The following is a 65,884-nucleotide window of genomic DNA, read 5'->3' as shown; positions in this document are numbered from 1 at the left end:
AGATAGGCCAGTTGAGAAAAAGTTCTCATTTACAACTGCGACCTGGCCAAGATAAAGCAAAGCAGTGCGAGAAAAACAACACAGAGTTACGCATAAACAAAAGTACAGTCAATAACACAAAATAAAAGAAAAATCTATGTACAGTGTGTGCAAATGTAGAAGAGTAGGGAGGTAGCCAATAAATAGGCCATAGAGGCAAAAATAATTACAATTTATATTAATATTTCCGTTAGGGAACGCCTACTCTGTGAAGTGTGCATTTGCACTCTTTCTAAACAATGCAATTTTTCAAAACTTATGCAATGGTTAAAGTTTACAAATCATAGTCCACTCTGTTCTTAACATATTATAGTTTTGGGAACAGAAAACTCTATTGAGATCAAATGTTTCATCGATGAGAAAATGTGCAGAATATTTGACAAAATCTATCTCGTTCGAACTTCTCTCACTAGTGAGGGGAGGAAATATGGTAGTGAGAGGTGGGCTTCCTCGTACAGGACAAAGTTTTTTTCTTTAACGAGTGGACACAAAGGATTTACTTCAGACACCAGACAAGGCCTAATCCCCGTCATTCGCATGAAGAAGAGACAGAGATATAGGGGTCGTAGGTCAGGGTGCATTGTAAGAATCCAACAGCGAGCTGTTAACCCGCCTCTACCACCAGTCCTATTAGCCAACGTGCAATCATTGGATAATAAACTGGATGAGCTCCGATCAAGACTATCCTACCAGCGGGACATTAAAAACTGTAATATCTTATGTTTCACAGTCATGGCTGAACGACGACATGGATAACATTCGGCTGGTTGGGTTTTCCTTGCATCGGCAAGATAGAACAGCTGCCTCCAAACAAGAAAATGCTCATCCAGAGACGGCGCTCCTAGTGGCCGGGGACTTAAATGCAGGGAAACTTAAATCTGTTTTCTACCAGCCTGTTACGTGTGCAACCAGAGAAAAAAAAACTCTAGACCACCTTTACTCCACACACAGAGACGTGTACAAAGCTCTCCCGACCTGATTCCTGCTTACAAACAAAAACTAAAGCAGGAAGTACCAGTGACTCGCTCAATACGGAAGTGGTCAGACGACGCAGATCCTAAACTACAGGACTGTTTTGCAAGCACAGACTGGAATATGTTCCGGGATTCTTCTGATGGGATTGAGTACACCACCTTAGTCACTCACTGCCTTCAATACGTGCATCGATGATGTCGCCCTAACAGTGACTGTATGTACATACCCCAACCAGAAGCCATGGATTACAGGCAACATCCACACTGAGCTAAAGGGTAGAGCTGCCACATTCAAGGAGCAGGAATCTAATCCATCTATGCCCTCCAACGAACCATCAAACAGGCATTACAGGGCTAAGTTTGAATTTTACTACACCGGCTCTGACACTCATCTGATGTGGCAGGGCTTGCAAACTATTATGGACTACTAAGGGAAAAACACCGCCGTGACCTGCCCAGTGACACGAGGCTACCAGACGAGCTAAATTACTTCTATGCACACTTCGAGGCAAGCAACACTGAAGCATGCATGAGAGCACCAGCTGTTCGAGACAACTGTGGGATCACGCTCTCCGGGGCCAGACGGACTACCACGATGCGTACTCCGAGCATGCACTGACCAACTGGCAAGTGCCTTCACTGACATTTTTAACCCGTCCCTGACCGAGTCTGTAATACCAACATGTTTCAAGCAGATCACCATAGTCCCTGTGCCCAAGAACACCAATGTAACCTGCCTAAATAACTACTGACCTGTAGCACTCAAGTCTGTAGTCATGAAATGCTTTGAAAGGCTGATCATGGCTCACATCAACATCATTACCCCCAGAAACCCGAGACCTACACCAATTTGCATATCGCAACTGGACTTCCTGACGGGCCACCCCCAGGTGGTAAGGGTTGGTAACAACATCTGCCATGGTGATCCTCAACACAGTGGCCCCTCAGGAGTGCGTGCTCAGCCCCCTCTTGTACTCCATGTTCACCCATGACTGTATGGCCAAGCACGACTCAAACACCATCAAGTTTGCCGACGGCACAACAGTGGTAGGCCTGATCACTGACAATGAGACAGCCTATAGGGAGATCAGAGACCTGGCAGTGTGGTGCCAGGATAATAAGCTCTCCCTCAACGTGATCAGGGAGGAGATGATCGTGGACTTCAGGAAAAGGGCCGTGCAAACACCCATATTCTCATCGATGGGGCTGTAATGGAGCAGGTTGAGAGCTTCAAGTTCCTTAGTGTCCACAACTACCAACGAACTGTCATGGTCCAAACACACCAAGACAGTTGGAAAGAGGGCACAACAACGCCTATTCCCCGTCAGGAGACTGAAAAGATTTGGTGTGGGTCCCCAGATCCTCAAAACGGTCTACAGCTGCACCATCAAAAGCATCCTGACTGGTTGCATCACCGCCTGGTATGGCAACTGCTCGGCCTCAGACCGCAAGGCACTACAGAGAGTAGTACGTATGGCCCAATACATCACCGGAGCCAAGATTCCTGCCATCCAGGACCTCTATACCAGTGTCAGAGGAAGGCCCTAAAAATTGCCAAAAACTCCAGGCACCCTAATCATAGACTGTTCTCTCTCCATCCGAACGGCAAGCTGTACCGGAGGGCCTAGTCTAGGTCCAAAAGGTTTCTTAACAGCTTCTATCCCCAAGCCATAAGACTCCTGAAAAGCTAACCAAATGTCTACCTGGACTATTTGCATTGATCCCCCCTCACTGTTTATTATCAATGCATAGTCAATTTACCTACCTACCTACATATTACCTCAACTAACCCCCACACTTTTACACTGTACCAGTACCCCCTTTATAGGGCATCGTTATTGTTATTTTGTTGCTCTTCATTGTTGCTCTTCAGTTCATATAGTAAACACTTATTTTTCTTAACTGCAGTGTTGGTTAAGGGCTTGTAAAGTAAGCATTTCACTGTAAGGTCTACTACACCGGTTGTATTCGGAAACATTTGTCAAATACAATTTTATTTAAGACGGCGTTAATCATGACAATTATCTTAAGGAATCATTTTTCACTTCTCTTTGATTTGGTGTAGAAACTCTGCTTACACATGCTGTTTGGTTAAAGATATTCCTGCTCAATCTACCTGACATTTTTAAAGAGTTCTGACATTGCTTATGTTTGGCCCTCTAAAACTTGTTAGGTAGCATTACTATTTATTAAGAGACAAGTTGCAGCCAGTGAGTTGTCAATTTATCAGAATTTCCCATTTAAAATTGCAAAGGCAATAATTCTACCAGACACGTATTTAGCTTTTTATTTTATTTTTAAATAATGTAACTTTTCCTTGATGAGCAACACAGATTTGCCAATAAAAGGTAGTGTACATTATTAAATCTATGGTAAAACTTTGTGGTAGAGATTAATGTATCAACTCTGCCAATAAAAGAACAAACAATACAGTCATAAAAACATAATATATACAATAACAAATAGAATAGGAGGTGTAGCAGATCAAGGTATAGCAAACCAGTCTTCCTTATGAGAAGTGACAACACAAAGAGAAATAACAAACAGAAGAACAAAAAGGCATCCCTAATTGAGGCACCAAGTCTTAGTGGATCAGTAATATTAGTCCGCCACACAGTCCATATTATCACAATTTGGATTAACAAACATTATGTAAAATAGCAAATCTATTTTCATTATTTTAATACCCCTTCTGTAAAGTGCCGATCAACTCAACATGTTTATCTTCCTTTTCAGGCCTCTTCTTCACACTCATCCAAAGACTCAGAACCTCTCCAGGTCTTTGGGATGGTCAGGCAGGTCTGCCAGAAGGGCAGGGTTCCTCCTGTAGATGTAGGCATTGGCATCGTCGTCCAGCTTCACCAGCTCAGCCAGCAAGGACACACAGCTGTCATGGTCTGTTAGCATCCCAGGCAGGCGGGATGCCGTTCGCTGGATGCGACAGGAACGACGGACTGGTGTCAGAAACTTCAGATCCCTGATGGTGCTCTTTCGCCTGGAACCACTTGCACATGCCTCACCGTCAATTTTTCTCTTAACACTAGAAAGGGGAAAGAGATGGACAGCATTCTGTGATTAGTTAAAAGCCATGTCAGTTTAATATACATTTCAATATAGAGATGTAAAGTAGTGGTGTTCTCCATGACCTCCAGAAGTTGCTATAAATGGAAGTGATGATTACAGCAGGTATTTTTAAAGACAAGAAATCTCACCTTTGCAGGTATGGAGTTGTCTTCACACTGTATTTCACCACCGATGTACAGTCTGCCTCTGGTGTCGTCTCCATCAAACAGTCGCCGCCGTCATGAACTTCATCAATATAACCCTTCCTTACTTTCTGCTCTGAAGCTCCCTCACTCACTTCACATTTCACTTCAACATCCTTAGTCACAGGAGACTCATTCCTTTCTTCAAATTGCTTATTTGTCAGTCTCTCCACCATTTTCCCTTTAGATTCATCCCTTTTCTCATTCGGGTCTTCTAAAACAGAAACACCAATGAATATAACACATTACTACAGTTAACAAGTTCATCTCTTACACTATTTGAGCCTGTGTTGCATAAATTTCAAAAACATCAAATGAGCAAGTAAATTTTTCTGCATTTGTGTTCACTTTGAATGTAAATGCATTAACCACAAAATGTACCATCCACACATGCTGAGGGCTTCTCCAATGCATCATGAAGGTTGACCACAATCTGTGATGAGACATACGACAGAGGCAATAAGGTTATATTTAAGAGTTTAGAATAAAACAGTATATAGGTTTCTTACATCATTCATTCATTCTGACCTCTGGATCAACAGGAAGAAAATCTGTATCAGAGTTGTCAAGCAGGTCCAATGTTATGTTCATTGTCAGTGGAGTTGAGGCACAGGCTGCCTCCTGTTCAATGACCACCTGGACGTTTTTAAGCCGAACAGTCGGTTCAGGCTCATCAATGGGTTGTTGTGACTCCTGATCAACGGGCTGAGGCGCAACATTGGTCTTTAGTTGAGAGACAGCTGTGGATTCTGGGTGCACTTCAGGCTCTGGCTGCACAAATAGTTTAGACTTTGGGGGTGCCACTGCTGATATGGGAGGCCTCTTCAGAGTCTTTCCCTTGGATGCCAGCCACTCTGCCAGCTTTGTCCTGGGAATCAAAAACATCAGTTAAAACAATTTTGAGTACTTGACCCAGTTATTTGACCATTTCCAAGAATGTAATAAAAAAATTTTTTGGAAACCTTCTCTCTTCAGCAGTCTCTGTGTTAGCCCTGTACTGGCTTCGGGTGCTGGCAACTGGAATCTTGTGAACCTTCTTGTCAGTTGCCACTGTCATCTTAGGCTTGGTGCCCTGCGGTAGCTCTTTCCCCTTAGATGTCATGGCAGACCTAGTGGAGCTTGGGCAAGCTGTGGTAAATGGAGCAGTTCTGAAAGGAGGGACTACAGAGTGAACGCCCGTGGGACGGCGTATAGCTGGGACTGGACACTTGGAGACTGGAGGAGGCCCATTGGACACCGACTTGGATCTTGAGGGTTGACATGATTGGGGGGGCTTAAACGTACCACGGCCAGGCAAATCAGCAACGGATTTGGACTTTGTCAAAATTCCTGGCTTTTGGCTCTTAGCTTTGGGCACAGCGGTCTTCGCAGCTGCTTTGCTTTGTAGCCCTCCCCCCAGGCCACTAGGCTTCCTGAAGGAGCTTATTTTAGATTGGACAACCTTGCCTTTGTATGTGCCAGGTTTGACAGGGACGGTAGCTGGAGGCTTTGGGGCGTCTGCAACCAGCTTTCTCTGTCTGACAGCCTGTTTGGTGAGGAAGGCTTGGCTGAAGGTGTTGCGTCTCTTCGTATCGCCAGTGGTTGTTGCCATCACATATTTCTGCTCCGTCTTGACCTTCTTTAGAGCATCCTCTCCCTTTCCCAAGTCCTTTTTATTGCTCTTGGAATGCAGAGGGGCAGATTGCGCAGCCACTGTTTTAGTAGGAGCAGCTCGGGTAATTAAACACTTAGTGGATCCACTTGTTGGTTTGGCATTCTCTTTGTTGCCCTAATAATAGCAGACAGGACAAAGAAACAAGATAGATAAATTAGACATAATACATAGATGGGGGGGGTGTAAATTCAACCTGGAGTGCCAGAGTGTGCTCTGGGCGTTAGTAAATTCAGAGCGTTTAGCCTCCGGAACGAACAGAGCGCACACCGAACGCAATGGCAAGTTGATCTGTGTTCTGACCTCACAACGGCAGTCAAGCACCCAAGCTAACTGGCTAAAGTTAGCTAGCTACTTCTAGACACAAAATTAGAGAACTTTTTTTTTACTCGTCCTAGCAGAGCTGGTTAGGCTGTTTTCATGTTATACAGACCGTTGGTGACTGTGATGTGCTGCTGGAAACAATTTAATTACGTTTTTTCCCCCGCCATAATTCAACGGGTGTTGAGCGTTCCTAAATTCATCAGTAATTCTGCTCTGAAATCGGATTAGATTGCAAGAGAGAATTTACGAACGCACCCATATTTACCTTACCGTTTTTAAATTGGTGTTCTTTCTTGTAACTGTGGCCATTTTCTTCGGGCACAAAAGGCAGATCCTCGATTGTCCTAAAAAATATAAATATAGATGATCAGTAACAGATCTAGAATATTTATGGGATTTTTTTTTACTACAGAGTGAACGCCCGTGAGACGGCGTTCACTCTCGACCGCGTTGCCTACCTAACTAGCAGTTTACCTACCTACTAGTAATACTATGTTATATATTATGAACGTTTTCGACCGCGTTGGCTTGTAACCCGTAGGAAACAGAGCGTAAGAGGTTGCTGGAAAACTAGCAAGTCGAGTGTACACTTCAATCCATAAGGTATAACTAGCGCGTACCTTGTTATTGAATGTATTGTAGACAGAGGAAAACCGACAGGCACAGACAAAAGTTAAAACGTCTCTCACAAAACAAACCCATTCAACTTTCGCGCTGTATAACGGCAAATAAGATTGGTCCGGATGTTGTCAGGGAAAACTCATTTTAGCCAATCGAATGCCTCGAGATGAGGTCATGGGACATTTTGGAGGGTCTGGGCGGTTTCATCTGAGAAGGCATCCATCTGCACTTTTGAATGTTTGAACCATAATAGAATTCCTAAACTACTGGCTGCTTGCAACACCCCAGATGGGATAGGGAGGCATTTTATGTAACTTATACAATCACTTAAATGCTACTGTATTGACCTAGTTTATTTGTGTTAGCAAATCACCAAATTCACTATTCTAAATAAGTTCCTCCATTTTTGAGAGAGAGAATTCGAAAACAAACCTGATTGACAAACTCCAACATCTACTGGGTGAAATACCAGTGTGCCATTGCAGCAAGATTTGTGACCTGTTGCCACGGGAAAAGGTCAACCAGTGAAGAACAACCACCATTATAAATATAACCCATATTTATTTTCTCTTTTGTACTTTAACCATTTGTACATCGTTACAACACACAATGACATTTGTAATGACTATTCTTTTGGAACTTCTGTTTCCCATGCCAATAAAGCCCCTTGAATGAGAGAGCGAGAGAGAGCTCTATTTGTATGTCATCTGATCACAGCCCCATCTGGAGTTTGCTAAATGGCATTGGCACTTGGATTGGAACCAGTGCTTTGGTCAGATAACATTAAAATAGAGCTCTTTGGCCATGCACACCAGTGGTGGGTTTGGCTTTGAAAAACGTTAGGTTACGACCGTAACCCCAGTTCTCTGATAGTATGAGTGAGGTATTTCACTTATGGGATACGCCCCCAGCGTATTTGTCAGAAGCCTTTATTACACTACGCCAGCCATGATTGGCTGGACATCGATACGTGTGTGTCGGGGAAGGGTGTCCCTCCTACCCTATAAAAAGGGTCCAACACAGCGTCTCTGAGTCTTTTAAAACATAATACAGGAGTCAGTATACCCCATAAGTGAAATACCTCACTCATACTATCAGAGAACCTGGGTTACAGTCGTAACCTAAAGTTCTCTTACAAGTATTCATTTACTTATTTCACTTATGGGATATACTGACCCCTGTATTGCCAGACAAGCTTATCCTGACAACCAACTGCCCTGTGCAATGTATCACACAAATGGGTTTTGCCCCAAGATCCTACATGTATAACAGTATGCACCAGGGCCATTGCAGTGACATCGAGCCTATAAAACTTTGCAAATGTATGAGGCGAAGACCAACTCGCTGCTGAGAGAAATATCTTGGATAAATATGCCCTTAAATAAAGTCCAGGACGTAGCCATTCCTCTAGTTGAATGAGCCCGTTGGCCAGCAGGAGACTGAAGACCCTTACTTGTGTAGGCCAAGGCGATAGCCTCCACTATCCAGTGAGAGAGGCATTGTTAAGTGAGCGCTCAGGAAACAAACAACTGATCACAGTTTCTAAATCCCTTAGTCCTGTCCATGTAGATGCGCAGAGCACAACATATAAAACCGTTGATGTTCCAGAGAGAAAAACAACAGGGGATAAAAAGCTACCAGCTCAAGGGGAAGACATATCAAAGATGGGTTAATAATCTTTGGGATAAAGGCGGAGTTAGGCCGTAATGATACCTAATTACGTGTATGTGACCAATAAAATTTGATTTGATACCGGGTGCATATTGTGCGTGAATGTCACTTACACGCTTGGCGGAGGCCAATGCTAATAATAGAGCAGTCTTAAATGAAAGCATCTTTAGCTCTACCTGATTCAGGGGCTCAAAAGGCTGTTGGCATAGAGCATCCAAAACAATTGATAAATCCCATGACGGGGCAAGCTGTTTGGACACCGGACTCAAACATGCACCCTTCATAAAACAGACGAAAAGGGGTTGTTGCCCCACTGTCGTGCTCCCAAAACCCACACGACAAGTCAAAATAACTGCTAGATATACCTTAATAGTAGAAAAGGCATTTCCTTTTTCTAAATAATTTCTGTAGAAACGACAGGATTTCCGGGACAGAGCACTGGAATTGCACTGTCTGTGATTTAGTGCAACATTCCTCAAACACAGACCCATCATTGAAACCCTCTCATATCCAAGCATCCAAATAACTACTAAAGCCAATGCCATCAAACCTAGTCGACTCAGGCATGTTTTCAAAGAGACCAGGCTCCTTCTGCTAGGCAATCTTGTAAAGTTATATGTTCCACTGAAAGGAAAGCTTTGAATGATACAGCATCTAGGATTAAACCTAGGAAAGAGATTGTCGGTGTGGGAATCAGAACACTTTTTACTGTGTTTATTCTTAAACCTAGAAATGTCAGGTGTTCCAAGAGAAGCGGACTATGTTGTAAGACCTCTTATCTCGATTGAGTGCACAGCAACCAAACATCCATGTACGTCATCGGCTGAATGCCCCTCTCTGACTGGGGCTATGGCTGCCTCGTACACTTCATAAAAACATGAGGGGCCGAAAGGGAGCACCAGAAATTCATAGATTACACCTTGAAAAGCGGATCTGAGAAATTTCCTGTGAGGAGGGTATATTGTGATGCGAAAGTAAGCTTCCTTCAGGTTGACGGATACGAACCAATCACCTGGGCACACAGAACATAGCAGAGCAGTGTGTCAACATTCTGAATGTGTACTTTCTCATGTGCCTGTTCAGAGCATGTTAATCTAGAATCACGTGTATGCCACCCCCCTTTTTTGGAACCAGGAAATATTGAGTAAAAGCCGCAGTGTCTTTGCACGGGAGGAACATTTCTTATTGCCCTTTTCCCTATTAGCGATGTGATTTCCTCCCGGAGTACACTCAGTGATTCCCCCTGAGCCTTAGTGTATATGATTTCCTTGAATCGAGGCAGGGTGAGATCGAATTGCAATCTACATCCTCTGTCTATCGTGCCCTGTACCCAGTTTGACACTGCATGCCTGCCAGTTCTCTGGGTGGGAAGGGAGGCTTCTTAGACCTGGGTCCCTTAGGGTCCAAGGTTCTCTGCTGCTGGGATTTTAAAGGTTGAGGGGGGTCGACCTGCTGCAGCCTGGGCGAAGGTGTGGTGAGGCACAGGGCTGTATCTTCGTGGGCTTCACCCTCACTCTTTTTCTCCTCACACCGTTTCTGTATCATCTTGACGGTGGGACCGAAAAGGCCTTTAGGGTCTACTGGAGCTTCCAGGATCTACAGCTTCTCACTATCATACATTGTGGAAAGGTTGAGTCATTGAGCCCTCTCCTGGGATATCATGAGCCCCATCGCTCTTCCTGATGCCTGAACAGCAGCTTTAAGCAGATGCAGGTTGAGGTCTGTGGCAATAAAGATCTCATCCCATAGACCTGGCTCCAGTGTCACCGCTAGCTCTTCCTGTAGCTCAGCTTGGTATGCCGAGAGCATGGAGGCAGTGCTGAGAACCCTCACCGCTGTGGCGACCGACCTGTAGACCACCTCTGTCACAGAGGACTGGAAGCGCTCATACTTGGTTGGTAAGGTGGGGCCAGTCAAGGTCATGGAGGACTTCTGGCTGGGGCGTAGATAGGAAGCCACCAGGGGTTCGATGGGGGGCATGTGGGCAAACCCAATCCCCACCATGTCAACACCGACCCACCTTGGACAGGGTTCTTGGAGGAGAAAGATGTACTCCAGGTACGAGTAATCTCCTCCAGGCAATTATTACCAGTCTTCCCAGAATTGCCTGGTTGTGCATTTAGCTTTGGTGGTCTCTGCTACTGCATTGGGACAGGTAATCACCAGCTTATTCACAGCACGTTTGCACACACCCTGTAGGTCTACACTGAGAACTGGTGGGGATGACGCCCACACTAGCCGTCACTCCATGATTCCCGGTGGGGATATCCATCGCCTCTGGTGAGCCATCGGGGATGCCGTCCCCCATGTTAGGGTCCTGTCGACTAAGGCTAGTTTGGAGTGCGCTAGCCTGCAACACAGGCTCTTCACAGTGAATAGGGCACAGTGTGGACAGGTTCCGGGGAGATGATAAGGCTACCTGGGCATGTTGCAGCCCAAGGCGAGCGGAGCACTCCAATATCGTTTGCACAGGAACAGATTGTGCGTATTGAAAACAGGTGACAATAATTGTTTTTGTATTCCTTGTTAAATATTTCCCCTTTAAAAAAATGTTAAATAAAAAAAATGTCTTGATATTTTTTTTAATCAAGGGTGACAATCATTTTGGATCCAAATGTATATCCAAATGCCCAGCCAAAACATTAAAAACCAAATTACTGTAAGATGCCCCCCTAGCCCCTTCAATTTCGTCACCTGAAATTACAACGCAATTAAGGTGTATCATACATAAAGGTCATACATTCTAAAGGCTATTTAAAAAGAAAAAACATTAAGTATTTGATGAGACAAACCTTGAACTGATTGAACCCTCCTACTCCAAAACAGTAAGCAGCAAATGATCTTTTAGGATGGACCAGCAGTAAGTCCAGCACCTATGACTCTTCAGTTGACATATTGGAAGCCCCTTTTTGCCTTTTGGACACATTATTTTGGGATGGCATGTCAGTTACATGGGTGTTTGACGTACCTCAGGCTCTAAAAAGATGAATGCTTAATACAGCCAACCTTTGAACCAAGGCATCCTACCCACCACATTTGATTGACAGAGCACGAGCCATAACGAGGCCAGGCTTCACTTTGTTTCAGAGAAATTAGCAAACAAAAGAACCGTACTCTGTTTTGGGGAGGGGAAAAAAAAGGGTCATTATTGAAAGATCATGTTAAACTTTCAGTTATACTTGCTAATTTATTTAATATATTCATTTTTACGGTTTAAGGTTTCTTTGACATCCTCACGATGGAATTCTAACAAGAAATGTCTAATATCCAGAAATTGTGTTTAGTGAAAAGTTCTGACAAGTCTTGGATCTTGAGGAACCTGGTGACCCATTTGTAAAAACTTGTTCCTTTTCTGTGAAATGGTACTTGTGGTCACGCTACCTACCTATAGTTGAAGGATAAAAGCGTCTACTAAATGGCATATATTATTATTATTATAAGTCAGAAGTTTACATACACTTAGGTTGGAGTCATTCAAACTTTTTCAACCACAAATTTCTTGTTAACAAACTATAGTTTTGGCAAGTCGGACATCTACTTTGTGAATGACAAGTACTTTTCCCCAACAATTGTATGCAGAGATTATTATTTCACTAGCACAATCCCAGTGGGTCAGAAGTTTACATACACTAAGTTGACTGTGCCTTTAAACAGCTTGGAGTATTCCAGAAAATTGTCATGGCCTTAGGCTAATTGACATCATTTGAGTCAATTGGAGGTGTACCTGTGGATGTATTTCAAGGCCTACCTTCAAACTCAGTGCCTCTTTGCTTGGCATCATGGGAGAAAAAAAAAAAAAAACAATAAAAAAAAAAAATCAAAAGAAATCAGCCAAGACCTCAGAAAGAAAATTATTGCTCCCAAGTCTGGTTCATCCTTGGGAGCAATTCCAAAATGCCTGAAGGTACCACATTCATCTGTACAAACAATAGTATGCAAGTATAAACACCATGGGACCACGCAGCAGTCATTACCGCTCAGGAAGGAGACGCGTTCTGTCTCCTAGAGATGAACATACATGTGCGAAGGACCTTGAAGATGCTGGGAAAGGAATGGTACAAGACATGTCAGCAAGTTAAAGCTTGGTCGCAAATGGGTCTTCCAAATGGACAATGCCCCCAAGGCTCCAAAGTTGTGGCAAAATGGCTTAAGGACAACAAAGTCAAGGTATTGGAGTGGCCATCACAAAGCCCTGACCTCAATCCTATAGAACATGTGGGCAGAACTGAAAAAGCGTGTGCGAGCAAGGAGGCCTACAAACCTGACTCAGTTACACCAGCTCTGTCAGGAGGAATGGGCCAAAATTCACCCAACTTATTGTGGGAAGCTTGTGGAAGGCTACCCAAAACATTTGACCCAAGTTAAACAATTTAAAGGCAATGCTACCAAAATACTGAGTGCATGTAAACTTCTGACCCACTGGGAATGTGATGAAAGAAACAATAAATCATTATACTATTATTCTGACATTTCACATTCTTAAAAGGCGGGATCTTAACTGACCTAAAACAGTGCATTTTTACTAGGATTAAGTGTCAGGAATTGTATTTGGCTAAGGTGTATGTACATTTGACTTCAACTGTATATACACACAGTAGTACCCACCCTCTTCTCCCCCCCAGTTCAAATCATACCATCTCCCATGATTGCTTATTGTATGCATTTGGTATTCAGCCAGCAAAATCATATATATAAAAAACAAATTAAGAGTTGCATGGTTGCTAAATCTTGACTCAAAGCTCTTGGAAAAAACGTATCTGCCAAAGATGGCATGGTAATGTAAATACAACGCAAATTCAAAACTAGACGGACAACATGCCAGTCACATTTTTCCCGCTTTTATTGACCACATTAAAATCAAAGCTCACCGACAGACAATATTGTTATTTTGGCCATTGATTGCAGAAATAATTTGACATTTGATTGGACATTATTAAACACCACCTCCTGCCAGTCCCAGACGAGAGAAACACCACATTGGTTAAAAAAAAAAAATTCTGCAATTTCCAACAAAAGTACAATATAAAAAAAATAAAAACAATAAAAAAAAGTTTAATTTCACACTCATCTGCAGACCACAAAAAAGGCTTTCTCAGTGCTAAAAGGGGTTTATGAACGCTGATGGGTCAGCGGGCTTTACGTCCGTGATAGCCCTCGGTTATCCAGGTCTTTCACCTGAAGGTTAAAAAAAAGACCGTTAATAAATCGTAAAAAATAAAATATTTTTACTCATTAGCATCAAGGAAATAGAATTTATACTCCCACATCGCAACTTTCATGTAGAGTCTACATGTAATGTTTAAAAAATAAAATAAGCCTCTGGAATGTATTTATTTAACTAGGCAAGCCAGTTAAGAACATTCTTATTTACAATGACGGCCCACACCGGCCAAACCCGGATGACGCTGGGCTAATTGTGCGCCGCCCTATAGGACTCCCAATCACGGCTGGTAGTGATTCAGTCTGGATTGGTCTGGTACTCTACAGGTGACTGAATAAATACAGAGGAGTAGAAGACCATAGCAAGGAGGATATATACCTTGTATATCCTGACCAGCCAGTGCTCTGTAGTGTAGGCCTCTTCCAGCACATCCAGCTCAAAGTCCTTGTTGCCGATCTCAGCATTTCTCACTCGATCATAGCCAGGGGGACGCTCTGGAACAAAGATCAGAACATCAGGACTAGGGCCAAGATGAATAGAAGATTGGCGGCAGGGTAGCCTAGTGGTTAGAGCGTTGGACGAGCAACCGAAAGGTTGCAAATTCATATTCCCGAGCTGACAAGGTACAAATCTGTCGTTCTGCCCCTGAACAGGCAGTTAACCCACTGTTCCTAGGCAGTCATTGAAAATAAGAATTTGTTCTTAACTGACTTGCCCAGTTAAATAAAGGTTAAATAAAAACTCAGTGTCATAATAAGGCAGGGTTACTCACTGGCCTCTGTGTAGACCTGGCCGAAGCGGTAGTAGCACATCTTGTACATAAGGCAGTTGAGCAGGACAGGGGAGCCCTCACGGTCCACACGGAACTCTCCAGTGGGGGTGTAGTAGTCGTGCTCCTTGATGTGCTTCCCTGTGTCTGTACTGCCCCCAATGCGCACCATCCACAGAAACTTGTTAATGTCTGCACAGAGAGAGATGTGTTGGCAGACCCAAAGCATGAGTTAAAGATTAACTAATGCAGTTGTATGCAAACTTTTTCCTCCAGAATGTTTTCCGCAATCATTTATTGCAACCCCACCCCCAAAATCGAATGAACCTTAAAAATAAGATGCATTTAAATTGAAAACAAAAAGTTTAAATTCAATGCATTTTTATCTTGTCAAAAATGAAACCAATAAAAGCATTTACTCCTGATCTGATTCATGAATGTGGCAATGACAACTTAATCTGAAGCAGATATGTTAAGAAGCTATAATAATCCAAGAGTGATTGGCATTGATAGTTTCCACTGGCATTGTAGACTTACCGTCTGAGGAGTATCCCGTCAGTCCACCAAAAATTACCAGGACGTAGCTGACATCCAGCTCTCGCATGATCTCATAGGCCTTCTCCTCAGTGGACGCCATAGCCTACCGATCAACAGACACACACAGTTCATATATATAGTTCAGAAGTCACAGGTATCAACCACACATTAAGATGCTAGGATTGCCACATGTCAGTCCCATGTAAAGGAATCAATACAGAGAAGAAAAAAATAAACACTTCACCTGGCCAACTCTGGAGATGTGCGTGTTGTTCCATGTGTTGTTGTCCACTAGAATTGTTCGATTAGCCATGGCTGTTATCTGATAGCCGTAATCCCACCATGACATCACTTTAGCATCCTCTGGGGTATTGTGGCGGAGCCAGTAGTAGGCCTCTCTGAAGTCATCAAAGATGATGCGGCTGCCGTCTCCGCCGCGGGCTGACAGGACGATGGAGGGGGAGGAGTAGGCCTCGCTGGTCACCCAGGTGGAGTGGAAGGTGTAGGTGATGAGGAAGAAGGTCATGACCAGAATCATCCCGCTGGCCACCTGGTGGACAAAATGGTACAGGATATCAGGGACCTAATACTACTTTCAGATCTACAGTGCTTAAGGGTTGTAACTGGACCAGCCCAAGATCACCCATATCAAATGCATGCCCTGACTTAATCAGTTGGAATGACATCCAGTATCAAATGGCTACATGCCAAAGCTGCATTTAGTTGACATTAACAACCATTTATTGAACAGTGCCATCTGGGGGCCAATATTGCATCATGATGCCTTGACGTATCCTTCCTCGCTTACCTCGTTCTTGATGGGGTAGGTGGAGTCCTGCTGCTTCTTGCTCTTCTTGTCTGGCCGACTGATATCCAGGTTCTTCATGTAGGTGGTGAGGACCTGGGACACACCAATGCCTGACAGGATGCACATGACTGGGGCCAGGACCAGCATCAGACGCACCTGAGGAGAGAAGCAGCCAAATCAGATGAACATAACTTGCTACATAGTCTCTTTCTGGGAGCTCATCTGCTTGCACAACATACAATAGGGGAAAACTAATCAAGCGTTGCCAGACTGCATGAATCTTATGGATGGATGGAGCCTAGGGGAGCACTGACAGGTACCATGTGCAATTCCTACTACAAAAGTAAATATTGGCATATTAGACACCACGCATTTCAAATATTCCTCTCATCCAAGAGCTAATTTGTAGGCCGACTTACCATGACAGCTGAAAAGTACATGCTGGTGACTCCGTACATAATGATGAAGATCCTGGCATCAGACAAGTTGTTGAAGCAGTAATACAGACCCACTGTCAGTAGGAAGAAAAGCAGGTTCATTAAATCGTCGCAATGTTTTTCTTTACGTGTGATTTGTACCTGTCTCAACATTATTCTGATCAATCCAGTTACCTAAACATCACTCTGCTGTGTCATTTCACCAGCAAAAACCATTTCAGACTGATTGAGTGGGTTTACCTGGGAACATGAAGACAAGCAGCTGCAGGTCAAAGTAGTAGGAGGACCAGGTGGTGGGCTGGTGCTCAGACACAGAGGCGATGATGGGGATGTTGTTCTTGGCATAGGACGGGTCCAGCAGCGAGTAGAAACGACCAGTCCAGGGTGAGATCTTCCCTGAGAAACACCACAATCACAACAGTCAAGTCGAGACAAATGAACAAGGCACTACCAAATCACTTGGTTCTGATATTTATTGGGTATAGGGTTATGAGTTTTATCTTTAACCACATCTGTATGTTCATAAAATACTTTTAATCTGCAGGACCTCAAATTTAGAGAATGTTTTGATCTAGGAATAACCAAGTCTTGGTCCCATGAGCTGAAATAAATGATCCCAGACATTTTCCATAAGCACCAAATGTATTTACATCCTGTTAGTGAGCATTTCTCCTTTGCCAAGATAATCCAACCACCTGACAGGTGTGGCATATCAAGAAGCTGACTTAACAGCATGATCATTACACAGGTGCACCTTGTGTTGGGGACAATAAAGGGCCAGTAAAAAGGTGCAGTTGTGACACACAATTCAATGCCACAGATGTCTCAAGTTGAGGGAGCATGCAACTGGTATGCTGACTGCAGGAATGTCCACCAGAGCCGTTGCCAGAGAATTAAATGTTAATTTCTCTACCATAAGCCACTGCCTCATTTTAGAAATATGGGCAGTAGGCCTCACAACTATGTGTAACCACACCAGGACCTCCACAGCCAGCTGCTTCAACTGCGGGATATTTTGCGACCAGCTACCTGGACAGCTGATAAAATTGTGGGTTTGCACAACCAAAGAATTTCTGCACAAACTATCAGAAACAGTCTCAGGGAAGCACATCTGTTTGCTCGTCATACTCACCAGGGTCTTGACCTGACTGCGGTTTGGCGCCGTAAATCGACTTCAGTGGGCAAATGCTCACCTTCAATCGCATGCTGGAGAAGTGTGCTCTTCACAGATGAAGAGCGATTTCAACTGTACTGGGCAGATCGCTTGTATGGCGTTGTGTGGGTGAGCAGTTCGCTGATGTCAACGTTGTAAACAGAGTGCTGCATGGTGGCGGTTGGGTTATGGTATGGGCAGGCATAAGCGAGACAATGAACTCAATTGCATTTTATCTATGTTTATTGAATGCACAGAGATACTGTGACAAGATCCTGAGGCACATTGTGCCATTCATCCACCGCAATACCCTCATGTTTCAACGTGATGATGCACGGCCCCATGTCGCAAGGATCTGTACACAATTCCTGGAAGCTGAAAATGTCCCCGCATACTCAGATATGCCACCTGTGAAGCATGTTTGGGATGCTCTGGGTCGACATTTCCAGCAACTTCGCACAGGCCACAACCAACAGCCTGATGTATTCTATGCAAAGGAGACGCGTCTCACTGCATGAGGTAAATGGAGGTCACACCAGATACTAGTTCTGATCCACGCCCCTACCTTTTTTGTTAAGGCGTCTGACCAACAGATGGATATTCTGTATTCCCAGTCATGTGAAATCCATGTTCAGGCCTAATTTATTTATTTCAGTTGACTGATTTTCTTATTTGAACTGTAACTCAGTAAAAACTTTTCAATTGTTGCATTTAGATTTTTGTTCAGTGTATATGTTAATCATCAAGAACAAACAGGCTTTGAACAACTATACAGGTCTGGAAATAGAAGCCTACATTAGCGAGTAGAGACATTGCTTTGGCCCAGAGTTCAAATACTTAAGCTGTACTTGATTGAGTATTTTCCTGTGCGGATCCTTGGCGAGTTTCTTACCGGTCAGCATGAGCACAGTGCCCACAGAAAGCAGGACGAAGCCCACCAGGGAGATTACGCTCTTGAAGAGGACCTCAAACTGTTGAGTGTTCAGCTTGCTGCGTAGGTAGTCCACAAAGGCATGGATCTGACACAGGCCAAACACCCCGAATGCTGCCATGTGCTCAGACGACTGCACAGGCTTCAATGGAGACAAGGAGGTGAACGGGGTGAGTGTAATATCCCAAAATCCCTCCAATGGCAAACATTTGTGATAACAGGATATATAATCATTATTTTGAAAAATCATACCGGACCATAATATTTATGGGCCCATGTTGTAGTCACAAGATAACATGCAGTCTACCTGCATGTCCAGAGCAACATCTGGACAGCAGCTGTGTATGCGTTTGAAGGGAGAGAATACAGGTAAGTGTTTACCTGAAAGCCGACGAAAGAGATCTGCATGGAGAGGATGGTTCCCAGGCAGTAGACAGTGCAGTAGGCCACGTAAATACGGTGGGAGAAGCGGCCGGTGAGCATGAGGACAAGCACATGGAGGGGGATGAGGTTGATCAGGAACACATAGCCACCCCAGGAGGACACCTGCAGACAAAGACATAAGGGTTGTGTTCATCTGGTTTAACTTTTCTTGCTATATAGTGTAACAATGTCGTTTGCTATTTTTCCTTTATCTTAAACGCAGCCATGGTAAGTCTCCTTCAGATAAGACTCATAAGAGTAGTGTCAACCTTTAGCAGGGACCAAGTTCCTGTAATTTTCAGTTTCTAAGTTCCTTATATTTTCCTTAGTTTTAGAGGCATTAGTCTCACCATATAAAAGTAAGCCAGGGCACACATGGAGGACCAGTAGATGGAGCCTGTATTGACTGCCTTGATCCACATGTAGTATGTCAGCAGCATGCAAAATATAGCAATACCTGGACAGAAAAACAAGAAAATATATTAAAGATCACAACAAGGGCCAAGTCTTTTAGAGGGGCATGTCTGTGGGGAAGAGGCATGTTCTGTACCTTCATTGTCATAGGAGCCGGCAACAGAACGGGAAATGTAGCCAGGTACCACTGCTATCATGGCGGCAGCCAAGAGCCCAGCACCTGCATCCTACAAGAAGTAGACAGTAGATTTGAAAACTATGGAAACAAGTACATCTCAGAGCACTTGAGCATTTTCAGTTTGTAGGTTACCTTTGTTTCTTTACGCTTTCTACCTGATGTGCTGCAACCTACCTTGAGCTCCTTGGTAAAGTGGTAGGTGACAATGGCAGTGAAGGAGGAGAAAAGGGGAGCCAGGAAAACACAGACGTTACGGATGTCGATGGTGATGTGGAAGAAGTTCAGGACGTGGTACAGGGCAGCAGATGTGATCATCAGGCCTGGGGGACAGGGCAGGACAAAGAGTTAACACAGGACAAGTCCACACCACGAAGCTGCCTACCTCAATGAAGTACACAAAATGGCCTGGGGGAACCCGGACAGAATAGAAAGAGTTAACAAAGGGCAAGTAGCTTCTATCAGTGTTAGCTTGCCGTTGCCGAAGAATGTGTGGACGAGGCCAACAACCACAGAATGGATCTTTATGACAGAGGGGGGGAAAAGGTGACAATAGAGTTGATGACCCAAAGCCACCTTAACACAGGACAGTCTCTTTCAGTGGAACATTCTAATGTTTAGATAGTCACCCAATAACTTCAAGTACAGTCTTGTATTGAACAGGTCATCCCACCTACCTGGGTAAATGGTGCCACCGATTATCCTCCCCAGAGGGTACCATGCCCGGTCATCAAACCAGTTATGAAAGTTGTAGAATCCCTCCTCTACCAAGAAACGGGTTGTCCGGTAGTTGAAGTACCTGACGATGAAGAAACAAAGCATGCAAGGGATTTGAACACCATTTAAATTTTAATAGTAAACTGGCATCAATTTGAACAATTGGGGGGGGGGGGTGGAAACTATCATAAAATAAGGTAGTGGACTTACGGATCAAACTCATGGATGACACTCTCAAACCTCAACACAGAGAAAAGCCTGGTGGAAAAGGCTGGGGATAAGGGGGAAATAAAGAGCAAGTCTAAATCATCTCTACTCATGTCAGAGTCAGGTGACAACAGCCTTCAATAATAATAATAATAATGAATACTATAAGTGTAGAGTAACAGAAAAGGATGTAAAGTGTGTGTTCTTACAGAGGATTGCAGCCATAGACAGGATGAGCAGCTTCAGCAGCGTATCCTGTTTTTCATAGGATAGCCGCAAGAAGCCCAACTTCGTCATCTTCAAGCTGGGAGGGATAACTTAGCTTATCCCTTAGTACCTGTTGGGAAGAAAATCTAAATGAACCGTGTAGGTGTGATACAGCAAGCACCATTCCACCTTTGCCTTGCTTGTACATGAGTCAGAGCAGCAGTCATTCAGTTTAGTGCTTGATCAGTAACTCCGTCATGAGGAAAGTCTGTTCAATAAAAATTATTCTTTGTTGCATTTCTGGGTTTTGTAAACATGGTGCTTCAGTCTACAAACTCAGGGTGAGTAAGTTCTACTACTGTGTTTGTTGAAAAAACCCACTTGACGAATGTTAAATACATCACACGATATATTAACCCATGTCTATATTTGAGTTTATTTGATGTTTTACAGGGACAGTGCACATTAATCAAAAGTGCCAGTTTTAGCCAGCCGGCTAATTTTCAACCACAGTCCCTGGGCAGGTTATTAAACAATAGACAATAGCAACATAGAACAAAAAGTAACAAGACAAATTTCATAAAAGCAACAGTGTTTCCACACCTCACAAGCTACAGACATTGAGAGCGGCAACATACAGCTAGGGACCATGTTCACAAATCTGATTGACCTTAAGCCATGTCTTCAAGCATTTTGTGAAAGTGTGATATGTGGTGCAGTTATGAGTCTCTGATGACAGTGTATTCCAGACATGGGAAGTTCTCACAGAGAAAGCAGATGAACTAAATGTGATTTTCCTTAAGGGAACCACACAGTCACCACTCATGGGAGACCTTGTGGATCTGCTGCCATATGTTTGGGTTTTCTGTTTAACAAAAATACTGAGTTGAGGGGGAGCCAGACCATTTAGGTTCTTGAATAGAAGACATGCGTCGGTGTATTGCACAAGATTTTCCCAACTCAGGAGCTCATGCTTTCTCAGGATGTAACAGTGATGATGGCTATTGAGCTTCCTATCAAGCACTTTGAGAGCCTGTTTGTAGACAGACTGAATAAGTCTTAATGTTGTACAGCAAGCTTGGGCCCAACTAGCCAAGCAGTATGTTAAGTGGGGGAGTATCATAGATTTGAAGTACAGTTTTGCTACCAATGTAGTCAAACAATTTCGTATAAATCAGAAATTAGCTAGGTTGAATTTGGTTATTTGAATTACCTTTTTCACATGCTTTTTAAAAGAGAGGTTGGAATCAAGTATGCTGCCGAGGTACTTCAAATTTGATACCACCTGGAGCTTCTCCCCTGACACAATACTAACACTATTTGCCAAATGAAATCACTGACTGGGTTTAAAGACGTGCCCAACTCTGTTCCAACCAGATAAGGACACGCGCACCGCCAGGTTGGATGTGGCGAGAGGAATCAAACCAGGATATGGATGCAACTCCGTCTAGGCTGCAAACTTTCCTTGTATTGACATTCATAGTTATTTTTCTGCCTTGACCAACCAAATTAATTAACCCAGGCTATTAATGTTGTAGACATGGCAACACCGGTAAGATAAATTCTGCTAAATAGCTGACATTAAGGAATTGTCCAATTCAATGCAAGTAGCTAGCGAATGTCTTTAATGTAGCTAATTTTCTAGCAAATAATCTGCATGCATTGTCCTAAACGCAATAAATGGTTAGCCATCTGGTGGGTTTTACGTTCCTGTAAAAAGACGGCTCGAGTTTAATGGAATCTGGGCTGTGCCTTATTTTTACATGCTAGCTAACTTTAGCTGTATAAACGAACATAAACTCTTCTTCCACTTACTCTCAAAATTACACAATTTCAGAATATGCATACAAACAGAACCACATAGCATTTCAATTATCTATCTCGTTGAATATGTTGATTTGCCAGCTATTTTGTGCAGCACTTACCCACTCCGTTCCTGTTACATACACCTTTCTCACACACAACCTTGTGTGTCGCTGAATCCCACCCAACTAAGCTATGCAACGTGTTTATTGGTCTTGCGTCGGCCCTCAGGAAACTATCTCATTCCTGATTCGTTAATGAGCTATCATTCAAACAGGCCGGATAAATCGCTGTTCCTTCCAGTGACGTGTCCTTAATGCTGAGGAAATATCTTGAGGGAGTTCGATTAAGCTGAACTACGATGTACCGGGCTATGGCCAGTGACGTGACCGGGAAAAAGCGGTGAGGGAGGACCGCTTTCTCAAAATCGAACATTAATCTGCGAATCCCCTTCTTGACTAAATTGGTCTGGCAGTATAAAAAGCGACACCCATATATATATATATATTTTAACATTGTTAAATATCTCTTAGTTTCCAACCAGTTATGCAGTAAAGTATCACCTACATTTGGACATTAATATAACACCAACATTTTGTGAATTATTTTACAAATGTTGAGATGTTTTAAATAAAATATCCACGTTGGAAACATTTAGCAGTTTACAATAGAATATTTTAGACTAAAATAATTGTGTCAATCAAGATTACTTCCAATTAGATGTAGTGTATACTGACCAATTTTATTGAAATTAGGCATAATACTTTTACAAAATCTCACTCACATATATCAATCTGGATACATAAATACTATGCACTTACAATTATTACATACTGCCCCCCCCCCTCCCAACCTATTAGATAAGATTAGGTAAAAGCTTGATGGTAACCCCCACGGTGAGGTTTTGGTTGAACATTCAGAGCCAAGAGATATGTCAAAAATCCCTCACAGCCCGTTTGGATTTGCCACTGCTCAAAGGGGAACATAAACACAGAGGGCTTGTCCCATCTGTTAAGGTATGCACTACACACCTTCCTTACTTCCTTCAAGAGAAAAGCAGTCAGAACGGAGCTCAGTGACATCTTCCAAGTACCTACACTGCAGTGTTCTGTGTCCAATTGATCGAAGCAGAAGTGAGTCGAACAAAGTAGTAGATAAAGCAGTTTGGCAGTGTCATCTGATCTGACCAAGCAGCAGAGTCATACAGCTTCACCTGTCTGTCTAATACACAACTATAGAAAACAGCTTCTTCAAAACAGCTAGCCTTACTTTACACACAACAACCAGTGATATATTTGGATTAATTAAGGATGCTCTTTTTTGTGGGATGTTTAGACCAGCTCCCATGCTGAAAGTGTACAAATTACAATTAGTCTAAAGAAAGCACTTATAGGAATAAAAAAAAAGTATCCCTTTGTTTACACCACACAAGATTATTCCTGGGTTTCTGGCCAGAGGACTATCAGTGACGCCCTGGCTTTACAGTGAAACAGCTATTTATTAACAAGACAACGTCCCATCAGTGTGAAAGGAATGTCACTTGCAACACAGAAAAATGTACATGTCACAACTCTTGTGCTCCACTTTTGAACATCGCAAACATGTCACCCCCTTCAATGGAGAAGGGGCTTATTTTAGTCACACACGCTTTGATGAACATCTAGTCACTGGCTGCATCCCTGTGCTGATTCCTCAAACAAAGGAATACCAAGGATCGTGTGACCAGTGTCTAAAGCTCTGTCTGTCATTCAAAATGTAGAGTAACATAACATGAGTCCTGGCAAAAATGTAACCCTTTTCCCTTTTCTCTTCCACATCAAGAGTTTTATACAAAGCAGTCTGGGATCAGCCACGGGGTGATAAACAGAATAAACAAGCAAAACATTGGAGTAGCAATCAAAACAAGCAGAACAAAAACAAATGAAGAAAAACAATGTATATGACTGCTTTTGCTGAATTTAAAGCACTAAAATGGCACATCATACATAAAAAACTATTAAAACAAAACATTTGAATGAGAATAAGATATAAGAATCCTGTGTGTTTGGGTGTGAGGCACACAGCAGTTAAATCTCCTTACACGTCATTCACATTAAAAACACACCTGACCTGTGCTCCAAAATAATATGAAATTGGCCATAGTAAAATCACAATAAAACCCAGCTTTAAACCAAACATCCTCCTCCTGTCCTGATAAGAGAGATCCTTCCACAGACAGAATCAACTGCTCCATTGGTTTACTGAGCTGAGCAGCTCCCTTGTCGTTGTCCCCCCGGTGGCCATCACTGAGTGGACAGGGGTCTCTGGCGGGCAGGAGAGGCTTGGGGAGAGGTAGGCAGCTTCTCGGCGGAGATGGACGAGTTCAGGGAGGACTGCAGGTGGACCGTCTTGTGGAACAACTTGTTGCTAATCAGCACAACCAGAGAGAAGAGGCGCAGCTGGAAATGGCTGTGTATGGAAGATATGGGGGGGAAGAAAAGAGTGAGTGAGCAGGGAAGATTTCACTGGCACTTTTCACACAAGTGAATCAGTTTGATCACAGGTCATTATTAGGGCGTGCAGTGCACCATACTCACTATAGCTTTGTTGGGGTTTTGGCCTCGTTAGCGCTGATAATGAACAGAGGGAAGAGGATGGAGAACAGACAGCCACTATTGCGGAAAAAAATTGTATGATTTTAATCGATCATTAAAATGATTTGGGATATTAGTAGGACTGAAAGTCTGCATATTGTCTGCATGGCTTGAAAGAGAGAAGACATTAGTGGCATTACCTGATTATATATGAAGAGGGGAGGGCAGTCAACAGAGCCATGGGGAGACCAAAGCCAAAGTAGTAGGGCCAGTTCCTCTCAATGTTGGACAGCCGTTGGTGCATCTCAATGCCTTGGATAAAACGGTTACAAATGGGTTGAGATTTTAATCAGTTCCTATTACCTAAAATGAGTATAATACTTTGACAAGAAATACATCTTTGAGTAGAAAGGAGGCTCACCATGGTTGAACCAGCGATACTCAAAGCAGTAGAGGGAGTAGAGCAGAGACATGTGGAGAAGGCTGACCATCTGTCCAATAGCGTCAATGGGGAAGAGACTCACAACCATACCCTAGAGGACCACAACAAAGACAAGATGAGATAATATGTTGATTACTAACTCGAACCATTGAAGGTAATGGATCACAGCTCTCAGTGTTGAACCCGAAGACCCCTGTAGGTTTTAAGTACAACATAACCTTAGAGAACCCTCTTGACAGATGAGATCATGATTGATAGTGAGTCTTCATGAACTTAACACATGGGAATGTCAACTGCTGTACTACCTGAATGAGGAAGAGAGCCTGGAGGAGGAGGTTGAAGATCATGTCAGCGATGATCTTACTGACGCTGGGGAAGGGCTGGGCTTTCCGACCAGACACCTCGAAGGCCAGGTCAGCTATGTCCTACAGCAGACAACCAGAGGACGCGTTAACATGTGTTACACAGTAAAACAGGAGGTTAACGTCTCACAAGATCCTCAGGCAATAAATATTCAAGCCTGGAAGAGAATATAGATAGCAATAACACAAGGGAAATTCTTAACTACTGTGAGACATTCAACTGTATCAAAGCCACTACTCTATCCCGAGCATTGCTGGAAACTATATTGTCAACAGAGACCGTAATTCGGTTGAATGCATTCAGTTCTGCAACTGACTAGGTATCCCTCTTTCCCATTATTCAATAAATTGGATTATGATAAAAGGTATGGTTAGTGCTATCCTGTAGGGATGCACACTTAATCAAATTGCAATATCGACATGTACAATATCCATATCGCAAGAGGCTCCAATCTTTTTTTAAACACCATCAATTTAAATGTAATAAAGGTACCCTGGAAACTCTGACCAAAACTTAGGTTTCTACCCCGTCACAACAACTTTGACTGTACCGGGCTTTTTCATTAGTTGTCATTCCAAACAACACCAACCATAGAATTCAAATGATAGTTTGATTTCTATGATTCCAACAATTCACCAAAGTGTTTTGTAAAATTGCAATAATTGTTAAAACATTTTTTTTTTTAAATATCCATGTCGTGGAGCTTTACTATCCGGGATCCTTGGGATGTCCCTACCCTAAAACTAAACCTAACCCATACCCTAACTCTTACCTAACCCTAACCTTACTCTTACCTAACCCTAACCTAACAGTATTCAATTTCATATCGGGTGACATCAAAGTTGGGACATCCCAAGGATTTCATTTTTATTTATTTTATTTCACCTTTATTTAGCCAGGTTGGCAAGTTGAGAACAAGTTCTCATTTACAACCGTGACCTGGCCAAGATAAAGCAAAGCAGTTCGACAGAGTTACACCTCGAGTAAAACAAACATACAGGAAATAATACAGTAGAAAGATAAATAAATACAGTAGGGGAAGAGGAAGTTGTTTGAGCTATTTACAGGTGTAGTGATCTTTGAGCTACTCTGACAGCTGGTGCTTAAAGCTAGTGAGGGACATAAGTGTTTCCAGTTACAGAGATTTGTGTAGTTCGTTCCAGTGATTGGCAGCAGAGAACTGGAAGGAGGCGACCAAAGGAGGAATTGGCTTTGGGGATGACAACTGAGATATACCTGCTGGCACGCGTGCTACAGGTGGGTGCAGCTATGGTGACCAGTGAGAAGAAATAAGGCGGGACTTTACCTAGCAGGGTCTTGTAGATGACCTGGAGCCAGTGGGTTTGGCGACGAGCATGAAGCGAGGGCCAGCCAACGAAAGCATACAGGTCGCAGTGGTGGGTAGTATATGGGGCTTTGGTGACAAAACGGATGGCACTGTGATAGACTGCATACAATTTGGTTGAGTAGGGTGTTGGAGGCTATTTTGTAAATGACATCGCAGAGGAGTGGTAAAATGGTCAGTTTTACGAGGGTATGTTTGGCAGCATGAGTGAAGGATGCTTTGTTGCGAAATAGGAAGCAAATTCTAGATTTAACTTTGGATTGGAGATGTTTTATGTGAGTCTGGAAGGAGAGTTTACAGTCTAACCAGACAGACAGACACCTAGGTATTTGTAGTTGTCCACATATTCTAAGTCAGAACCGTCTAGAGTAGTGATGCTGGACGGGCGGGCAGGTGCAGGCAGTGATCGGTTGAAGAGCATGCATTTAGTTTTACTTGTATTTAAGAGCAGTTGGAGGTAACGGAAGGAGAGTTCTATGGCATTGAAGCTTGTCTGGAGGGTTGTTAACAGTGTCCAAAGGGCCAGAAGTATACAGAATGGTGTCATCTGCGTAGAGGTGGATCAGAGACTCACAAGGAGCAAGAGCGACATCATTGATATATACAGAGAAGAGAGTTGGTCCAAAAATTGAACCCTGTGGCACCCCCATAGAGACTGCCAGAGGCCCGGACAACAGGCCCTCAGGTTTGACACACTGAACTCTGTCGGAGAAGTATTTGGTGAACCAGGCGAGGCAATCATTTGAGAAACCAAGGCTGTTGAGTCTGCCGATGAGGATGTGGTGATTGACAGAGTCGAAAGCCTTGGCCAGGTCAATGAATACGGCTGCACAGTATTGTTTCTTATCGATGGCGGTTAAGATACTGGTTAGAGCCGTGAGCGTGGCCGAGGTGTACCCATGACCAGCTCTGAAACCAGATTGCATAGCGGAGAAGGTACGGTGGGATTCGAAATGGTTGATGATCTGTTTGTTGACTTGGCTTTCGAAGACCTTAGAAAGGCAGGGTAGGATAGATATAGGTCTGTAGCAATTTGGGTCAAGAGAGTCCCCCCTTTGAAGAGGGGGATGACCGCAGCTGCTTTCCAATCTTTGGGAATCTCAGACGACACGAAAGAGAGGTTGAACAGGCTAGTAATAGGGGTTGTTGATCATTTTTAGAAAGAAAGGGTCAAGATTGTCTAGCCCGGCTGATTTGTGAGGGTCCAGATTTTACAGCTCTTTCAGAACATCAGCTGACTGGATTTGGGTGAAGGAGAAATGGGGAAGGCTTGGGCAAGTTGCTGTGGGAGGTGCAGTGCTGTTGACCGGGGTAGGGGTGGCCAAGTGGAAAGCATGGCCAGCCGTAGAAAAATGCTTATTAAAATTCTCAATTATAGTGGATTTATCAGTGGTGACAGTTTCCTATCCTCTGTGCAGTGGGCAGCTGGGAGGAGGTGCTCTTATTCTCCATGGACTTTACAATGTCCCAGAACGTTTTTGAGTTTGTGTTGCAGGAAGCAAATTTCTGCTTGAAAAAGCTAGCCTTGGCTTTTCTAACTGCCTGTGTGTATTGGTTTCTAACCTCCCTAAAAAGTTGCATTTCACGGGAGCTGTTCGACGCTAATGCAGAACGCCACAGGATGTTTTTGTGTTGGTTAAGGGCAGTCAGGTCTGGAGAGAACCCAGGGCTATATCTGTTCCTGGTTCTAAATTTCTTGAATGGGGCATGCTTATTTAAGATGGTAAGGAAGGCATTTTTTTTAAATAACCAGGCATCCTCTACTGATGGGATGAGGTCGATATCCTTCCAGGATACCCGGGCCAGGTCGATTAGAAAGGCCTGCTCGCTGAAGTGTTTCAGGGAGCGTTTGATAGTGATGAGTGGAGGTTGTTTGACCGCTGACCCATTACGGATGCAGGCAGTGATCACTGAGATCGTGGTTGAAAACAGCAGAGGTGTATTTAGAGGGCAAGTTGGTTAGGATGATATCTATGAGGGTGCCCATGTTCATGGCGTTGGGGTTGTACCTGGTAGGTTCATTGATAATTTGTGTGAGATTGAGGGCATCAATCTTAGATTGTAGGATGGCCGGGTGTTAAGCATGTCACAGTTTAGGTCACCTTGCAGCACAAGCTCTGAAGATAGATGGGGGGGCAATCAGTTCACATATCCAGAGCACAGCTGGGGGGTGTCATTTAGACTAAAAGTATACACAACTAGTGCTCTCCAGTGCCAACCGTGCATCAGTTCTCCCTGACCAGCACCCTTGTTACAACAACCACAAAACATCTCGATCATCGTCTGTGTCCTAACTAACAGAGGCCTCACCTGGAACCAGATGGCGTTGACTATCTTGCTGAGCACAAACAGAGGGAGCACCCAGAGAGCACTGAACACAGAGGTCAATATGAACTCCAGCCAGGACCAGACGTTGCCATGGAGAGAGGGGTCACCTGGCAGGAAATGGCTCTTTGAGTGACAGATTTGACCACTGTTCTTAACAAATCACTATGAAGCATGTGATAATGGAGTAAACCCGCCCCACTGTTCCTGGCAGGCACACATACCGATGATTATTGCTGTCAGAGTCTGCAGCAATGGAATAAACACCCGGTAGAAGAGGAACAGACTGAGCTGCAAAGGGAATCGGAGGGGGGATTACTAACACAAACAATGTCTACGTAGTATTACATACAGTATTTGCCCATCATAGAAATACAGTATTTGCATGATATACATTTATCAAATGGCTTAAAAATATAGAAAAGTGTTATTATTTACCCAGAACACTCCCCCATTCCAGGCACAGCACTGAAAAATCCTACTGGCTAATTTGGGTTCACTGAAAGAAAGAATATGACAACACATTGTCACCCACCATTGTCATTAATAGGCACAAAAAGGTATAGGCTTCGGCCTATCGTGGACACTGGACAGCATACAAGGATCCAAATTATAGGGCTTTACTCATAACTCTTGGGGCACAACTCAATCTGTATCGCGAAAGTTCAGTGCTATTGAGCAATTTACAGGCCATATTCACACATTAGCGGAGACTGCATTCACAGAAAACACTGCATATGTCGGCTCAATTGGATATCAATAGCGCTGAACTTCTGCGTTAGGGATTTAATTGAGCCCCTAATATGAACCTTTCACAACTAGAAATAGCGTATCAGGTTAGAGAGGGAGAAATGTAAATAACATAGCAAAATATCAGTGTCTATTAAGCAGTAGACTTTTATGATATGTAACATGTATACCCTGTCTCATACCCACAATATTGTGCCAAGCTGAACAGAAGTGTGCTGGCTCTGACATTCTCTTTTCAGTTCCAGAAACAGTGGTGGATACATGACCAGGACAGCCCAGCATGGCAGTGTGAATAGGGTATTGCAGCCCTACGTGCCAGTGCCTACCTCTCCTGTTTGCGTTCCTCACTCTGGGCCCGTCTCTGAGCCAGGGCCCCGCTGGCTCTCCTCCTCCGCTGCTCCTCCCTTTTCTGCTGGATGCGGGCATCCAGCTTGGAGATAGTTCCAATCCCCAAAATGGAGTCCTTAATCCCCTGTTAGGACACACAGAAAATATGCACAGACTGGGGTAAATTACTTAAAGGAAATTAACACATCACACTAGACTTGGTGCGTTGAAAAGTTCAATAGTAGTGTTTTAAATACAAAATGTATTTTTATATCATTTAAGTCATGTAGCATGTGCTTTAATGCACTTGGTTACATAGTAGCACAGTTAAAATAAAACATAAATTAATTTAAAAAACAAGGCTAATCTTCATTCTGCTTTTGTAGAGGGGATCACTAGCCACCTGGAAGCAAGATGATAAGGTTCAAGGTAAACAACAAAGGTAAACATTTGATTAAGCCTCTAAATGTAGGCTACTTTGATTTTGCCCCAAAGCAACCTTTGCTCTACTTCCTTTAGACTATAGAAAAGACAAAAATAAAAAGCTTACATTTTCTCAAAACATTTCATTTGTCGTGTAAAAACACACTAATTAACCAGGAAAAATGCTAAATGGGGCACTGGATGGCTTCAATTGAACTAAAAACATAGTTCCCAATGGATCTAAACAGAACTTGGTAGTTGGTACACATCCTCATGATTCAGTGTCATAGCTGTACAGTCCTTTAACCCTATGTGTTGGCCTATCACTTGTGTGTGGATAGACAGGGTGTGTTGTGTTGTTGTCTGACCGTCGCAACATTGCGGAGGAAGGCCCTGATGCTGTCTGTCATCTCCAGACCAGTTGCAGATCCATCAACTGCAGAAGGAGGGGTGGCTGGGGACCTGGTCAGCTCTCATGGCAGGGAAGGTAACACCCAGCAACACCACACAGGAAAGCTGTTAGAGAGAGCAGCAGGGTGACTTTGCTCCAAGTCTCATTATATTAAAAGGCGCATGTCATGTTATACAGCCTATATTTATTCACATCAGGGAGGCAAACCAAGCGGGATGGGTATAATTTGTGGAAAGTTCCAACAGTAATCTCTTCCAAAAACGTCGTGAAGTACAAGGATGCCAACAAACAACGCATACACAGTAGCATGATCAATTCACCTAGCTAATTAGCTGCCGAATAAGCATCAACTCACCACGTAGCTTATTCTTAATGTTTGTCCATGGGCTACCAGAGTGAGGACAGACATTTTTCGGAATAAACGTGGACGGTGAGTGAAAAAATTAAATAAATAGCCCACTCTTACCCGGTATCTTATTCTGCCGCTATACAACTTTGTATGTGTTGTTTGTTGGCAACCTTGTTATTTACTTAGTTTATGGAACAGATTCCTGTTGGAACGTTCCACACCCAACCAAGCGACCTGGCTGTGTCGACATCAGTCACAACACGAGTCACACAGGAAAGATTCCTGTCGGAACGTTCCACACCCAACCAAGCGACCTGGCTGTGTCGACATCAGTCACAACACGAGTCACACAGGAAAGATTCCTGTCGGAACGTTCCACACCCAACCAAGCGACATGGCTGTGTCGACATCAGTCACAACACGAGTCACACAGGAAAACATTTAGAGCAACAGGTTCACTTTGCTCAGCGGGTCTGTAAACTGATTGTTCACTGGCTTTATTGGTGACATTATATTGAATAACCAATTAGCTACCTTATCAGGTAATGTTATCAAATAAACATTTCTGAATTCAAATTCTCGCCAGCTAACCAGCAATCTGTTGTTAGCCAGTCATGTTTGAAACGTCGCTTTGCCTCAAGACTTGTGACCTTCTTGTGCAGACAATACTGAAACGGTAACGCTAGCTAACACATACAAAACCAAACATGGTATAGTAACCACATCGTTAACGTTACTTAGAATAACTAACGTTAGCTATCTAATAGTAGATCGTTAGTTTGCTAGTATACAGTACATACGTTCCGTTTTAAGAATAGTCCATATTTTAGGTGTGAAACAAACTTAGCTAGCTAAAAAAAGTTAGCTAGTAAACATTACATCGTCCAAACAAAAACGGTGCAAGCTGATTTAGCAAACGTTAAATCTATCAAATTTAAACAGTGCAAGCTAGTTAGCACGCAAGCTAACTTGTCTCACTGGCTCGTTAGCTGAGCTAACAACGAAAATGATTTACTTGAATCAAGCAGACATTAAAGACAGGTCAGACAATCGATCATTTAGTCACCATGACCTACCTCATGCGACACTTTCCCTGAAATATTATCTTCACTTTTTTAATGACTGTTTCTTTAGCTCTTTCTTCTGCAACAACAAACCAACCCCTGGCCCGTAATTTGTGTATTGGGCAACCTCCAACCAAGGGGATTGTGGGATGTGTAGTGTGGTGTGGAATGCTAAAAGTTGTGTCCACTGAAGTTGAACTTCATCAGAGTGACTTCCTTCCCTTCACTCACACGATATGAAGGCAACAATCATGGTTATATTGTTGATAATTAGTCCCCGTTAGGTCTCTTCCTTGCCCTGCCACAGTGCTTCTGCTTCAATAAGGTATATAAACCCTGGATTGCTGTTGTATTGGTCATTGAGAGGCTTTGCCTCCTGTTGGCCATATTGACACTCCCCATTAGGAGCATAATGGAATTCTACAGTATTTCAATTAAATGTTTCATGGGCATTGTAGTGGGGACAGTAACATTAGTAATCTAAAAAAAATAGACTTTAAGGAATTTATGTTTAGCTCACATAATATAATTTTAAAGTATGCATTAAGGTATCTGTAATATAATAAATGTGGCAAAAATTAACGTAGACATTAAATACATTTTAATTAATTTTTTACGACGGTGGTGTCATGGTGGCTTCAACACAGCACCCCTATCAGTCATCTAGTGTATATAAATCATTGTTATGCTTGCACTTTTGGGATTTAGGCCAGGTGAAGCCACTGAGGTATAATATTAACTGGAGACTGTTCATTTGTCCGTCCGTTGTTTTCAAGGTAATCTACTCATGTTCGCCGATTCATGGACGGTCTATATCCGGTTTGCATCAGTTTATACAGGCCAACAGGGAGCAGCGCGAGCAGCGACTATCCTCGGCTGTGAGGGATGGAAAAAATTGTCCTCAGCAACAATTATTGGAATAATTCAATGGATATTCTGTACATAAAGGTGTCTCCCCAGTTTCATGGTATCCAATTGGTAGTTATAGTCTTGTCCCATGGCTGCAACTCCCATACGGACTCGGGAGAGGTGAAGGTTGAGTGCTGTGCGTCCTCCGAAACACGACCCAGCCAAGCCGCACTGCTTCTTGACAATGCCCGCTTAACCCGGAAGCCAACCGCACCAAGTGTCAGAAGAAACACCGTACACCTGGCAACCGTGTCAGTGTGCATGCACCTTGCCCACCACAAGAGTTGCTAGAGGCGCGATGGGACAAGGAAATCTCAGCCTGCCAAGCCCTCTCCTACCCCGGATGACGCTGGGTGAATTGTGCGCTGCCTCATGGGTCTCCCAGTCACTGCCAGCTGTGACACAGCCTGGAATCGAACCCGGGTCTGTAGTGATGCCTCAATGGTGCCTTAGACCGCTGTACCACTCGGGAGGCCCCCGCAAGTTTAACAAACAATTGGTCCCCCCAAAAATGTATCCCTCCGTTGAATTTCAAAATCCCAATGTAGCCCTCAAGCCAAAAAGTTTGCCCACCCCTGTTCTAGAACGAAACCCTAGACCCTTGGGTGAAGCACTCGTGACAACTATTGATGTAGGCCTAAAGGTTTTTGTTTTGTAAATAAAATGTTCCAAGGAATCATTTCATACAATTTAACAGTAGTAGGCCTACATCATTTTTCCATTCCCATTACTAAAATACTTTGAATGACGGGCTTATTGACACTTTAATAATTCTCATGCTGGGAACTAATGGGACCAACAAAGTGTGACGTCAATGGAGAGACAACCACTTTTCCAGGATATGAATGAATAACAATATGAACAAAGTCACTGTCTATCTTTTTACCTGCCAAAACCACATGAACATTTTGAGAGAAAAGTTGAGACCTGAAAGCTAGGGCAGCATATAAGGAGGAAGAAGGTGAATAAAAAAAGGTCTGACACAGTCTTGTGACAGGCAGGAGACCCAGTTCGAACCCAGTAGATCACAAGAGCAAGATTAAATAGGGAGTGGAAAGGCTATCCTTAGAAGTGCAATGACAGGGCTATTCAACTATGTTCTTACAGGGGCCAAATTGAGGTTTTTATCACACTCCCTTTTAACGTGTCCTGTGCAGCCTGTAATCATCATAGAGGGGAATTGAAGGGACGTCCATGTTACAGTCTTAGCTTTTAGGAATGGGTCATAAACAGTCATCATAACTTCTATCTCAAACGGTTCAAATGCTAGAGCCAAATTCATGGATAGAAAATGTATTCAACATGCCACATTGGCTTCAGAAACCGCCAGAAGCTGCTGTTGACCACAGAGAATGTTTGATTCTATCAGGATGTTGTCTCTGGTTTTCAATCTTAATTTAGACACTGAATCTGAGAAGTTGAATATATGAAACTTTGATAAACTTATGAAATTATAGTTTGTAACTTGATACACAGACAACGAATGCAATATCTACCATATTGAAACTGAATATATAAATATTGAATTTGAATATTCAATTCAATTGGAAATAGAAATGTAAAAATGAATGTAATATTTATTCAATTCAGTTTCAAATCATGAAATACAAGTTCAATTTCTGAATTCAAGTATTCAATTTGTGCATTACAAATTCTAAAATATCAAATTCTAATTCTACATCCTAATACAAATTCAAAATTATGGAATTCCAAAACATTTCTGTTGGCACTGAAATCGCTCAATCCTTGTCACACTCAACAGAAGAAGGATTAGGAACATGTTTGTATATCTTTAGCAAAACAAATCAAGTATTTAGCCGACTAACCAAGGCCATTATTGACAGTTATTGATAATTGCAGCTTTACTTTCCAGGTCACTCCTGTGTAGGTCATGACTTTTTGTTACCTTTGGCTGTTACTGTCGGGGAAACATGACTTAGAATTGTTGAAGTTCCCATTCCAGCGAAAACTATTACGATTATGAGATAAGAAAGTGACTCTTTATTTCTGTTTTTCAGTTAAAAGGAAAAAACAAGACTAAACATGGCTTTGGTCCAGTGGTAAATACAGTAAGTAGAATCCAAGGTTATATGATTTAGTGAACCTAATGATCTACTCAGCTTGAGTCTTTGTTTAGGGTTCACCTTCAACTTTTTATTTAACCTAAAGAAATTGACAATGGACAAATTGTTATTATTTTTCACAAATGATAACATAATATGTATTGTTTACGAGTCATTTGAAAACATTACTGAAACTCGTAGAAAGAATGCACCAGGATTGCAAAATACTGTGGTGCTGAAGGCCTGTTTCTGAGAATTGAATAACATCAAACTTACTGTATTGTATGCCTTGAATAAAAAAAGATGTAGATTCATTCTAGGCTATATTACAAATCATACAGTGCCTTCGGAAAGTATTGACCCCTTTACTTTTTCCACATTTTGTTACATTAGAGCCTTATTCTAAAATGGATTAAATAACAAAACATCCTCAGCAATATACACACAATACACACAATGACAAAATGAAAACAGGTTTCAAATGTATTAAAAATAAATAACAGTAATACCTTATTTACACTATTCAGACCCTTTGCTATGAGACTCGAAATTGAGCTCAGGTGCATCCTCTTTCCATCGATCATCCTTGAGATGTTTCTACAACTACATTGGAGTCCACCTGTGGTAAATTCAAATGATTGGATATGATTTGGAAAGGCACACACCTGTATATAAGGTCCCACAGTTGACAGTGCATGTCAGAGCAAAAACCAAGCCGTGAGGTCGAAGGAATTGTCCGTAGACATCCGAGACAGGATTGTGTCGAGGCACAGATCTGGGGAGGCATTACCAAAACATTTCTGCAGCATTGAAGGTTCCTAAGAACACAATTGCCTCCATCATTCTGAAATGGAAGAAGTTTGGAACCACCAAGACTCTTCCTAGAGCTGGCTGCAACCATCCAATCTACCTACCTCATCCCCATATTGTTTTTATTCACTTTGCTGCTCTTTTGCACACCAGTATCACTACTTACACACCATCATCTGATCATCATCATCTGCTCATCTATCACTCCAGTGTTAATCTGCTAAATTGTAATTACTTTGCTACTATGGCCTATTTATTGCCGTACCACCTCATGCAATTTGCACACACTGTATATAGACTTTCTTTTTTTTCTATTGTGTTATTGACTGTACGCTTGTTTATTCCATGTGTAACTCTGTGTTGTTGTTTCTGTCGCACTGCTTTGCTTTATCTTGGCCAGGTCACAGTTGTAAATACGAACTTGTTCTCAACTAGCTTACATGGTTAAATAAAGGTGAATCTCTCCAGAGTTCCTCTGTAGAGATTGGAGAACCTTCCAGAAGGACAACCATCTCTGCAGCACTCCACCAATCAGGCCTTTATGGTAGAGTGGCCAGATGGATGCCACTCCTCAATAAAAGGCACATGACAGCTCGCTTGGAGTTTGCCAAAAGGCACCTAAAGTCTCTCAGACCATGAGAAACAATTATCTGGTCTGATGAAACCAGGATTGAACTCTTTGGCCTGAATGCCAAGTGTCACGTCTGGACAAAACCTAGCACCATCTCTAAGCATGGTGGTGGCAGCATCATACTGTGGGCATGTTTTTCAGCGGCAGGGACAGGGAGACTAGTCAGGATCGAGGGAAAGATGAACGGAGCAAAGTGCAGAGAGATCCTTGAAGAAAACCTGCTCAGGACCTCAGACTGGGGCGAAGGTTCAACCTTCCAACAGGACAACGACCCTAAGTACACAGCCAAGACAACACAGGAGTGGCTTCGGGACAAGGCTCTGAATGTCCTTGAGTGGCCCAGCCAGACCCCGGACTTTAACCCGATCAAACATCTCTGCAGACACCTGAAAATAGCTGTGTAGCAACGCCCCCAATCAAATCGGATAGAGTTTGAGAGTATCTGTAGAGAAGAATGGGAGAAACTTCCCAAATGCAGGTATGCCAAACTTGTATCATCATACCCAAGAAGAGTCAAGATGGTAATCGCTGCCAAAGGTGCTTCAGCAAAGTACTGAGTAAAGGGTCTGAATACTTATGTAAATATAATATTTACGTTTTTTATTTTTAATAAATTAGCACAAAAAAAACGGTTTTTGCTTTGTCATTATGGGTTATTGTGTGTAGATTGTTGAGGAAAAATATATTTTTTCATACATTTTTGAATAAGGCTGTAATTTAACAAAATGTGGAAAAAGCCAAGGAGTCTGAATACTTTCTGAAGGCACTGTAAGTTACATTGCATATCTATAAACATAAAAAACATGGCAACATTGCATCATAGCTACATAGACCGTCTTATTTAAAATGTCTTTGTTGATATTATGGCATCACCTTATCAAGCCCAGCTACTCCTCCACTCTGCTCACTCTCCAATCAGAACATTCACAGTGTTTTTGGAACACAACATTTTTATACTACTATAAAAATATGAATTACATTTTCATAATACTCTATGTAGCTATAATGCAATGTTTATGATGTGTGTATAGATGTGTAATGTATGCTTAATGGTACACATTCAATGTAAATCGTTAACATAGATTCATAGCACATGATATTGTAGATGCTGTCAGCATTAGGGAACTTTTTAATAAAGCAGGAAGGTGATCTGTGATTTCTTCATAATATATCATAGCACCTTGTGCCTTGTTACTTTACTATAAATCAAATCAAATCCAATTTATTTATATAGCCCTTCGTACATCAGCTGATATCTCAAAGTGCTGTACAGAAACCCAGCCTAAAACCCCAAATAGCAAGCAATGCAGGTGTAGAAGCACGGAGCTATACAGCTCCATAATGTTCTATAGACTGCATCTTAATTAATAGGTGCTATAAATATGTTTATTTGGCAATATGAAACCATTCTACCCTAAAGTAGCCGGGGGAAAGTGTTACCCTGAATTGCTTATCTGTTTCTTATGTACTCTCTACAAGAGTAACATTTGATCATTCCTTGTGTATAGTATTTATCTTACTATACATTCAGCAGCATGTTCAATTGTTATTCAAGTATATTTACTCATACCTAATCCATATACATGACATAAACTGTCATTGAACATTCATTGTCAATATCACTGTTTCTGATTTATGTGGAACAAATATTCATGGATTAAAATATTTATTTCAGAGGTCTAGAATTGCTTACAGGTTACGTCTGTGCTGTAAAGTCCTCTACTTCTAACCCCTGAAATTGTGTTACTGTAGCTACCCAATGAGGTAGCCCTATTTGCTGCTGGTGAACCAAATGCATGCTGGTCCCTTTAAATGGGTGAGAGTGAACGGCATCTGAAGCAGCCAGCTGCACTGTGGGCCATGTGTTCCTGCATCCTCCTCCCCTCTCATTCAGCTGTTTCCAAATGACAACACCTCCCCCTCCCTCTTAAACCTCCTGCTCCCGCTCTGCTTTGCTCTGAGTGCAGTCATTTCTAGTGCAGAAATATGTCCCTGGTGACACTAAAGGATGACGCAGGCTCTCTCTCGTTTTCTCTCTTTCCTTCTCCTCTCTCTGTCTCTTTCTCTTTTCCAATAGCTCAATATATCTTGCTTTGTTCTATCTCTCCCTCTCCCGCTATATCTCTCTACCTCTCCATTTCTCCTTGCTTTCTCTCTCTCTCTCTCTCTCTCTCTCTCTCTCTCTCTCTCCCTCCCTCCCTCCCTCCCTCCCTCCCTCCCTCCCCCTCCCTCCCTCCCTCCCTCCCTCCCTCCCTCCCTCCCTCCCTCCCTCCCTCCCTCCCTCCCTCCCTCCCTCCCTCCCCCTTGTTCTATCTCTCCCTCTCCCGCTATATCTCTCTACCTCTCCATTTCTCCTTGCTTTCTCTCCCTCCCTCCCTCCCTCCCTCCCTCCCTCCCTCCCTCCCTCCCTCCCTCCCTCCCTCCCTCCCTCCCTCTTCCCCGGCACTGCAGTGCTGGTTGTGATTGCACACATACGTGCACACACACACACCACACACACACACGTTCTCACACAGCGGAGCGTAGCTGAGAGGCAGGGACTGCAGCAGTATGCACCAGCCACGTCTGATCTGTGTGGAGACTTGAGGAAGGAGAACTAGGAAGAGGATATCATGTAGCAGTGTCTTACACAACCCAACCCCCGTGCGTACAGTAGCTACATCTCTACTCTGCAGCAGTGGCAACGGTGCATTTCAAGAGTGGACAGCTTATGTTATCTGCCCCCCTCTGACTGCACTGCCTCTGCATCCATCTCCATTCACTCTGCTCCTCCCATTCCACATCTTCATCCTCCTCTTCCTCCTCCCAACTACGGCAACATTAGGCAGGACCACGGATCATACGAGATTGCCAACGCTGATCACAGGACCCTCAGGTTTGTCCTGTCTGATGGAGTCGTGCTGGTTATGCTAGATCATCATCACCTTCATTAACGACTGGATTCTAATCGAGCTCAGGAGACAAGGAAAGAAAAAACATCCCCCAAAAACGAAAAAGGAGTGTTGGATGTTTGTGACGCTTTTTGTCGGCTCTGTTGGGTTGTTGGCTCTTTTCCTGTATTTGCTTGGTTGTTTTTGCCTTCACTGAGACCAGCTAGCAGGCACTGCAGCACCAGGAAGGACTGCAGGAGCCGTGAAGTAGTATGGCATGAGGACCCAGGGGCGAGCGAATCGGAAGGGCTTGAGCTACCATTACTGCTGCTGCTGAGGTGCTTATCTTTATTTTTTTTTCTCCAGAAAGGGCGTCTGGAGGGGGCTGGGTTGGGGTGGGTTGTGACAGTGAAGGTACCCGGGACCCTACAGAGTGGAGTGGGTGTCTCTGGCGTAGAGGAGCCACGCAGATAGGCAGGACGTCCTGTGGGAAAGGAGGAGAGAAGAGAGGAAGAGGGGCTGGCTCAGGCTCGGGCCCCTGATGGTGGCTATTTTTGTCTCCCCTAGCTGAGTGATTGGGGACAGCAGGTAAAGGAAAAGATGCTTATGGGTGCGGGACGAGACACGGCGCGGGATGAGGCCCAGAAGCTTCACAGGAAGTGGCTGAAGCACCAGGCCTTCATGGCCGAGCTGGCCCGCAACAAAGAATGGCTGGCCAAGATAGAGCAGGTGAGTGGAAAGGGGAGGGGAGAAGGTGGTGGGGGGAGGTCAGAGAGAGCAGGTGAATGGAGAGTGCAGGGGATAGGGTGGTGGGGGAGGAGGTCAGAGAGAGCAGGTGGATGGAGAGTGCAGGGGAGAGGGTGGTGGGGGAGGAGGTCAGAGAGAGCAGGTGGATGGAGAGGGGAGGAGAGGGGGTGGTGGGGGGAGATCAGAGAGAGCAGGTGAATGGAGAGGGTGGTGGGGGAGGTCAGAGAGAGCACGTGAGTGGAGAGGCTGGTGGGGGAGGTCAGAGAGAGCAGGTGAGTGGATAGGCTGGTGGGGGGAGGTCAGAGAGAGCAGGTGAATGGAGAGGGTGGTGGGGGAAGTCAGTGAGAGCAGGTGAGTGGAGAGGGTGGTGGGGGAAGTCAGAGAGAGCAGGTGAGTGGAGGCTGGTGGGGGAGGTCAGAGAGAGCAGGTGAGTGGAGAGGGTGGTGGGGGAGGTCAGAGAGAGCAGGTGAGTGGAGAGGCTGGTGGGGGGAGGTCAGAGAGTGCAGGTGAGTGGAGAGGGTGGCAGGGGGAAGTCAGAGAGAACAGGTGAATGGAGAGGGGAAAGGGAGGTGGGGGAAGGTCAGACAGATCAGGTGAGTGGAAGATGCAGGGGGAGGGTAGTGTGAGCACATGATTGAGAGAGGGTTTGTGCTTGGGGAGGATAGGGTGTGTGTGTGCGTGTGTAAAAGGGATGGTCACGGCGGCAAGACACACTAGGCATATTGGGAGGGGGGGGGGGTTGTCATTACTCCGTTTTGATTACTCAGCCATGAGTAAACTGTACGCAAATATTGTTATATGCTTCTCTTAAGGATATCCTGAATTTCAAGTTCAAGGTTATACATGTGGAAGCATTGTTGTTATGCTTTCTGCATAACTGAAGCAGTAAACCCTGGGCAATGTATTCTTCCCATTGCCTTTTCATCTGCCCATGCTATAGCTACATACTAACATTGGATTATATTTCACCAGTGTGTTTCTTCCTCAAAACATGTATTATCAATAATTGTATGAAACGTGAACATCATGACAGTTCGTGGGCAATCTATCAAACCTGTGTGCTATTGTCAACATACAATCTATTCATGGCCTTATTTTATGAATATCCCAACAAGCCTGTATAAATAGCGTAGTACTGTCCAACATGCAATTGTTTGTATGGTAACTAGAGAGGCCTACAGTAAATGCTGACATCCCAGTTCTCTGGTGCTGTTTTATCAGTGAAGACAACCCATACGTGGGTTGGGTTCAATAGAGAGAATATTTTCGAAACTGGGAGGTACTACTTGAACTTGAACCAAGCCTTGGTGTTACTGTGTGCCCTACTGACCCCGATCCAAGTGTTCTTCAACCACACTGCTGCAGAGAAGCCTGGTGGGAGGCTCATGTGGGTGCTCCACGTTTTAATTAGTTGATTTAACTCGGAATTCCACATCAACCCCTAGCCCATAAACCTAAGGCACTCAGCCAATCAGAAGGCCAGGTGAGGCAATTGACATAATATTGCCATACACAATCCTTTCAGATCTACAGGGACTAGGCTCGATTTAGAATAAGTCTACCCATTCCAGGAAAAGGTCTACTGTATGGAGAAACATTTATTTTGTAAAAGTCTTCACCCCAAGTAATTCAATTTAGGACCAGGCTATACTGTGAGAACTAGCCCACATGCCCTTTTGAATGCTCTCTTGACCACTATTGTTTATTTAGGCATATCAAGAGATAAATTTAATCGAACAAGTCGTGCTGTATTTGACTTGTTTTATATTGTATTCAATTTTTTGGTTCCATGAAATTGTATATTCAAGGGCTCCCTTCAAAAAGAGACGATTGTCTCAATGGCGACTCCTTGCTAAAATGAAGGTAAAATAAAAAAACGAAATAAAAATAGATTGGATGTGAAAACAACATAGTACTGTATCCAGGACCTAGCTAACTAATTATTGTGGATAACACCATTTTGAAAGCCTTAAATGTCTGCTGGATGTCTTAGCCTTAACATACGTAGAATGTATGCACACATGACTGTAAGTCGCTTTGGATAAAAGCGTCTGCTAAATGGCATATATTACAATATATATATTATGTTATCAAAATGTATGCTATTTTTCATCAAAACTATGAAATAACACATATGGAACATGTAATAACCAAAAAATAAACATTATATTTTATATTTGAGATTCTTCAAACAGCCACAATTTGCCTTGATGACAGCTTTGCACATGCTTGGCATTATCTCAACCAACTTCATGAGGGAGTCACCTGGAATGCATTTCAATTAACAGGTGTGCCTTCTTAAATGTTGATTTGTGGAATTTCTTTACTTCTTAATGCGTTTGAGCCAATCTGTTGTGTTGTGACAAGGTAGAGCTGGTATACAGAACATAGCCATATTTGGTAAAAGACCAAGTCCATATTATGGCAAGAACAGCTCAAATGTGCTAAGAGAAACAACAGTCCATCATTACTTTAAGACATGAAGGTCAGTCAATACAGAAAATGTCAAGAACTTTGAACATTTCTTCAAGTGCAGTCGCAAAAACCATCAAGCACTATGATGAAACTGGCTCTCATGAGGACTGCCACAGGAAAGGAAGACCCAGAGTTACCTCTGCTGCAGAGGATAAGTTCATTAGAGCTAACTGCTCCTCAGATTGCAGCCCAAATAAATGTTTCACAGAGTTCAAGTAACAGACACATCTCAACAACTGTTCAGAGGAGACTGTGTGAATCAGGCCTTCATGGTCGAATTGCTGCAAAGAAACTGCCACTAAAGGACACCAATAATAAGAAGAGCTTGCTTGGGCCAAGAAACACGAGCAATGGACATTAGACGGGTGGAAATCTGTCCTTTGGTCTGGAGTCCAAATTGGAAATGTTTGGTTCCAACCACTGTGAGTGTGGGTGAACTGATGATCTCCGCATGTGTATTTCCCACCGTGAAGCATGGAGGAGGAGGTGTTATGGTGTGGGGGTGCTTTGCTGGTGACACTGTCTGTGATTTTTTTAGAATTCAAAATACACTTAACTAGCATGGCTCCCACAGCATTCTGCAGCGATACGCCATCCCAACTGGTTTGGGCTTAGTGCGACTCTCATTTGTTTTTCAACAGGACAATGACCCAACACACTTCCAGACTCTGTAAGGGCTATTTTACCAAGAAGGAGACTGATGGAGTGCTGCATCAGATGACCTGGCCTCCACAATCCCCCGATGGTTTGGGATGAGTCGGACCGCAGAGTGAAGGGAAAGCAGCCAACAAGTGCTCAGCATATGTGGGAACTCATTCAAGACTGTTGGAAAAGCATTCCAGGTGAAGCTTGGTTGAGAGAATGCCAAGAGTGTGCAAAGCTGTCATCAAGGCAAAGGGTGGCTATTTGAAGAATCTCAAATATAAAATATATTTTCATTTGTTTAACACTTTTTTCGTTAGTAGATGATTTCTTCACTATTATTATAAGATTGAATGAGTAGGTGTTCTAAAAGTTTTGACCGGTAGTGTAAATCAAAATGATATATATATACATATAATTATATATATATATACTATATATATTATTACTGAGAGGTCATGTGTTATAGCAGAGATTAAACGTGAGGTGATGATGAATGTCTTATTGAGGATTTGAGAGCCTCTCACCATACCATACATATCTGAATGCTCACATGGCCATCTTGCTTGTCCATGCATGAAATGTGTCATGCAGTGTACGATGCAATAGTATGCCCCCCTTCATGAGCCTGATGCAGCTCAATGATGCTCAATGTTCTGCCCTGCAGTCAAAGGCAAATCGGTTTTCTAGAGGGTCCAGGTAGTAGGCCTTTTTATAAGCATATGTCTTTGTTTATTCTTGATGTGGCTGTAAAATGAAATTGGATTGGATTATAATAAGTGCATGAAATAACTGATCAATCCAAATCTTTGGAAAGACCAGGGACATGTTCAGTAGGACACAAGGTCAAGGAACGTTTAGATATACATATATTTGGAGAACAGACAAACCTATTTGCCTTGTAGAGTAAGGTTTGGAGCTGGTTCTCAAATGGTTGATTTTTAGGAGTGAGGATGTACATGGTGCTGTTGTGTCTGTTGGTAGAGTAGATACAGTATAATATGTACATGCATAAAATAGCTCAGTCATAATCAGTATTCGATGTTAGTGACATACATTTAATACCTTTGATAGATATAGTATCTTGGATAAAAGCATCTTGCAATTAAGTATGCATTGTTCATTATGTACATGCAGTACATCTACAAATGGCTGTGAAATGTCTACTGGTGTCACAGAGAGGCCCTCGCTTGAGCTAGAATGACAGCTAGCTCAAAGTGAAAACGGAATGAAAAAGGATACCTGCTCTGCTTCAGAATCATCAGCGTATTTGTATAACCTTTCATACCAGATACCAGATAGATACAGTACAAAAGTACATTAAAAGAATGGACACAGAAGATGTCTGCTTTGTCTGTGGTGACTGTATCCACAAGGCTGACTAGCGGGGTTTCTCAAGGGCTCTATGTCTATGCTAGCCCCACGCAAGATGTGTTTCAGAGACCCTCGTGTCTTGCTACTCTCGAGAACATCACTTAATCGGCCCCCACCTATCCTTCCTCCTCTCCCTCTCTCGTTACCTGAGAGACCGGGGAGAAAAGATTATGCTGCGTTCTGCTGCGATTTGAGAACTCTCTGTCCTTTTGGAAGGGTTCCCGCCCCGGGCCAATTCCTATGCTCTCCCTCAGTACTTACTCAGCAGATGGGCCTGAGTCCCAGCTTGGAGCTCTGAGCTGGGACTGGGCCTGAGCTCAGAGCTCTGAATTGGGGCTGTCTCAGTAGAGGCCTCTTCAGTCCCGTGGGGATGCTTGTCTGTAACAAAGAGAGGACTCTGGGGTTTACTTAAGGCTGACCTTGTGGCAATGCTTTGCCAATGTCAAATGCTCTGTAAACATAGGAAAACACTGTGTAAACACAAAAACACCTATCCCTCTGGAACACTTGATACTGTCAAACAAAAGCATACGACAGGATCACATCACATCCAGTTGATGTCCTTGGATTCGGTCTGGTGAACATATAATAGTTGAGGTCTGTTGTTGCTGTGTTTAAGGTGTTGGTTTTGCGAGCGAAAAATTAACCATGCACTAGCCTTTTAGTCAGAATCTAGAACTGTCACACGTTGTTTTGGTTGCCCAGAGTAGTAGCTAGAATCTATCTGCACACCCACTTGAGAAACCATGTAGCTGCACCTAGCTAGCTGTATGTAAAGTATCGTTATGGTGATGTCATGGATTAGTTTAGCATCACAATATGCCTGCCAATAGGGTAATTAACAGCAAATGATTCAAACCAGGCCTCTGATGGCATTGTGGGTGTGTGTCTGTATGTGTGCGCACGTACGAGTGTGTGTATCCATGTGGATGCCATGTTTGAGAGAGTGTGAGTGCCTATTGATTTTCATAGGCTACACGTACAGTGCATTCTGAAAATATTCAGACCCCTTGACTTTTTCCACATTTTGTTACGTTACTGTCTTACTCTAAAATGGATTAAATAACAAAAAGTCATCAGCAGTCTACACACAATACTCCATAGATCTGGGGAAGGGTACTAAAACATTTCTGCAGCATTTAAGGTCCCCAAGAACATAGTGGCCTCCATCATTCTTAAATGGAAGTAGTTTGGAACTGCCAAGACGCTTCCTTGAGGTGGCCGCACGGCTATACAGAGCAATCGGGGGAGAAGGGCCTTGGTCAGGAACGTGACCAAAAACCTGATGGCCACTCTGACAGAGCTCCAGAGTTCCTCTGTAGAGATTGGAGAACCTTCCAGAAGGACAACCATCTCTGCAGCACTTCACCAATCAGGCCTTTATGGTAGAGTGGCCAGACAGATGCTACTCCTCAGTAAAAGGCAAATGACAGACCGCTTGGAGTTTGCCAAAAGGCACCTAAAGGACTCTCAGACCGCGAGAAGCAAGATTCACTGGTCTGATGAAACCAAGATTGAAATTTTTGGCTTGAATGCCAAGCATCACTTCTGGATGAAACCTGACACCATTCCTACGGTGAAGCATGGTGGCGGCAGCATTATGCTGTGGGGATGTTTTTCAGCGGCAGAGACTGGCATACTAGTCGGGATCGAGGGAAAGATGAACAGAGTTAAGTACAAAGAGATACTTGATGAAAACCTGCTCCAGAGCACTCATGACCACAGACTGGGGCAAAGGTTCACCTTCCAACAGGACAACGACCCTAAGCACACAGCCAAGACAACATAGGAGTGGCTTCGGGACAAGTCTGTGAATGTCCTTGAGTGGCCAAGCCAGAGCCTGGACTTGAATCCGATCGAACATCTCTGAAGAGACCTGAAAATAGCTGTGCAGCTACGCTCCCCATCCAACCTGACAGAGCTTGAGAGGATCTGCAGAGAAGAATGGGAGAAATTCCCCAAATACAGGTTTGCCAAGCTTGTAGCATCATACCAAAGAAGACTTAAGGCTGTAATCGCTTCCAAAGGTGCTTCAACAAAGTACTGAGTAAAGGGTCTGAATACTTATGTAAATGCAATTTTTCATGGGGGGGGGGGGGTTGTGTACATTTGCAAATAATTCTAAAAACCTGTTTTTGCTTTGTCATTGTGGGGTATTGTGTGTAGATTGATGAGGGGAAAGAAACCATTTAATCAATTTTAGAATAAGGCTGTTACGTAACAAAATGTTGAAAAAGTCCAGTGGTCTGAATACTTTCTGAATGCACTGTATAGTGCATGAGTGTTTGTACAGTATTTTATGTCTGTGTATTTTATGAATATGTGTGCGTATGTGTTTGTTATTGTGCTTCTCAGTATACAATGTATTTACATAGGTGTGTGTGCCCTGCACATCCCCCCTCTCCTTTTCTCTTTCTCTTTCTCCTCACTCATACCTCCCTCTCCTCTTTTCTTCTTTCTCTCTGTCCTCCTTTCTCCTTTCTCCTCTCCATCTCCTCTCCTCCCCCAACACTGATTTCTCTTCTTCCTTCTCTCTCCCTGTGTGTCAGTGAAGCCAAGGGAGAGGAGAGAGATCTAGCCTGCTTTCTGCTGGCTCTGCATTATGCGTGGAGGAGAGAGTGGCAGAGAAAAAGAGAGAGAGAGGGAGGGAGAGGGAGAGGGAGAGAGAGAGAGGGAGGGAGAGGGAGAGAGAGAGAGCGAGGGATAGAGCGCTGGCAGCAGTTAAGCATAGAGACGGTGCCAAGAGGAGGAATGCAGCACTGCATTATGAAAGCCAAAGGATAGGTCCATCTATCTCTGTGAAAGATATAGGAGAGAAACATACAGCAATATTTACAGGATTAAATATGTTATATTCTGGGTTATTATGTATGTCCCTGCAAGGTATAGTTGATGGCCACACCCTTTATTCTAATTTAGCAGGGTATTTAGAATAAAGGACCAATTATATTCAGGCTTCTCTTCTTGAAAACTAACATTGCACGAAGCAGGTCTCTACTGCACTTATGGTTATGAAGGTCTACTACGTGTGTATACAGTACAGGACTGTATGTCATTTTTACTGCACAATTTCCTCTGGCTCCATATGGCTGACTGACATTCAGTGGTCCTTGATACTATAGATGATGAGGAAACGTCTGATATGAACGCTTGTCATAGGAAACACCTCCTGTTCCTCTCAGTCGGAGCATGGGAGGAGACTGTGCAATGCAGAATCTATTTCAGGAGAGCTGGAGTGGAGCCACAGAGAGCCTCATATATATATGATGTGTGTGTGTATATATATATATATATATATACAGACACAGACAGACAGACAGACAGACAGACAGACAGACAGACAGACAGACAGACAGACAGACAGACAGACAGACAGACAGACAGACAGACAGACAGACAGACAGACAGACAGACAGACAGACAGACAGACAGACAGACAGACAGACAGACAGACAGACAGACAGACAGACAGACAGACAGACAGACAGACAGACAGACAGACAGACAGAGAAGGAAAAGCTTTGATCTCTCTCTCCACATCTATCTCCTCGTACAGCTCACATCATGCACAAAGCTCAAGATTTAGAAGAAGAAACCCTCGAGTGAATACAGGGAACTGTTGTGCTTAGACAGAGAGACCAGGGGTGTATTAGGGCTTTCCATGCATTCTTTTTTTTAGGTCAGCCCGGGGCTAGGTTTTGTTATACACCTGTCTATGTGCGCGTTAAAGCCATTCAAGGCACCAGCCTTTTGGCATTACCAGGGCTATTGTGGCTTTGCTCATGAGTTAACATGGATTCAGAGACGAAGATCAGAAATTAACCACACACTTGTTATAGCCCAGAGTTTGAACAAAAGATTATGGGACATTTGGGGACACAACATTGGTGGTCAATCAAAGGGTGTTTGTCTTCCTTTCCCGAAACAACCTTTTAGTTAGGAGTCATGAGCTTTAAACAGAGACAGTGCTGTAGTTTTCTGTGGTGTCTTCAAAAGATGATGCTTTGGATCTCTGGGACCCCTAGCCTTTTATTGAGGCACTGTAGACTTGTGTGTAGACACAGATGATTTCCATGGAATTCATGTGAAAGCAACCTGAAATCAGCCTGATTGCAAAAATTGTCCTAGCTTTGTGCAACCTCTGCTCCCGAGTGACGCAGCGGTCTAAGGCACTTCATCTCAGTGCTAAAGGTTTCACTACAAACCCTGGTTCAAGCCCAGGCTGAATCACAACCGGCCATGATCGGGAGTCCCATAGGGCGACGCACAATTGGCCCAGTGTCGTCCGGGTTAGGGGAGGATTTGGCCGGGGTAGGCCGTCCTTGTAAAATAAGAATTTGTTCTTAACTGACAAGCCCAGTTAAATGAAGGTTAAGTTAAAAAAATGAAATGGCCATGACAAACATTAGTTTGATATGACGGACGGTCAAGTCACTTATGCATAGGCAGAGAGACATGAAATATTGTCTATGCTTCAATCTGCTGCAGTCATCTTGCACATTGCACACTTTGCTTTGTTAGTAAGAACTGATCTTATTTGGCTTGGGTTGAATCATTTCTGGCATAATGCACAAAATAGTAATAATGTATGGAGATTGTGTAGCCTGTATTTGAGAGCTTTTTCAGCACACTGTACTAAATGAGGAAACAATCAGCACAGCTAGTGAGTAACATCCCTCCAAGGGAAAGCTGACATTATACTAGTGTACATGTTGGAGGGAAGCATTACATCTCTCAGTTGAGAAATATAACTGTTCATTGCTTGATTTGACGTATGAGTTTGAGTGTATCACAATATCAGCAGCAGAGCAGCTTTACAGTTATGACAATGGTATATGACAATACAGCCTGTCACATGAACTTCCTCAACTTATATTTAACTATATCCAAATGAAATAAATTGTTGGCCATGTAAGTGGCCATACTTTGGATAAGCTAAACTAAGAAAATAACTTTGGTAGGGTATATATGCAACCACTGTTCTCTCTCCTCTTCCCCTCTATGTGCCTTCAGGAGGGCCAGGAGCTGATCGATGAGAAGCCGGAGCTGCGTTCGGTGGTGCAGCAGAAGCTGGAGGAGATCAGGGAGTGCTGGACGGACCTGGAGAGCACCACCAAGGCCAAGGCCCGGGCTCTGTTTGAGAACAACAAGCCAGAGCCGGTGGTGAAGAGCTACTCAGACCTGGACCACCAGCTCTCTGGCCTGGAGAAACAGCCCCCCCAGCTGGAGCAGGCTCATCACCTACCCACCTTCAACGAGCAGCTGCAGAAATTTCAGGTGTCTATTTACTGTTATAGGTTGCTTTTCAGGATTTTGCTATGGCAGTTATTTTGTGACAACACTAATTTTATATTAATTTATGTAATATTTCCAATCCAAATGTATGTTAATGCTATAGAAGCTGTTGTTGTTGACTTTTACATGCCAAGTTCCCTGCCATCAGACACTAGGCTGGTTGTCGACATGAAAGAATGCAACACATAGTTTGTTCTTAAAGCCAGCTAATCCATTACAATGCATTACATTGATTACATTACAACACACACAATAAAATAGCTCAAAGTGCTGTTCAAGCCCATGTGCTGTGTGTTTGGGCATCAGTCTCTCATCATCTATTCCTAACGTGACCTCCTCTTTCCCCCTGGCTGGCCTCTCTCAGTCTCAGATGGGGAACATGTACAAGGACGTAGGGGAACTAGGGTCCCTCCAGGGGGTGTGCCTCCCCCAGCGAGGCAGCCTGGTGAAGGGTGGCGAGGGAGAAGGGGGCGAGCAGCCAGCCGTAGTGGAGACCCGCATCGTGCGCCTCATCGAGCCCCTGAAGGAGAGACGACGCATCCTGCTGGCCTCCAAAGAGATGCACCAGGTTGCTCAGGACCTGGAGGAAGAGATAGTGAGTGACTGACACACTTCATTACTCCCTGGTGCCTCTAGCCTTTCTTTCCCTATGTTGATTGATTTGATTTAAGTTATTTGACTATTTTTTAAATGCATCCCGTACGAGTCAAAGGTTTGGACACACCTACTCATTCAAGGGTTTTTCTTTATTTAAAAAAACGATTTTCTACATTGTAGAATAATAGTGAAGACATCAAAACTATGAAATAACACATGGAATCATGTAGTAATCAAAAATGCCAAGAGTGTGCAAAGCTGTCATCAAAGCAAAGAAAGGGTGGCTACTTTGAAGAATCTCAAATATAAAATATATTTTGATTTGTTCAATACTTTTTTGTTTACTACATGATTCCATGTGTGTTATTTCATAGTTTTGATGTCTTCACTATTATTCTACAATGTAAAAAATAAAGAAAAACCCTTGAATGAGTAGGTGTGTCTAAACGTTTGACTGGTACTGTACATAAGGGCGCTCCAGCCGGTGACGCCTCCACATGCAAAATATACTTCTCTCTCCGTGGCATATTTCCCTCGCTCCCTCTCTCCATCTATTCTGTTATTTTCTGTCCTATAGCCTCTTAAGGTCTCTAATATGCTTTTCTAAATAGTTATTATGTTCTGTGGTCAAAGGTTGACGATGTCTCGCATAAAACCATTAGGGTCTCCTCTCAATGAGATAGGTATGTACAGACGGTCTCTGACCACAATTTGCTGATTTGTTATAGCTGTGGATCCAGGAGCGGCTTCCTCTGGCCTCCTCTAAGGATTACGGCAACAACCTGCAGAGTGTTCAGCAGCATGTCAAGATCAACCAGGTGAGAGACAGATGACCTCTATATGAGCACACAACACTATCTCATCATAGCACAGTATAAACTCAATGACTATCCCTGCTCATCTCAGACCTAACTACAGTCCCCACACAACAGGACACACCGCCACACATTTTTTAGAAAGGAAAGCGAAAATGCGAGCTCTTATTGGACAAATTCAGATAATGCCTCCCAATTTCACTCTGTTTTGAGGCATTTTTACCAAGCTAAACATGACCCCTGGTTCTTATTGGCCCGTCAGACACTGCAGAGGGATCTGCAGGGGCGCCAAGCACGGGTGGAGGAAGTGTTGGACCGGGCAGGGATCATCGCCTCTCTGCGGACCCCTGAGGTTGACTTTGTGCGTGAGGGGGCGGGGCATGTGCGTCAGGTGTGGGAGGTGCTGAGGCTGGAGGCGGAGAGGAGGTCTGTGATGCTGGATGTGGTGCTGCTGGCCCAGCAGTATTACAGCGAGGCAGCCAAGGTGGAGTCCTGGCTGGCAGGCCAGAAACTGCACCTCATCAATGAGGAGAAGGGCACGGTACGCATGGGAGGCATGGTATCATGAGATTGAACTGGCAGGGTGGGTATGAGACTGGCCCGTTGGTTAGTAGTCCACAGTGCTTCCGGAGGACCTTTACCATGATTTGCCTAATGTGCCTGTTTTTTTATTTTTACAAAAAATGTACATGTCTGGTTGATGGTTTGGATTTTGTCCCTAATATGAGGTCATTGTTGTGTAGGACGAGGAGAGCACCCTGCAGCTGCTGAAGGAGCACCTGGCCTTGGAGGCGACAGTGGAGAACTACGCTGAGACAGTGGGCATGCTCTCCCAGCAGTGTCAGCAACAGCTGGAGCTGGGGCACCCAGATAGGCACGGGCAGACACACTGACAGTCACACCCAGGCTCAAACTACATCTAAACACATCCTTCAATGATACTCCAACTCATACCCACAAACAACAGCTAATTCACTGGTGGAATTTTACCATAGACCACACAGAAAATAAAACGGCCTCAGTTTGTATCGGCTACTACATTTCAGTGAATGATCCGTTATTTTACTGTCTACTGTGTCAGTTTCCCTCTCAATATCCCCCCTCTCTCTCTTTGACAGTGAGGGGATCACCAAGCAGCAGTCCCACATAGACCGTCTGTACGTGTCTCTGAAGGACATGGTGGAGCACAGGAAGACCAAGCTGGAGCAGCAGTACTGGATGTACCAGCTCAACAGAGAGGTGGAGGAGTTAGAGAAGTGGATCACTGAGAGGGAGGCCGTTGCCAGCTCCACTGAGCTGGGTCAAGACCTGGAGCATGTCACGGTCAGTCTATCAATCAATCAGGCAATTAATCAATCAATCAATTGACGATGGATGGTCACAATCAGTCCCTGGCGAATTACATTGTCATGTGTTTATTCAGTAAACATAATTGTTGTGAGTATTTGAGTGTTTTAGCAAAATGTACCATGAAAACACAACTGAATGACACAAAATAAAGTGCAATAGAAATGACAAATGAAATGGAAATGTGAAATTCGAAACCTGACCTATATAACTCTGGTCCCAAGCTTATTCTGGCCTCTCTCTCTCACAGTTGCTACAGGAAAAATTCACCAAGTTCTGCTCAGAGACCAACAGCATAGGCCAGCAGAGGATGGAGCAGGTGAATAAGATGGTGAATGAGATGATAGACTGTGGCCACACGGACGCGGCCACCATAGCTGAGTGGAAGGACGGACTGAACGAGTCATGGGCCGACCTACTGGAGCTCATGGAAACCCGAAGACAGATGCTGGCAGCATCACACCAGCTGCACAAGTTCTTCACCGACTGCAAAGAGGTACAGCTCAGTGTTTCTCCAAGATTATTTTCTAGGTTCCCCAAGATTATTTTCAATAAGCAGAGGGAAACATAGCTAGGCAGGGAGACCTGACCTGCCTGTACAATGGTGGGAGAAACACTAGTACGGTTCGGCTGGATATATATTAGATTACATCAAACATGATAGTGGTTGGAGGTGCTGGTAGACAGTGTAGACACTTAGATTTGTGAATTTGTGTCTGTCCTGTGTTGTGCTGTGCTGCAGGTCTTGGCTCAGACTGCAGGGAAGATGAGGCAGTTGCCAGAGGTGAGGGCGTGCCAAGCCAGCATTGCCAACCCTGCCACCCTGCAGAGGCTCATGCTCTCCTTCGAGCACGCCCTCCAGCTGCTCGTCTCACAGGTATTGGTATTTGATTAGGATCACCATTAGCTGTTGTGATAGCAGCAGCTACTCTTCCTGTGGTCTACAAGTGAGTGTAGACGAGGTGATTTGGTGAAATGTCCCCCTCTGACCTTAGAGGACCGTCAATGCACTTTGGCTCTCCTCTAACACCATTCACTCAAATAAGTAATGCTCCTGGAGGGCATGAGGATGTTACAGATGTTAACCCCAAGATACATAGTGCAGTAAATAGAATACCAATATGGACACAGTGGCAAAGATGAAAGATATTGGGTACCGTATGACTGGAGTCATACTTTTGCCTCAACCCTAGCTAGCACACCTGATTAACCTGGTTGTATTCTAAACTGAAGACCAACCATGATTAGTTGATGATTTGAAATGACAGAGCCATGTCCTATGTTGTATTCCAGGTAAGGCAGCTACAGGAAAATGCGGCCCAGCTGAGGACCATCTATGCCGGAGAGAAGGCTGAGGCCATCATGAGCAAAGAGCAGGAAGTGATGTCAGCATGGAAGGAGTTACTGGTTTCCTGTGAGGCCAGTCGTGTGCAGGTCACCTCGGTGACAGACAAGGTGCAGTTCTTCTCGGTGGTGCGTGAGCAGCTCATGTGGATGGAGGGCATCATGGGACAGATTGGAGGGGACGACCCCAGGTAAGTAATGGAAAGTCTCCTAACCTGAACTAAATGCTAATTGTCAGCAATTTTGATAATCTCATAACTCTGATACTTGACTTGATAAATCGGCTCTTCTTAGTTTAAGGATAAAAAGGAAATGCATCTGTAATGTATATACTAAACAAAAATATAAAAGCAACACGCAACAATTTCAGCGAGTTACAGTTTATATAAGGAAATCAGTCAATTGATTTTTTTTTTATTAGGCACTAATCTATGGATTTCACATGACTAGGCTTGGGCGCAGCCATGGTTGTGCCTAGGAGGGCATAGGCCCACCCACTTTGGAGCCAGGCCCAACTACTGGGGAGCCAGGCCCAGCCAATCAGAATGAGTCTTTCCCTGCAAAGGGCTTTATTACAGACAGATATACTCCTCAGCTCTCCGGGTGGCTGGTCTCAGACCATCCCGTAGGTGAGGAAGCCGGATGTGGAGGTCCTGGGCTGGTGTGGTTACACATGGACTGTGTTTGGGAGGCCAGTTGGAAGTACTGCCAAATTCTCAAAAATTACATTGGAGGCGGCTTATAGTAGAGAAATGGACGTGAAATTATCTGGCACAGCTCTGGTGGACATTCCTGCAGTTAGCATGCCAATTGCACACTCCCTCAAAACTTGAGACATCTCTGGCATTGTGTTGTGTGATAAAACTAGACATTTTAGAGTGGACTTTTATTGTCCCCAGCACAAGGTGCACTTCTGTAATGATCATGCTGTTTAAGCAGCTTCTTGATATGCCACAGCTGTCAGGTGGATGGATTATCTTGGCAAAGGAGAAATGCTCACTAACAGGGACATAAACACATTTGTGCACAAAAATAAGCTTTTTGTTCATATGGTACATTTCTGGCATCTTTTATTTCAGCTCATGAAACATGAGACCAACACTTTACATGTTAATTTTTATATAATTCTATATTTTGTTCAGTATATGTATGTTATCTTCTATTTTAATAACCTTTTCAGGCACCCCTAGTTGAGCTAATACCTTCTTGGCTTGCACATACTGTAGATAGACCCATTCATGTTATGCAATAAAGCTGTACTTTGTTTAAAAATAAAATGCTTTGTCACCTTGACCTAATTTCTTTTAATATCTGTCATTCAGTTTAATTTGGTTGTGGGGAAAGAGGGAAACAAATGTTGTTTTTGTTTACAGTATTTAAGTAGTCCTCATTTATATTTAAAGATACATCACATACTTAACTACTTTCTTTAGCTGGTTTGTCAGAACTCACTAGTCAAGCACCTGGCTAACATTTCACACATACTCTTTTCACACTAGCTGAGCTGAGCCGACCTGTACTTTGCAGGCCTGGTTACAGTATGTATCTACAATACAGTTGCTAGAACCATACCGGAAAGTATAATATAGGGAAAATGGTAATAGGTCCCTCTCTTCACTCTTCTTTTCTGACATTTGCATTTTGTGCTTTCCTCCTGTCTGACGCTGTCCTATGGGGTGGCTTCCGCCAGGGACTCGTCTTCTGCAGAGGTGATGATGAAACAGCATGGTGAGCTGAAAGCCAAGATGGATGGCCGTAGGAAGACAATACAGCAATGTGTGGAGCTGGGAAAGATCCTGCTGGCCGCAGGCAACCCAGCCTCCGAGGAGGTCAGCATCACATATAACCTCACCTACATAAGTATACAGCAAAACCACATTACACTGAATCTGTATGCAGCAAAACCACACATCACACTGTATGGATCCAAACTACACTTCACATCACACTTTATGTATCAAAACCTCATTACGCACCGTACCCACCTAGCACAAAATGTTCTGAGAACCATATGTTTCTTAGAGCTTGGTGACAGTGTGGTTGTCCTATGTTTTTTGTTGTTGCATACAACCATCGCACAACTTTCAGGGAATGGTGCAGGATAGTTGCTTGGCTTTGGAACATTCTCAGCACATTTAAGGAACTTGACAAAAAATATATATTTTCTTGGTATTTCATTATTTGAACAGAATATTTCCTAAAAGTTCAAACATGGTTACATTTAATTTACAGTTTGGTAATGGGACGTTCTCCAACTGGTTTGACATTGGGAATGTTCTCAAATAGTTCAGAGAACAACTTTCTTTTGTGGGAATTTCAGTACTTCAGCATAACGTTTCCTACCGGTTTCCTCATGATTCTAATTAAAGTCATGTTCTCAAATTGTCCCAAGAACATTAAGAAACCTTTACATAAAAACCACAAGAAAATGTTAGTAATGCTCAGATGAAGTTCCAAGAATGTTAGATAAAAACATATACATTCTGTTTTAAGCATTGATAAAACTCATGTCATGTTAAAGCTGTAATGTGTAACTTTAAGGATTTCTCCATAGTGCATCTTTATTAAGTGTGTTCAGGTGTGTTGGCTGCACCTTGTTTGAGTAGATGTAAAAAAACAACATTGCACAGACTTCCAAGTGGCGCAGTTCCAAGTGGCGCACTACATCGCTGTGCATCCCAGGCTGTGTCACAACCGGCCATGACCGGGAGTCAAATAGGGCGCCGCACACTTGGCCCAGCATTGTCCGGGTTAGGGGAGTAATTGGATCCCAAATGTGTATCATGAAAGTTGTGAGAAAAAGGGTGTAAAACACAACAACAATATCAACAACAAAAAACATGTTATGCTAGCTCTATCCTGGTGGCGCAATGAATTAATTCCATGGATAGAGAACAGAAGATCATGGGTTTGAATCTCTCTTGATGCCGTGGAACAATAAAAAATAAATGTGTTCGCATGATTAAAGGATAAGTAAATTAATTTCCATGTGTCTTATCTGTGCTTGGAGTTCAAAAATGTTAACCCAAAATAAGCTAGCAGTGTTATTAAAAGTCTTATTAAAACATTCAGTGAAAGTTTTAAGGAAGTTATTAAAAACACTCCGAATAACGTTCTCAAAGCGTTAATATAACCTCCCAGGAAAACTTAAGGAACCAAAGTAAAACATTTTCAGAACCTCCCTGCATCCTAAACATAAATGTTTCCAGAACAGGCAAAACGTTCACTTCTGTTCTCAGAATGTTTAAAAAGCATTCTGTTTTACCGGTCTGGAAACTTATGGCTTCGTTCCCACAACTAATGTGAAACTAAAATCATGCGTTCCCACAACCTCCAAGGAACCAAATGTGCAAGCTGGTTAGGCAGCAAAACCACACTTCACATCACACTGTATGCAGCAAAACCACAATTAACTCATGCTGTGTTAGTTAAAACCTGCTGCAAAACTGCAAAAAATGAATAACTAAAAAGAGCAATGTTTATTGTGTAGGTTTGTCTTCAATGGAGGTGTATCACTTAAACCTCACATGATGATGAATATAATTCCCTGTCAAGACTGACTTCAAATGTTTTAATATATTGTCGTTGCATTCCATTTGTTGTGATCTTGAACGCTCCCCAACCGTCTCTCTCTCAACTCTTGACACAGATAAAGGAGAAGTTGGATGCGCTCCTGGCTAAGCAGAAGGATCTCTCTGAGAGATGGGACAAACAGCAGGAGAAGCTACAGCGCAGTGAGTGACTCACTCACTACACTGGCAGGCGCCGTGGAGGGAGCACAAACAGCTTTCAGGCAGCACTGCAGAATTCTTTATATGGAAGGATGGAAGGGCTTGTGCTTGAGAGTACTGGTTTTAGATTGTGCCTCAGAGCAGGCATCTTCACACTGCACAGTATTTGTGAACAATATGGCTTTCACTATGAATATTTATGTTTGTGTGTGTGGGCTTCAACAATAGTTTAAACGTGACTAGACGACACACTAAAATAAATAATTATATATATAAGTACCAAATAAGGGTTATTTGGTTTGTTACCATTTTTTGAAATTTCTATAAAGAACCATGCTCATTAGGTCATTTCCTAAGGTTCTACAAATAACCAGTGCATTTACCTGGAGCTAACTCTGCAAATAGCAGTGCTATTCCATTGGTGTTATTATTGAGTTAATTAACAAGTTGAATCACATTTGCTAGCTATAGAACAGCCGGGGACCCTAAGGAAAGAATTAGGAACCACTGATTTAGTCACAAGACACCATAACTGGCCATAGTCATATTTAACAAGCATTGACGTAAGACATGACATAACACAACAGATTAGATAAACTGGAATGACATTCTCACCCATGGTTGCACAGAAAGAGCTTAGCGCAAACAACGCACCAAAATATTCAAATGAGCCACCGCCCCTACATTTTAATTATCCCTAAAAGATGAGTCATTATGGTTCAAAATAGAACCATCAAAATAGATCCGCCCCTTTTTTATTATTTAAAATTTCGCCTAAAATGACAAGCCCAAATCTAACTGCCTGTAAGCTCCGGCCCTGAAGCAAGGATATGCATTTTCTTGGTACCATTTGAAAATAAACACTTTGGTGAAAATGTGACAGGAATGTAGGAGAATATAACACAATAGATATTGTAAAAGATAATACAAAGAAAAAACCAACAATATTTTTGTATTTTTTTGTACCATTATCTTTGAAATGCAAGCCAAAGGCCATAATGTATTATTCCAGCCCAGGTGCAATTTAGCAGTGTATGTGCAAAGTTTTAGACTGATTCAATGAACCATTGCATTTCTTTTCAAAATGTTGTATCGAGACTGCCCAAATGTGCCTAATTTGTTTATGAATAACTTTTCATGTTCAAAACTGTGCACTCTCCTCAAACAATAGCATGGTATTATTTCACTATAATAGCTACTGTAAATTGGACAGTGGAGTTATATCAGATATGTCTATGTCCTGGGAAATGTTCTTGTTACTTACAACCTCATGCTAATCGCATTAGCCTACATTAGCTCAACTGTCCCATAGGGGACCTGAAGAAACATATTTTATAAGTGTGTAGGTTACACTTTACAGAACAGTACAGCCATCGAATACATCTGATACAACATCAACACAAGACCTAGCCGATTCAGAGTTGAGATAACCACGCCAAACTCAGACTTTCATGTAAATCATTAATTTATGTCAATGGAAGACCCATTCATGCCCATGCCGCATAAATGTGTACAGTATATGAGGTTTGTGAATGTTCAAAGACTTTGTTATCATAAGGAATATGGGGTGAGGCATGCCTATCTCGTCTTCTTTCCTTCAGAGAAGGATCAGTTCCAGTATGCCCAGGAGACGGTGAAGGCGGAGGCCTGGCTGAAGGCCAAGGAGCCCCTGATTAGCTCCAGCTCCTCCTCTAGGGTGGCTGGGGGGGCTGGAGGAGACGCCCAGGTCCAGACTGATGAGGTGGAGCAACTCATCCTCCGCCACGAGGCCTTCCGCAATGCTGCAGCCACCTGGAAGGAGCGCTTCAGCTCACTGAGACAGCTCTCCAATGTAAGCCTTTCTTTAGATAGATACAGACAGTCTACTTAAGTATTTACTTATGTCTGTTGTCTAACATATCCATTAGGATTTTGTTAAACAAGGGTTTAATTAGATATTTGATTCAATAATTTATAAGACAAGTCTTTGCAGTATATGTGCAGTAAACTTGCTAGTTGTTTTACTATTACATTTGAGGTTGCAGTTCACTTAAATCTCTCCTCTCAGGCAGAGAAGCTGAGAGAAGAACAGAGCAGCAAGCCTTCCCCAATGCCACTCTCCAGTCGGAGGATGTTCCCATCATCCTGTCTCACTCCGACCATTCCTCTTGCTACCTCAACTCTGCTGAGACAGACGGTCCAGGTGCATATTGAGCCCAGGCCCACGCAGACCAGTCTGGAGATGTCTGCCTCTGCCTCCTCTGCAGCCCAAAGGTTGGGTTCTACCATAGCCAGCTACGGTCCTGTCATAAATGGCTCTGGTTACCATGGACTGGACAACCAGAGCAGCAGCGGGGGATTGGAGAGTTCCAACTACCCTGGACTGAACCATCCGGGCAGTGGAGGAGTAGACAGCAGCTCTAGTTACCTTGGAGGGAACCATCAGACTGGCTCCCCACCAGTGGATAGTTCTGGCTACCTTGGACTGAACCATCAAAACAGTGGGGGTATGGTTAGTCCAGGCTACCTACCTCAAAACCAAAGTAGTGGGGGTATGTGTGGTCCAGGCTACCTACCTCAAAATCAAAGCAGTGGGAGTATGGGTAGTCCAGGCTACTTGCCGCAAAATCTATGTAGTGGGAGTATGGGTAGTCAGGCTACCTGCCACAAAATCAAAGTAGTGGGAGTATGGGTAGTCCAGGCTACCTGCCAAAAAATCTAAGTATTGGGGGTTTGTGTAGTCCAGGCTACCTGCCGCAAAATCAAAGTAGTGGGGGTATGGGTAGTCCAGGCTACCTGCCTCAAAATCAAAGTAGTGGGGGTATGGGTAGTCCAGGCTACCTGCCGCAAAATCAAAGTAGTGGGGGTATAGGTAGTTCAGGCTACTTGCCGCAAAATCAAAGTAGTGGTGGTATGGGTAGCTCAGGCTACCTTGCACAAAATCAAAACAGTGTTGGGATTGGTAGCTCAGGCTACCTTGGGAAAAATCAAAGTAGTGGGGGTATGGGAAGTACTGGCTACCTTGCACAACACCAAGGTAGTGGGAGTATGGGTAGTTCAGGCTACCTTGCGCAAAGTGTTGGGGGTATGGGTAGTTCTAGCTATCTGCCTCAAAGTGGTGGGGTCATGGACCCCAAAATGGCATATGCGTGGCAGCATCTGAAAGCTGACTGCATGCAGCCCAGGATCAACCACATGCACAAAGCTGTCAACCCCCTCCTGGAGGCCAGCAGGGCGCAGAGGGAACAGTTTGGGGATATCCCCATGGTGGACATGATCGGGCCAGAGTCTGGCCTGGATCTCCTCCACGGCAGGCTCCAGAGGGACCCTCGCGGCAGCCGCTCCGACCCCCAGATGGACCACCTGCGGCGGGAGAGGGAGTACAAGCTGGGTCGGCAGACCTCCAGCGAACAGGAGATTCAGGCGCGGCTCAACGAGCTGCCAATGATCGTGCGTCAGGAGCGCTATAGGCGACGCCTGGAGAGGCAGTCGTCCAGCGAGCAGGAGGGCAGTGGGAAGGCGAGGACACCGAGGCAGGATGACTCCAGCGACATGGAGTCAGCCAAGGAAGGCTCCGACAAGCGCTCAATGTGAGTCCAGGACTGCCTGGTCATAAGCAGTTCTTCACAGTGCTGTTTGTTTGTGGAAATTTAACAAGGTCATTACAAAAACAGTTATTACAATTTGTCTGGTCAGCACTGTCCACCATGATCCAAAACCATTGATTTGGAAGATAGAGTATTGATTATATTCCCCGTTTGGGTGACTCATGGCAGAAACTGTGTCATTGCAGAGAGAAGAGAGCCACCACCATGGCTGAGATTGTGGAGCAGGCCCAGGAGAGAGAGGCAGCACAAGTAAGTTATTTCACATGTACAGTATTTAACAGTATTTCGTATTTTGTTTTTGCATAATGAAGATCGTTTGTTAGGCCACACAGGCCTGCTTTTTGGATTTCTGAATGACATACCTCTCTCCTGTCTGTTCCAGGCTCGAGGGGAGATGTACCGCCCAACCAGCAGCCTCTCAGCACCCGTGACCTACGAGCGCCCGCGAGCCAGAGACCGCCCCAAACCCCGCAGGAGACCCCGCCCCAAAGAGCCTGAGGAGAAGCGACGCTCTCGCTCGGCTCCGGCCCAGAGCCCGGCACAACTTCTGCCACCCTCACACACTGCCCATAATGAAGGCTTCCTGTACCGCAAACACGACTTTGAGGGGCACCAGAAGAGTCCCAGCAGGTGGGCGTCCACCTACTCACAGTTACACACACCACACAACACACAGACAAAAGTTAAAAGGTTAATGTAGCTAGATCACTACAGAATATGTGTATATACAGTACTCTATTGACACACTATGACACACATATTGACACACTATGAGTTCACTTTGGAAGAAAGTAGAAACGTGCATAAGCTGTTGCCCAACAAGCTGTTCTTGTTTTGCAGTAAGTCCTGGGTGAATTTGTATTGCGTGTTGACAAAGGGAGGGATCACTTTCTACAAGGACGCCAAGAGCACCACCACACCGTACAATGAAGAAACCCCACTCGACCTGAGCGTCTGTATATGTGATAGCACCATAGGATACAAGAAGAAGAAAAATGTCTTCGTTATCAAGTATGGCTTGATGAAGAGGATATTTTTTTACTCCACCTTATTCCTTATTAAAGCATATAATAATTTTCTTCACCTTAAAACATTTGAGTGACCAGAGGATACTCTTGGTACTTCCAGTAACAATGTCTATCTCCTTTCTTCTCCAACAGGAAAAATGATGGCAATGACTATATTTTCCATGCAAAGGATGAGGTAAGAATGCCTGTGATGAAATTGAACGTTTCATTTAATGTCTTAACATCAATGTTTTGTTCCCATTAGAGAGCTAGATAGGCCACCCCTCTGAGCAGAGTTCCTCTCTAGGCTTCTTCCTACAGTAGGTTCTTTCCTTCTAGGGAGTTTTTCCTGACCACTGTGCTTTCGCTTGGCTTTGCTTATTCTTTGGGGTCTAGGCCAGGTAACCGTAAAGCACTTTGTGACAACTGCTGATGTAAAAAAGGGCTTTAAAAACCCATTTGATTGGTTAACTCACTGGTCCTGCTTCTTGGTTTTGTGGAAACCCTGACAATATCATGTATCTGGGTGCACTTTTGCAGGAGGACCTGAAGGCTTGGGTCACTAACATCACCACCAGTATAACTGAACATGAGGAGATCGCCAAGTGGGACAAGCCCACCACCTCGTCCACAGATCCCGACCGCTCGGAGAGGAAGGAGAAGTCAGAGGGCGACGCAGACGCCAGGTCAGAGAGGTCTGAGATGGGAGGAGAGGTGGAGGAGGAGGAGAGGTCAGAGAAAGAGAGGTCTGAGAAGGGAGGAGAGGTGGAGGAGGAGGAGAGGTCAGAGAAAGAGAGGTCAGAGAAAGAGAGGTCAGAGAAGGGAGAGGGGTCCAAGAAGACGGGAGAAGGCTCAGAGAAAGCAGACACGTCGGAGAGGGGTGAGAGGGCAGAGGGGGGGGCAGAGGGCTCCAGCACATCAGGGAAGAGCAAATGATCCCCGCTGAGTGGAGGAGTGGACTGGCATCCAACCATCTAAAGCCCCCCCCCCTCCTAACTTTACCCTACGACACCAGACAGTGCTGAACAAGGGAGACGGAGGGAGATGTGTACATTTCTGTGCATATCTTCTCTCTTTTTCTCTCTCTATATCTCTCTGTCTCTCTCTGTGACATCCTGAGGCTTGGGTCCTAATGTTAACTGTGACTGTCTGATCTTTCAGCCCCTCCCCCTCCCCCAGGCAAAATACATCAATACTTGCATTGCATTGTGGCCCTTGCTGGTAGGTTGGAGGATAGGGGAGATTAACCAGCGCCACTGTGTGGTCACAGGCATTTGTCACAGTCACGACTCATTGATCATTTATTTCTTGGATTCACAGCATCTCTCAGTATATATATAATATACCTATGACTGACTATGTAATGCTCTGTCTAAAACAACCCAAGCAGTGGTGAATGAAATGTCTCACAATATTTTGAAAAAGCTTTTTTTCTGAAGCAATATACTTTTTTTTATTTATTCTCTTTGTTTGAGAGAGAGTGAAAGGAGACAAGAAACAGTTGCTTATTAATTCTATGATTGTTCACATTCATCATCAGCTTATTTCTGTCAGGTCAGCAGCACCTTAGAACACTTCCAACACGTCTGTGTATACTCAGCATATTGACATTTCAAACCCACCTCATCGCTATCTCTGAGTCATGTTGTCATGATGGAATGCTGGTATTACCTACTTGTGTTCATAATTGAATTGATCAACACATGATTCTCTTCTGAACTTTTGGATGAATCATGTACAGGCCCATGCCATGCCATGCCATGCCATGCCAGGAATAAAGGTGAAATAGGTTTGCCAACTGATTAAAACTCCATCACATCCAAGAGTCTATTCAAGGAGGCAATGCCCAACTTAACCTCCTTGTGGTGCCAGACCTGTGTCATGGCATGACAGTATAGTGCACCTTCTATTCGAATGCCTTCGTGTTCTTCGTGGTCTTGAGAGGTTCACCAGTTTTTAAATGAATTTGGCAGTGCAATAATTTCATCTGAAGGGAAGGTCTGTGTAAAATGCTAATATCATGGTAGATCTTAAACTATCCCCACATAAAGTGTGGTGATAAGAATATATGTTTTAATGACATAGCAGAGAGAAGCCCAAGCCAGAAATAATTCATGCTTCTTTTGACTGCTATTTGATCTGAGACAAATTAAGAAGCATTAGAACCCCATTGCTGTTTTTATTATATTATTAGAATATATTCGGCAGGGACTGTAATGGTTTCACTTGTGAAAATACAGTAGTAACATCAACATTAGGTGAACCCCAAAATATACAGTTGAAGTCATAAGTTTACATACACTTCGTTTGGAGTCATTAAAACTTGTTTTTCAAACATTCCACAAATGTATTGTTAACAAACTATAGTTTTGGCAAGTCGGTTAGGACATCTACTTTGTGCATGATGTTTACAGACAGATTATTTCACTTATAATTCACTGTATCACAATTCCAGTCAGTCAGATGTTTACATACACTAAGTTGACTGTGCCTTTAAACAGCTTGGAAAATAACAGAAAATGATATCATAGCTTTAGAAGTGTCTGATAGGCTAATTGACATAATTAGTCAATTGGAGGTGTACCTGTGGATGTACTTCAAGGCCTACCTTCAAACTCAGTGCCTCTTTGCTTGACGTCATGGGAAAATCAAAAGAAATCAGTCTAAAATAAATTGTAGACCTCCACAAGTCTGGTTTATCCTTGGGAGCAATTTCCAAATGCCTGAAGGTACCATGTTAATCTGTACAAACAATAGCATGCAAGTATAAACACCATGGGACTATGAAGCCGTCATACCGCTCAGGAGGGAGACACGTTCTGTCTCCTAGAGAAGAACGTACTTTGGTGTGAAAAGTGCAAATTAATCCCAGAACAACAGAAAATGACATTTTGAAGATGCTGGAGGAAACAGGTACAAAAGTATCTATATCCACAGTAAAATGGGTCCTATATCGACATAACCCGTAAGGCCGCTCAG

At 43.6% G+C, this 65,884-nt stretch overlaps 5 protein-coding genes across 7 annotated transcripts; 2 read left to right on the top strand and 3 right to left on the bottom strand.

The window, feature by feature from the left end:
* Positions 1-3,286: 3,286 nt before the first annotated feature.
* On the bottom strand, positions 3,287-6,986 carry si:ch211-266i6.3 (cytoskeleton-associated protein 2). Of its 3 annotated transcripts, none has more exons than XM_046297202.1 (7): positions 6,875-6,986; positions 6,525-6,598; positions 5,242-6,047; positions 4,808-5,147; positions 4,661-4,712; positions 4,226-4,490; positions 3,287-4,053 (listed from the first exon to the last, which is right to left on the bottom strand). In XM_046297202.1, exons 2-7 carry the CDS (start codon positions 6,561-6,563, stop codon positions 3,777-3,779), a joined length of 1,779 nt encoding a protein of 592 aa, XP_046153158.1. In that variant the 5' UTR covers positions 6,564-6,598; positions 6,875-6,986; the 3' UTR covers positions 3,287-3,776. The 3 variants fall into 3 exon arrangements, with proteins under 3 accessions (XP_046153158.1, XP_046153142.1, XP_046153152.1); XM_046297186.1 differs by having other exon boundaries at positions 4,226-4,493; positions 6,875-6,985; XM_046297196.1 differs by lacking the exon at positions 6,875-6,986 and adding an exon at positions 6,733-6,869 and having other exon boundaries at positions 4,226-4,493.
* Positions 6,987-13,368: 6,382 nt separating this feature from the next.
* Positions 13,369-22,562, bottom strand: LOC124010373 (dolichyl-diphosphooligosaccharide--protein glycosyltransferase subunit STT3A). Its single transcript, XM_046322759.1, has 17 exons — positions 22,411-22,562; positions 20,488-20,615; positions 20,282-20,342; positions 20,032-20,153; positions 19,532-19,677; positions 19,316-19,406; positions 19,116-19,222; positions 18,724-18,888; positions 18,304-18,484; positions 16,499-16,654; positions 16,241-16,332; positions 15,822-15,977; positions 15,258-15,563; positions 15,014-15,116; positions 14,480-14,668; positions 14,086-14,201; positions 13,369-13,721 (listed from the first exon to the last, which is right to left on the bottom strand). Exons 2-17 carry the CDS (start codon positions 20,573-20,575, stop codon positions 13,683-13,685), a joined length of 2,118 nt encoding a protein of 705 aa, XP_046178715.1. The 5' UTR covers positions 20,576-20,615; positions 22,411-22,562; the 3' UTR covers positions 13,369-13,682.
* A 436-nt stretch (positions 22,563-22,998) lies between these two features.
* LOC124010370 (etoposide-induced protein 2.4 homolog) lies at positions 22,999-32,821 on the bottom strand. The gene is made up of 11 exons (XM_046322743.1): positions 32,674-32,821; positions 31,205-31,352; positions 30,413-30,558; positions 29,775-29,835; positions 29,561-29,627; positions 29,322-29,446; positions 25,609-25,728; positions 25,283-25,394; positions 25,062-25,173; positions 24,865-24,939; positions 22,999-24,736 (listed from the first exon to the last, which is right to left on the bottom strand). Exons 2-11 carry the CDS (start codon positions 31,244-31,246, stop codon positions 24,571-24,573), a joined length of 1,026 nt encoding a protein of 341 aa, XP_046178699.1. The 5' UTR covers positions 31,247-31,352; positions 32,674-32,821; the 3' UTR covers positions 22,999-24,570.
* Positions 32,822-40,359: 7,538 nt separating this feature from the next.
* On the top strand, positions 40,360-61,038 carry LOC123994492 (spectrin beta chain, non-erythrocytic 4-like). Its single transcript, XM_046297162.1, has 14 exons — positions 40,360-40,673; positions 50,196-50,459; positions 50,842-51,072; positions 51,803-51,892; positions 52,152-52,430; positions 52,633-52,763; positions 53,008-53,212; positions 53,487-53,732; positions 53,979-54,113; positions 54,530-54,771; positions 56,271-56,409; positions 58,230-58,314; positions 59,913-60,142; positions 60,359-61,038. The coding sequence occupies exons 1-14, from the start codon at positions 40,545-40,547 to the stop codon at positions 61,010-61,012; spliced, it is 3,060 nt and encodes a 1,019-aa protein (XP_046153118.1). The 5' UTR covers positions 40,360-40,544; the 3' UTR covers positions 61,013-61,038.
* Positions 61,039-61,068: 30 nt separating this feature from the next.
* LOC123994500 (spectrin beta chain, non-erythrocytic 4-like) lies at positions 61,069-65,298 on the top strand. Its single transcript, XM_046297173.1, has 6 exons — positions 61,069-61,880; positions 62,084-62,147; positions 62,281-62,528; positions 62,739-62,909; positions 63,059-63,101; positions 63,446-65,298. Exons 1-6 carry the CDS (start codon positions 61,069-61,071, stop codon positions 63,839-63,841), a joined length of 1,734 nt encoding a protein of 577 aa, XP_046153129.1. The 3' UTR covers positions 63,842-65,298.
* Positions 65,299-65,884: the final 586 nt, after the last annotated feature.

The sequence above is a fragment of the Oncorhynchus gorbuscha genome, linkage group LG02 (assembly GCF_021184085.1).
Source record: "Oncorhynchus gorbuscha isolate QuinsamMale2020 ecotype Even-year linkage group LG02, OgorEven_v1.0, whole genome shotgun sequence".
Taxonomy (NCBI): Eukaryota; Metazoa; Chordata; class Actinopteri; order Salmoniformes; family Salmonidae; genus Oncorhynchus; species Oncorhynchus gorbuscha.
The sequence above is the reverse complement of the archived record's forward strand: the minus strand, read 5'-3'. Positions and strand labels throughout refer to the sequence as shown.

What these genes read in the sequence shown, in the direction of transcription:
- si:ch211-266i6.3 (XM_046297186.1), bottom strand. Translation starts at nt 6,563, where the DNA reads ATGGCCACAGTTACAAGAAAGAACACCAATTTAAAAACG. An exon ending in TTCTTCCTGTTGATCCAGAG is followed by an intron (nt 4,713 to 4,807) that starts GTCAGAATGAAT and finishes GTCTCATCACAG; the next exon opens with ATTGTGGTCAACCTTCATGA. An exon ending in ACAACTCCATACCTGCAAAG is followed by an intron (nt 4,054 to 4,225) that starts GTGAGATTTCTT and finishes TCCCCTTTCTAG; the next exon opens with TGTTAAGAGAAAAATTGACG.
- LOC123994500 (XM_046297173.1), top strand. Translation starts at nt 61,069, where the DNA reads ATGGGTAGTCCAGGCTACCTGCCTCAAAATCAAAGTAGTGGGGGTATG. An exon ending in GGCTCCGACAAGCGCTCAAT is followed by an intron (nt 61,881 to 62,083) that starts GTGAGTCCAGGA and finishes GTGTCATTGCAG; the next exon opens with AGAGAAGAGAGCCACCACCA. An exon ending in AGGAGAGAGAGGCAGCACAA is followed by an intron (nt 62,148 to 62,280) that starts GTAAGTTATTTC and finishes TGTCTGTTCCAG; the next exon opens with GCTCGAGGGGAGATGTACCG.
- LOC123994492 (XM_046297162.1), top strand. Translation starts at nt 40,545, where the DNA reads ATGCTTATGGGTGCGGGACGAGACACGGCGCGGGATGAGGCCCAGAAG. An exon ending in AGCATGTCAAGATCAACCAG is followed by an intron (nt 51,893 to 52,151) that starts GTGAGAGACAGA and finishes TTGGCCCGTCAG; the next exon opens with ACACTGCAGAGGGATCTGCA. An exon ending in CACTGAGACAGCTCTCCAAT is followed by an intron (nt 60,143 to 60,358) that starts GTAAGCCTTTCT and finishes CTCTCCTCTCAG; the next exon opens with GCAGAGAAGCTGAGAGAAGA.
- LOC124010370 (XM_046322743.1), bottom strand. Translation starts at nt 31,246, where the DNA reads ATGACAGACAGCATCAGGGCCTTCCTCCGCAATGTTGCGACG. An exon ending in GAGGAACGCAAACAGGAGAG is followed by an intron (nt 29,836 to 30,412) that starts GTAGGCACTGGC and finishes TCTTTCTTTCAG; the next exon opens with TGAACCCAAATTAGCCAGTA. An exon ending in AGGCTCTCTTCCTCATTCAG is followed by an intron (nt 25,395 to 25,608) that starts GTAGTACAGCAG and finishes GTGGTCCTCTAG; the next exon opens with GGTATGGTTGTGAGTCTCTT.
- LOC124010373 (XM_046322759.1), bottom strand. Translation starts at nt 20,575, where the DNA reads ATGACGAAGTTGGGCTTCTTGCGGCTATCCTATGAAAAACAGGATACG. An exon ending in ACATCTCCAGAGTTGGCCAG is followed by an intron (nt 15,117 to 15,257) that starts GTGAAGTGTTTA and finishes GTTGATCGGTAG; the next exon opens with GCTATGGCGTCCACTGAGGA. An exon ending in CCAGGTCTACACAGAGGCCA is followed by an intron (nt 14,202 to 14,479) that starts GTGAGTAACCCT and finishes TCTTTGTTCCAG; the next exon opens with AGCGTCCCCCTGGCTATGAT.